Source organism: Equus asinus, chromosome 2 (assembly GCF_041296235.1).
Source record: "Equus asinus isolate D_3611 breed Donkey chromosome 2, EquAss-T2T_v2, whole genome shotgun sequence".
Lineage (NCBI taxonomy): Eukaryota > Metazoa > Chordata > Mammalia > Perissodactyla > Equidae > Equus > Equus asinus.
The window spans coordinates 75,667,416-75,739,504 of NC_091791.1; the positions used below are offsets into that span (position 1 = coordinate 75,667,416).

The 72,089-nt window shown below is 37.0% G+C and overlaps 1 protein-coding gene and 1 pseudogene across 1 annotated transcript; one reads left to right on the forward strand and one right to left on the reverse strand.

Moving 5' to 3' along the window:
• Positions 1 to 1,530: 1,530 nt before the first annotated feature.
• Positions 1,531 to 23,477, forward strand: LOC106842915 (olfactory receptor 13A1). Its single transcript, XM_070491517.1, is given in 9 exon segments — positions 1,531 to 1,643; positions 4,242 to 4,328; positions 5,130 to 5,277; positions 5,428 to 5,623; positions 5,895 to 6,038; positions 8,010 to 8,335; positions 8,337 to 8,552; positions 8,554 to 8,761; positions 9,309 to 23,477. Coding segments are annotated over 4 exon segments (975 nt in total). The 5' UTR covers positions 1,531 to 1,643; positions 4,242 to 4,328; positions 5,130 to 5,277; positions 5,428 to 5,623; positions 5,895 to 6,038; positions 8,010 to 8,021; the 3' UTR covers positions 9,546 to 23,477.
• Positions 23,478 to 24,618: 1,141 nt separating this feature from the next.
• LOC106842909 (olfactory receptor 2AP1-like) lies at positions 24,619 to 32,054 on the reverse strand (annotated as a pseudogene).
• Between the last annotated feature and the right edge of the window lie 40,035 nt (positions 32,055 to 72,089).

The following is a 72,089-nucleotide window of genomic DNA, read 5'->3' on the forward strand; positions in this document are numbered from 1 at the left end:
TGTCTTTGAACTCACTAATTCTCTCCTCCATAAGGTCTGCTCTATTTTTAATGCTTTCTACATATTTTTTTAAATCTCATTAATTGTATTCTTCATATGCAGAATTTCTGTTTGGGTTTTGTTTTAGAGCTTCAACCTTCTTGGTGAAGTATTCCTTCTGTTCATTAATTTTACTCCTGAGCTCATTGAACTGTTTTTCTGAGTTTTCTTATAACTTGTTGAGTTTCTTTATGAAAGCTATTTTGAATTCTCTGTCAGTTAGATTGAAACTAGAATGTAGGTCTAGTTTCTGGAGTCTTGTCAGTTTCCTTCTGTTCTGGAGTGTCCCTGTATTTCTTCATGGTTTCTGATGAATTGATTCTTTGCTGTCGCATTTGTGATAGTAATCATCTTTTCTTATTTGGATATGGCTTTGGTTACTTGATCCAGATCTGCTTCTAATTGTATTTGGGAGCCTGTACTTTCCACCTTCCACTGCCTCTATCAGAAGTATTGTCAGTGCCCTCCTTGTGCAGCTTGTGCCTCTGGGATTGCTGGTGCCTTGCTGCTTAGATGTTGCTGCAGTCTCAGGTCACACCATTGGGGTCAATAGGCTGTGAGCACTTCTGCTGCTTCTGGGTTCACCTGGGTTTCATGTTCCTCCACTGGTTCTCTATGGGCTTGGATGCTTCTGTCCCATGTGTCACGTACACTGCTCTTCCTGGGTTGTTTGGGTGTGCACCACTACCAGGGGTGATGGGTTCATGGGTTTGGCTGGCACTGGTAAGGGGCTGGTGACCTGGAGACTTGTATGCAGCCCTCACTGCCGGTGAAGCTGGTATCGGGGTGCTGTCCCTGGGGGCTGTGTTACCAGTTCTGCTGTGGTTCCTGATGCTTCTGGTTGCAGTTTCCACTTTCCACCTGGTTGGGGGCAGGGGCTGTTTTTCTGCTCCTGTCTCATCTCTTCACATTTGTGTGGGTTGGGCTGTTGCCACTGCTGCCACTCCAGTGACTGCTGCATGGGCAGAGCCACTGCAGTGCCCATGGGAGTTTACACATGCAGGCCAGGCCACCCTCCCCTCCATTCACAGTTGCATGGGATACTGTGCAAACTCAACAAGTTTTTTTCCTGCATTGTATAATCTGCTCTTAATCCCACCCAGTGTATTATTAATTTCAGACATTGTAACTTACATCTCTAGAAATTCAATTTGAGTCTTTTTATATCTTCTTTGTCTACATTTATTATGCTTTACTTTAGCTTCTTGAACATATGGAATATTGCTATGATGACTGTTTTAATCTCTTTGTCTACTAATTCTATTATTTTTGTCATTTCTGAGTTTGTTTTGATTCATTTTTCTCACTATGTGTATGTTTTCCTACTTATTTTCATGTCTAGTATGCAAATAATGCCTGCTATGAGAATTATTTTTAAGATTCTGTGGACATCTTAAAGAAAATAACAATGTTCAATAGTTTGTTCCAGGGAAAAATGAGCATTTCCTGTTTTTTTTTTTTTTTTTTTTTTTTTTTTGCTGGTTTCTCATAGAAGCAGCACAGAGGAAAAGATTCAGAAACTAAGGATAAAGATGCAGGAAGATCGCGATGGAGAGGAATGAAATTGAGGAGCTCTAATGGATGGTATTTCTCTTCTTAGGAAGGTAGGAGATAAGGCCAATAATTGAGTGTGAGGGAAAAGTAGAAGGGGAGAAAATTGAAGAGTATGAAATGTGCTCGGGGCTGCAGCTGGGTGATAAGGAATCAACCAAAAAGTAATAACTTGATTGTTTTAATAGTTGGTCCTAGCTGAGGTTAGGGGTTAGGCCTGGAAAATGTGGGCAGTAGTATTGTCCAGGCAGGACTCCTCATAACATTCTGTAGATCCCTAAATGTGCACTAGCTTCCATGAATCTCCTTGGACAGAAGGGCTCTCTGAGTGCTAAGTCTCACAGCACAGACACTGCTTTCTTTCAGTCAGTCATGCCACACCTCTGCTTGGCACTCTTCTTTATCAGATGGAAACTTTTTGGGGTTATGCATAACTTTTCAGGGTCCCACCACTTTGGTGCTCTTTCTGGATACTGCATGAGGATGTTAGAACTCTTGAATTAATCTTTTTACTTTCTTCTTTTAAGTTTCAGTATTTATCCTTTGCCTCTCTGCTTCTTTCACCCTTCTTCACCTTTCCCTCCTTCCTGTATAGCTGTATAACCATTCCCCTTTTCTTTTTTGAATCTTTGTTCTTGAGAGTAACATATAAAACTCATTCTGACTGCCAGTCTTTTGTGTAATTGCCTATCTTTAGTTTTCTATTGCATTTCTGTGGCAATTGTTAATTTTTTCCAAAAATTTATTCTCCCTTTTCCTGTGCATGTGACTTCTCAGCTTGACTAAATTTCCAAGCTTCCCTTGCATCTAACTGAGGCAATGTAACAAAATTTTTGCCAATAGAATGTGAGAAGCTATGTGTCCAACATCTGCCTCTCTTGCTTAAAATGAATTGCTTTTCCTGGGCTTCCTGTCTCTTCCCTTCTTATCAACTGAAATGTAGAGGTTGTGGCAACTTTCATTATGGTGCAGAGAATAACAGCCTAGGAGATCAAGAATTTTTGACTTGTGAAGAAGCTGGGTCCCTTATGACTTAATGGAGCAAGCCTACCCCATCAGTCTGAAACTATCCCCCCATTCACAAAGACCTTCAGACTGTTGAGTGAAAGAGAAGGTATTAAGCCACCATATATTTGGGTCTCTTTGTTATAACAGTTTAGCCTTTAACCTAACATACACATTTATTCCTAAATGGTAGTATATTATTAACATCACAGGAAGGGAATCCTTTGTTTTTGTATCTTTTATTTTGTTGGAAAACAGATAGTCTGCTTGGGCTTAATACTGCCAAGGTAGAATTTGCCTGTGTAACTTTTCTATTGATGACTCATCCATAATAACAACTTACATGGTTTCTAAAACAGATTCATATACATCATCTTATTTAATTCAAAGAAAAATCCCAAAGGTAGATATTATTCTTTCCGTTCTATAGATTAAAAAATTTAGACTCACAGGGATTATGAGACTTACACAAATTCACACAGCTACTTAAGTAACAGAGTCAAGTCTCAAAGCCATTTGCGAACTATTTAGTTTACTGCTTGTCCCAAGTAGATCACGCTGCTTAGTAAAATTAGGACTATTTGAAGTACCTTTTAATAACAAACCCAACTCTCCAACCAAACTAATCATTCACTTAATCAACGGTTATGTAAGTGCCAGTTATATTCAAGACATTTTCATAGGGGGGTAGGTTACAGGCAAATATCAACTGTTCTCTGAGTGCTAACTAACACAGAAGAACATATATATGTAAATAGGTGCCAAAGTGGGGGAAGAGTAAATAGAATATTGCTAAGCCCTTTTCGTGTTTTAGCTACTGTGATAATGAGGTGTCTTATTGTTATTATAAGTAAGTCCTAGAGGGGTTAAGACACTCACCCAAAGTCACACAATCAGTAGGTTTTGGGGTTGGGATTTGACCCTGACTTCAAAGCCCATGTTATTACCACTAAAGCATGAATGTGACAGAGCTTTATCAGAGAGCGATCATTTCCCTCCAAGGAGTCAGAAAGGCTTGATAGAGGAGATGGAGTTAGATCTGGGTGGGATTTGGATACAGACAGAAAATATGGGAATTGGAAAGGCAAGATACCTTGGTAAGGGACCCAAGGTGTGAGTGAGGGACAGTGAGGGGCCAGCTCTGTTGGTAAGGGTGGTTTATGCAGGGGAGCATGGGGACGTTTGCTCCATACCTCTAGTCTGCCAAGGAAGACAGTCTAGAAATGCTAGCTGTCTGCCTGATACCCTCTTGTCAGTCCACATGTGTTTTCACATTATTCTGAGTACCTGGATCTGGGTCTACCCTGCCCCAGATTCCGTGAACTGGGAAAGAGGGTCAGTCCTGCCCTCTGCTCAGGCTTGCACCCTTTTATGTACATTTAGATCAGAAGTCTGAACTGGCCTTCATATGAACACCAATGACAGTCAAGTACCCAGCAAAGAGGCACTTAATTTAATTGCTCCTTCAGGGTCCACTTAGAGTGATCTCTGTGGATATTTCTCCCAAGTGTCTCCCACAGGCAGTGACAAATTTTGCTAAAGATGAGCCAAAAAATCTTGGCAAGATCAGTTTAAATAGGAGAAGAAAGCTTCATTTCATCTAGACCTGTCTTGTCTTAGTTCACATACTGCCTTGTTGTCACTAGGTTTCCAACCTCAGTTGTGGTCAACAGAGAAAGGACGGATATACATAAAATCTATTATCTTCACGAAAGTGAAAGAATTTTTTCAAGGTAATTAGGAATATTCTGAAGATGGTTCATTGTATAGGGTGATATAAAAGAATGAGAAAAATTCTACTCATAACTTTAAGTCTGCATAATTTGGATTATTAAATGTATAAAAGACCTGACGATTTTTGTTTAGCTGACTCAAAGTCAGTAACATTTGTGGATTTCTCACTGTGTATTATTACTATTTGATCAGGAAATGAAATAATAAAGCAAATAGGATGCCAAAAATGGCTGAGAGTTTAGGGTTTGCCTTCCACACCTCAATCATAATAAATGTCCACATAAATTCTTGGTTGATTTTTCTTTTTCTTGACTTTTCTTTGGCATTTGACAAGGTTGGATTTAGCGGGGGCAACTGACAATTTACACAGCAAAGAATTGTAGGCTGGAATCAGAAGTCCTGGGACTAGATACCAGCTTTGTCACTAATATTCTTTGTGATGAGGATAAGTCACTTAGATGCCTTGTGTCTTTACAATAAATAGGTTGGACTAGATCATCTTCAAAGTATATTTCAGATTTAAACCTGGACATATGAGATTTTGGCGTTTCTTGATTTTTAGTTTTCTGGTCTTAACATATGTTTACAATTTACCTTCATATATAATAGAAGGACATTGGATTAATTATATAGTGTCTATGAAAATCCTCAAACCCCTTAGAGATAAAAACAATGGAAGTAGTCAATTTCTCCATTATTAATTAAATACCTTAAAACAGTAATAATTCTCCATTTGTAAAATTATGAAAAATAAATTGGAACTAAGATAAAACTTCACTAAAGCAAATTATCTTCCACAGAAAATTCCATCTATCTTTAGGAAAAACTCAATGAAGCAAACTTTTAATTTCAGAAATTTTGAGGACACTTCATGCTGTTTCTTTAAAGTTATTAAACCATCCAAGATGCATTTTTATTTTCTCTGAAACTTGAGCACTGAAGGGTCTGGTAAGTGTGGAAAATAACCACTGTTTAAATGTCCTATCGCCTTGCGTGTGGGGAGTTGGGTTGTCTGAATGTAGTATGTGTTTAAACTTGACAATAGATACCTGAAATCTTTTTCTTTTCCCTCACACCTTTGGTCATAATCTTGTGAAGATTGATGAGAATTAAAGCCCATGCCCTATGAACCTCTAGAGAGAAAGGTCTTTGTTATTTTCAGAAGAGGAAATGACCGACTAAGGTCCAACAGAGATTTCGTGGTCATCCTCAGAAAGAGTCTTGGCATCTGATTCTTTGATATCCTTGTTGACCAATTGGATGAGGAGACTGTCCACCGGCCCTGGAAATTATGGTGAGAGGGTAATTATCTGAGGGATAATTTGCTCCCAGAATGTGAATTGGTTTGTTGACATTTCCTTGTGCTCAGCACCTGTTCAAAACTTGCATTTATGTTGCTGTTTATTTAATTTTTCTATCCTCACTCTGGAGCTGAGCTAAGAGAATGACTAGGTTTAAGATTTCCTTTACAATAGGTTCTCTTGGTGCTCCAGTAACGCTATAATATGATAGAGCTGGACACTACAGCTCAGTATTTGGTGATGGACATGTCTGTCTCTTCCTAGGTGTGGCCGCAGCATTCTGAGTCTCTGGTTTGTAATCTGTACTGTGGAGTGGACTGTGAGTGATGACGGGGCATCATGTGGCTAGAATCTACCTCAGCTGTTCAGTCTCACAGTGGTTAAACAGAAGTCACTCACCAGATTGTGGTGAGGAACCAATAAAGTTACAGAGCAGCAAATACAATCTGCAGATACCCAACTCAAACTTAAAAAGTGTCCCAAACAAAAACGAAACAAGCATATTGTATTTATTACATTCACCAAAGTGATCGAGCTGACCTGATACCTTGCTGCTGGGAAGATGGAGCTGGAACTCCACCATTCCATCAGCTCTGATCAGAGTCCTCACTAATGCAACTAACTGCTCTCAGTCAGAGGAATCTTAGGCCTTTCTGTTCAAACAACAGTCTTCACCTTACAAAGCAGTGATGTGACCCGATTGCAGTTCGACAAAAACCAAAATTCTTAATTGAAAAGGAGAATCTTACTTAAATTAACTCTTTTAATGAATAAAGAGTTGAAAAGGAGAATCAAATGCGACACCATACTGATTTCACCTTAAACAATAAAGAATGAGCGCCATCTTGAGAATAGAAAACATTTTGCTTTTATTTGTATAGACTGTTCTTTAGCAGTATGTATTTGTATGTATGTATCTTTAACAGGTGTATTTGAGGGCCCACCTGTTCCATACCAGGCATAGAGCTATGTGCCAAGCAGAGATGTCCAGATGTGAATGAGGAAAATGTACCAACCTTAGCGGAGAGGGTTGGAAAGTGATGTATAATGGGTTCTAGGATAGAAGTCAGTACAGAATCCTGAGGGGCCATCAAGGAGAGGGTGGTTCTTTCTCTCTAGGGAAAGGATGTTAGAAAAGGAGGTGGCTGATGATCAATATGGTTCATGAGTAGGAGGGCATTCCCAGCTGAGAGGGCTGCAAGAATGATGCCATGAAAACCTGGCATGACTTGTATGTTGGTCAGCCTGGGAGTTCTGGGTGTGGCTGGAACTCTGGCTTTGAGGGATAAGATGAGTGGAAAGACATTGGCATGAAAGGAGGTGGATCCAGGAGTAGCAGCTGGAAGCCTTTGTTCTGTCAGCAGTGGGGAGCCATGGAAGAGTTGTCAGAAGGAGAATTATGTGATAGATCTGCCTTTCTGAAAGGTTATTAAATGGAAAAATCAGAAATTACAGAGCAGCAAAAAGAGGAAATGAAATCAAGTACAATCCATCCCCACTGTTCAAATTCTGGTCTATCACTAGCCAGTTCTTTTTCCATGGGTATGTATGCGAAGATGCTTCCTCTTTTAACTCAAAATGATATCCTACTGTACAGACTATTTTTGAACTTTTTTCATTCTGTCTTCATAATCATCAGTCAAACTCTTCTAAAACATCATTTTTGTAAGAACATAGCATTCCATTATATCAATATATCACAATTTACTCTCCTTTAAGAGTATAGGTTGCTTTTAAATTTTTGCTATGATAAATAATGTTGTGACAACACCATGAAGATTCTCTTAATTATTTCCTTAAGGTAAAGTCCTAGAAGTGAAAGTTCTGCCTCAAATGGAATACAGATTTTAAAAGACCTGCATCTTGGCACCCTTGCTAAAGTTAGTCAATATCATGGTTTTCTAACTTTGCCAAATTGTGGCTGATAGAGTGGATCACTGATTTAACTTGCATTTCTTTGAGGTTGAGGATGCTTCATGAGTTTAATTGGCCATTTGTACCTCCTTTTGGTTTTTGTGTGTGTGAGGAAGACTGTCCTTGAGCTAACGTCTGTGCCAATCTTCCTCTACGTTATGTGGGATGCCTCCACAGCATGGCTTGATGAGCAGTGCTAGGTCCACGCCAGGGATCCGAACCTGTGAACCCTGGGCTGCTGAAGTGGAGTGTGTGAACTTAACCACTATGCCATGTAGCCAACCCCAACTTGTACCTTCTTTTTATGAACTGAATGTTCATATCCTTTTCTTATTGTCACATTTCTGTGTTTATCTTGATTATAAGTCCTAGTGCATCTGTATAATATTGCTTGAGCCATGATGTCAGGGATGAATGAAACATGGTAGCAGCTTTCCTTAGGACGTCTCTCGTTTCTCTCTCTAGCCCTGAAATCACATGAAGTTGCGGGTGGAGATTCACCTGATAGCTGTAGAAACCCCTCTCAGCCCCAGGACCATGAAGAATCAGACTCTGGTAACAGAATTTATCCTGCAGGGCTTTTCGGAGCACCCAGAATACCGTGTGCTGTTTTTAAGCTGTTTCCTCTCCCTCTACTTTGTGGCCCTCCCAGGAAATATCCTCATCATTTTGTCCATCACCTTCCATCCCAGGCTGCACACTCCCATGTATGTTTTTCTCTTCAACTTGGCTACTATGGACATCATCAGCACCTCCTCCATCATGCCCAAAGCAGTGGAAGGTCTGATATCAGGAAAGCTCCCTCTCCCATGGGGGCTACATGGTCCAGCTTTATTTCCTCACATGGACTGAATCTTCTGAGCTGCTCCTCCTAACAGTCATGGCCTATGACTGGTCCGCAGCTATCTGCCACTATCTGCATTACAGCACCATAATGAGCAAGACATTCTGCTGCATGCTAACAACAGGTGAGTGGGTGCCCTGTGCCTTCAACACAGCCATCCACACTGATGCTGAACTTGCATTTCTGTGGGCCCAGTGTCATTACCTATCTCTTCTGTAAGGTCCCTCCTCTGTTAATTCTCTCCTGTAGCTCCACATATGTGAACAGCATCATGATTGTCCTGGCTGATGCCTTTTATGGCATAATGAACTTCCTGATGACCATCGTGTCATACGGCTTTATCATCTCCAGCATCCTAAAGATGCAGACTGCTGCCAAGACCAGCTAGGCAGCCAGTTGAAGGGGCAGATGGAATTAATAGACAGAACACAGTCTATATAATAGACACAACACAATATGTATTATTCAATGGGACAGGGGACTATCAGCCTCAAGGACTGAGGTGAGGTCCCTGTGATCGCCATGTATTTATTTGTGGGCAAAGAAATACAAGCATAGCAGGAACTCATGCCAGCAGGGATATGCAAGTCAAACCTCAGCAGTTCTAGTCTTCCTCCCTTCAACGTACCCCGGCCCTACCCAAGGCCATTCCCTTAGGGAGTATCCTAGGAACAACCAGCAAGTTACGCAGACGGCGTTCTGTTCCTGCAAGAGCCCAGCGTTCCTAAGCCCCTTGCCTTCATGTTTGATAAGATACTCCCTTCCAGCCTTTGATTCCAAAGCACAAACAATCTAGTATAGTAATTTATGAGAATTAGCAGATCACGTATTTCTCAGCCACCCATTTATAACTTATTCTTGCTAAGTTTAAAACCTAGCAAGAATGTTGCTATGATCTCCTGCAACAACGGACTGCAGAGGGGAAGAAGAAAGCCTTCTCCACCTGCTCTTCCCACCTTATTGTGGTGTGCATGTTTTACACTGCTGTTTTCTCTGCCTACATAAGCCCTGTCTCCAGCTGTAGTGCTGAGAAGAAGAAGTTGGCTGGCATGCTGTACACCATGGTGAGCCCTACTCTCAACCTCCTCATCTATACTTTGAGAAACAAGGATGTCAAACCAGCCCTCAGGAAGCTTTTCCCCTTCTTCAGAAATTAATCTGTGTCTTCTGAAGCTCTTCTTGGAAACTGAAGTTTTAGTGGGAATTGACCTTTCTGTGCAGGGTCTGATGAGCAAGTTTCTGGACTGGAAGGTCAGCAAACCTGTCTGTTCTACCTGTGCCATTCTGTAGCAGAATGTCTACATGGATGAGCTTAGAATTCTGGTGCCCCAAGGCTGAGTGATGTGAGGACTGTGGTTTGACATGACCCTTTGAGACATGTGGTCTCAAGGTCTGACTCCAAAGTAATGTCTGTGCTGAGTTGGCAGAAAAACAAAGCTCTCTAGGAGAAGAAACGGGTCTCGTGCTTTAGACTTAACAGCTGTGTGAAAATGTTTTCCTGTTTCCTTTTTCTTTTGTATGTACAGTGTTCAGTATGTAGATCCTGAAATCACACCTAGAATTTTGGTGTGTGGGCCTGAAAAAAATTAGGCAGGATATGTGGACTTTATAGCATGTGGATTGTCAGACTGAAGAATTGCTTTAAGGTGACCACTGGCCCCTAAGAAACCATCTACTCCTACTCTCTTACCTCATGTGTTTCCTCTAGAGCCAGTCAGACTCCAAAATAGTTCAGAATGCAATGAAAACAGTTGTTTCTGTTTATTTTCTTCTCACTAGCAATCAAGGTAAAATGTATTATTAGGACCACCACTTCGTTTATTTGTTTTAACAGTTTTACTGAGGTATAATTGATATGCAAAAAAGCTGCATATAGTTAATGTGTACAATTTGATGAATAGGGACATATGCAGTCACTATTTTGTTTTGAATGTGGAAATTTCAGCTGTAACACTTGATGCATGGGCTGTACATCTAGACCTTGCCTGAGATTTCTCATCCCTCCTTTACTTTGTCCTCATATCATGAGGATCTGACCTATCTCATTGATCTGGAGTGGGGATAACTGCTCTGATTAAGCTATAAAGTTGCACAGCATTGTAAGCATTGCTACCCTCCCATTGTTTCAGAATACAACCAGGTGGACAAATCCTCCATGTCTAATGAAGACAAGTCTTGAACTTGGCTCTGTGCTGTTAGAAAACTAGACTGGAAAATAGATTCTCTTTATCATGATCCATTAAAGATGACAGAAGAAGTTGTGAATGTTTACCTGAGTCTTTCGGATTGAATAAAAATACATACTGTTTGCTATTGAGATGTAAGCTGAGAGTAGTTTGATATTGATTTAGAAGAGATGAATTGTCCATGGTTCTTCATCCGGGATTCTCATTGTCATTCATCAGAAGCACATTGATTTTGGGTATGAAATTCAAGAATTTGATGAACCATAGACTGACTGTGGCCATGACACATAGATTGGTATGGACCAGGTCTAGTCTCTTCTAACAGAATTTTGACACCCAAATAACATGTGGAAGCCCCCAGTGGTCTCAGAGACTTTCCACTGAATAAGGCTTTGAAAACTACCACTAATGAATCAATATGATTACTAGCAGATTTTAGACATGGCAGGAAGAGCGTATATTGGTTTCTTGTAATTTTTATATTTTCTACATTTTGTAATGGATTAAAAAAATAAAAAATAGATGAATATTGAGTGTTTAAGAGAGCGTTACTCATTTGACAAAACAGAAATATGAGACTTGATCTCTATTCTTGGAAAACTGGTAATCCAGTTAAGAAGGCACTAGTACCCATGATGATGCATACAAAAAGAAAAGGCATGAAGACTGCTGTGTTGCAGGATGTGGTGTCATGGTGTTGTGGATGCAGAGATGTGTGTAGTTCTTGAACTGGGAGTGGGTGGATAAGATCTGGGTTCAAATTCAGCCTCTTTCAGAATACTCAACTCTTTTGAGCTGTAGTTTCTTTCTAAGTATAGTGAGGACAATAAATCAACCTAGAGATGCTGCCAAGATTGAATGAGAGAACCGAAGACAGTGATATCAAGTGCCATGTAAGCTTAAGATGTTATTTTTGGTGAGTGATCACTGAGATCAGGAGCAGCCAAGGAAGCCTGAATGTCACAGCCCTTCACCACTCCTTGGCTTAGGGTGATGTTCGCAGTGGTTAGCTGGAAAGGGCAAGTTGAGGCCAAGTGGCGTGGGACCACACAGAAAGGGGCTGTTGTGTATTTGACTCTCTCAAATGACCTAGCAAGGAGAAGCAAGTGGGATGGGTAAATGAGAGACCATGCCCCGATGGTTGTTCTCCGAGGTAATGTGGATCCTCTTTATCTCAGGAAGCTTCAGGCTCGTGAGTGACACCATTTCTACTTGGGAAAGGCCAAATAAGGGAGTTTCCTGACAGAGATGGACTGCCAACCTTTCCTTAATCCTAGATTCTCTCCTAGCTCCTGAAAGCCCATCTTCTTTCAGCCCCAACACGTTTTTCCTGCTCTTCAAACTCATACAGGTCCATTTTAGTTCTCATATCACTTCTCTTCCATGCTCAGTTGAGCCCCATCTCAGTCTGTTCATCTTGTCCCCTGAGCCCCGTATGGGCAGCTGGTCCTTCTTTCTGTAGCCGTCTTGGTCCAGGAAGAGCTTCCCTTCCTGCCAGGATGCCGTCTTGCTTGGGGTTTTCCTTCTCAGGAACATATGCCTTCTTTTCCTTTAACTGACATGACAAGTGAGACTTTGTTGTTTTTGTGGCTCTTTTTCAGGAACTAGCACCAATTTTCCTCCCTTAGCTGAGACAGAGAGGCAGTTCTTGCTTCCTCATAATGTTATATCTTAAAATTAGTCCTTGTGGTTTAACGCAGACAGACTCATGACCCCACAGGCATCCTGCAGGCAGCACTTCCTGTGACCAGCTGACTATGACTTCACATTGTCAATTCTTTGAAGAGCCACAGAGAAGTAATAGAACTTCCTCTTCATCCATTTTCCTCTTTTTTGTCTTTGATAATGTATATCAGTCAAGAAGGCACATCCTTTCTTCAATTGATTCTCTAAACTCAAGGCCTTACCCTTTTGACCTCTCTGGCTCAAGCAGACCTCCAGTACATGATGAGGACCATGTTGATCTTCCAGCACCAGCAGCCATATGATAAAGAGTCTGTCTGATCCAGATAAGATATGGGCCTGTAGTGCATCCCTTTCTGTGAATGCTGCTTCATGACTGAAGTCTTTAGAGACACTCCTGTCCTTTGATCCTGGACAATAAGGTAGTTGAATGCCTGTGTTTTATATTGACTTTCCCTTTTCTTCATTTTAGGAATTAATCCTTGGGTTTGTCAACCTCAAAACCGTTGACACTTGGGCTGGGTCATTGCTGCAAGAGGTGTCCTGTGCATTGTAGGATACTTAGCAGCATCCTTGGTCTCTAACAAATAGATGCCCGTAGGATCACCCCAGTTGTGACCCTAAGAATGTCTCCAGACATAGCAAAATCAGCCCTGGAGGAGAACCAGCGAACTACAAGCAACCAGAGATGCCCTCTCACATTTGGAAGGATTTGTGGTGGTTGTTGTGCCATTTTTACCACTTTATGACTAGTGCCTACTATTACAGCAGAGCTTCTATACATCAGGTCTGGGACTAAGTGCTGCCACTATTTGTCTTTTGTTTTCCAGTAACACTGCAAGAGCCTAAGTAATGTGTCCAAGTCACACAATGAGTGGGAGGTAGAGATAAGACTTGAATGGAAGCTCTGTGAATCCAGAGCATAAGCTCTTAACCACCAAAGTATTTTATTGCCTGTTGTGGACTCCAGCTTCTAGTGTTGTCCATGGTTGGAACAACAAGGGACTTTGCTAACAAGCAGTAAGCCTGCATCAGCTCCTGCCCAACCTGACCAATGTGTCTGGAAGAGCAATCTTTTTGAAAGTGTTTTGAAAGTGTCACACCTGCCTCAGTAGAGAACACAAGATTTAGACCCTACTAACTTTTGTCAGAGCTACAAAATTGGTGCAATGGTGTCTGCCACTTGACAGAAATTGGAGACTTGAGCCACTCTCACAAATGTAGATTTCTTAGACCCTGTCCGACAGGTGCAGGCATTTATTCCAGAGAAAGGGTGCCTCCACAACACTGGATAAGTCCCATCACATTTAACTTCCATTGCATGGAGCAGATTCTTATTTTATTTTATCTTTTAAATTTAATCTAAGAACCCTCTTTCTATTTGAAAAGGAGGCTAGAGGAGTTACTTTCATCAAAGGCAAGAAAGAGGCATTTGGCCCACCCCATCTGGGAGGGGACATAGCTAAAGGCAGGGCTAGGTCTTTGTCCTCAACCACCAACTGGGGTGAGCCCAGTAGCCTCCTCAGATGAGAGCTCTACCCGACAGCCAGGCACCACTGCTGGGTCTTATAGCTAGAGAGTGCTCTTGGCATTCCCTAGAAAAGCATGTGATGAGGAGGGGACCTAGGCTTTTGAGGACATTTCTTTACACTGGTCCCATGTCAATTAAGAAAGGACCAAGTCTTGAGGTAGTCTTGCTTTGTCCTTTTTTGGGGGTAAGCAAGCCTCACGTGTTAGGCAGGCCGGGATTCCCCATACACAAGCCTGAACCTGTTAGTAGTATTGTACTGAGTTGATCTGCTTTTGTGTGCTCCCATATGCAGTCTTTTCCTCAAATATTTGTACTCAGACTATTATAGCCTAATCAGAAGAATGAGACCTATCAGAATGCTTCATTTTTCTGAATTATAATGAAATATAACCAAGAGACATGATTCGGTAGCACCATAAACATATACTTTCTAGGACAGACTTGTCACTCATGTTTGCTGTATTGGACAGCGGAAAAATTTAGAGCCCAAATTATAATCCGACCTCCACTTAGATTCCCTGGGATGCTTTTTATGTTGCCCAGGATAACTTTTCTTGGGTCTGCATGTCAGGAAACACACCACGTTCTCCTGCTTCCTTCTGTGCTGGAGTAGCTACCCAAGCTAGTTTAGATGGAAGGGGCAGCAACTCGCTCGTTATTGACCTATTGTCTCTCAACTTCAAACCCAACTTTGGAACTCTGGGCCTGGGGTTCTGCAAACCACATTTCACGTTTACAGCTGAATTTCTTGTTTGTCTCTGCACATAGGGGGACCTAGAGGGAAGCTTAAGGACTGGAGAAGGGAGCTGGGACTTGCTCTTTCCCACTTGCTTCCTGCTTCTGTCAGCATTGTCCAGTGTTGTCCTTTTACTTTGCAGCAGTGATTGGGCTCAGTGGCAGCAGCTGGATGCAGTTTTCACACTTTCAGGGGCAGCCTCATTGGGCCCCTCAGAGATTCCAGCACGTGGTCATCAGTGTTGCCTCCTCAGAGGTTTGAATCCCAACCCAGCGGAGGCTCTCCTCCAAGGTCCTGTGGAAGCAGCACCAATGAGCAGTGCATGTTCCTCAGAGGCCTGAGCCCTAGCTCTGTGGGGTCTTTTCACATGCAAGAAGACCTGGGCTGCACAGGAAGCACACCCCAATCCAAGGTCTCTGACCCAGTGCAGTGGAGCCCCTTCTCTGGGCTTCTCAGTTACAATGGACTTAAGCTTTCCTCTTTGTTCTTCCAGTCATAGGCAATAAAGCTGCTTTCTGCACTTGCTGTCTCTGTATCGCCTCAGTGTTCCTTCCATGTCCTACAGTCCTCCAAAACTTATCTAATCAATTTCTGTATTGAATTCTCTCTGTTAAGATATGTGAGGTGGCCTCTGTTTTCCTTCCTGGACTCCAACGGATGCATACTTCCTTTCAATGGGTCATTGGCTTAATGATGCTGCTGCTGCTCCCATGGTCTCCATCAGGAGTGTTTCAGTCCCTGAGCTAAGCCTGGCTCCAACTATTTCTGACACTGACAACTGGTTGAATCCAAGCCCTTCAAGGGCCAGAGCACGTTCTGCCCCAGGAGTGAGGAGATCATAATTCTGAGTTTGTTGACATTTTTGATGACCTTAGATGATCTCTTCTATAAGAGGTAAAGCTTCTTTCAGCCATCCTCTTCCATATTTCTAGATCCTTTTAAAAAAGAGGTTAACATCCTGTCTAATTGTGCAACTGGGCTGGAGAGGAATCTCTTTGACTAGAAAACCTTCTCTCTTGATCTGATTTTTGGCTTCAGAACAGAGCTTATAGCCTTATTCTCCAATCACAGGATGAATGTCCTTGCTTTCCTAGTGCACCTCCCACTGAGGGTAGGGAGAGGAGCCTTATCTCTCCTTCAAACATAGGAGTAATTATCTTGGTGTCTGGAATCTAACCATGTACATTTTAAAGGTCCTTTGTTCATTAAAGTCCCTTTCATTATCCTTTCTGGAGGTCCTAAGGACCCCTGTAAAGCTCTTTCACTCTTGCCCCTTCCTAATACATCAGAGTTCTTCTGGTGGATATACAGACCAGCTCTTTTGGATCATGGGGTCCAGTTATATGATCACAGGTCAATGTTATTAGTCACCCCCTGGTCAAAGACTGAGGGCCATTGTCCTCAATCACTGGAGGCTAATTACAGCTTTGAGAGGACTCAGGATTACAATGCAGAGTGTATAAACAAAATGAATGTAAAACAAGCCATTAGCCTATTAATTGGATCAATATATGTTATAAAGCCTATATAATGTACTCCTTAAAATATTATTTTCCCACTGGTATGACTATTTGGCCAGGATCGACCATATCATTATCTTATTCTAACTGTCTCCTTATAGAATTCCATTCCTTCTTTCCCTCTTACCACAGATACTTATGCTGCCCTCATCAACCCATGTAATACCTGCTGAGGATACAGTAGTGAGCAAGACAGGTAAAAACTGTCCTACCGTCTAGTTGGAAAGGCAATTTAACAAGTAATGAAAATAAAATGTCATCGTGGGGAAGCACACCCACAGCAAGGGAACCTCATTTACCTGTAGGTGTCAAAAACAAGCCGCTTAAAATAGTGTCATTTAAGCTGAGATTTAAAGGCTAGGTAGGAGATAGGCTGATTTTGGGAGGGGATGAGGAAAGAGAGTATTCTAGGTTAGAGATTCCTGGCAAGAGCAGGGGACAAGAGTGAGTGTGGCAATATGACCAGTTGAAAGAAATAAGAATAGTGCAGATTAAAAATGGTGGCAGTGACCAAGATGGTCAGACAGGAGGCTGCTGAACTTCCCTGCTCCCACAGACACCCTGAATGTACAGCTAAACGTGGAGAAATTCCCTCTAAAAGAAATTCAGAAACTAGCTGCATGGCTCCAGCACATTGAGCAAACACCCACAGCAAAATGGCTGGGAAAGGCTAAGACATACTCTTATCATAAAACCCACCCACAGCACAGTGCCATACAGTCAAGAGGGAATCTCCAACTCCCAGTTTCTCTCTGATAAGAAGGGTTTGGAGTGTATATCTAGTGCCCCAGCTTTTAAGACCCCCATCCAAGAGCTTTGAAAGCCAATGGAGCTTGTGTCCGTGAGACCCACAAGACTATAGAAAACAAAGAAGCAGTTCTTAATGGATTCATGAGCAATTGCTGTGGCTATTCCCCCAGGGCTCAGTGCAGAAAGAACAGCCAAGAATGCCCATCTTCCAATCTTTCTCCAAAAAAGGTCTAGCTGCATATGCTATAAGCGGCTTCCTGAAGATCTAGCTTGTAATTTTAGCACATATCTAGGGGCTGGCTGTGATCTCCTCAGAGACTGGGAAAGCTGGCAGATCCTTCCTCTGCTTCTCCCTCTGGCCTGCTCCAATAACAAAACCAAGTCTGTGGTATCTCCCTGGAAGGAGGTTGTGTGCATGACTGGCACTCCAGCTTTTGGTTGCCATGTAAGGGATGGGCCCAAGGATTGCCTGGCTCTGATAGACAATGGGGCTTGCATTCATGGGTCCCATAGGACTATAGCAAACAATGAAGCAGTGTTTAAATAGGTACAGGAGCATGCTTTCCATGGGTACATACCTGGGCTTACCACAGAGGGGGCAGGAAAAAATGCCCATCTCCAAGTTTCTTCCTGGAGGAGGTTAACTATATACTTTTCCAGCTGCTAGTTGAGGATCTGGCTTCTAATTAGCCTACGTCTTGGTGCTGACTGGAATCCTTCTCCTTGGGAATGGGTGCCTCTTGGCATACCTTCAACTATTGGGAGGCACTAAGAACAAAGAAGCAACTTGAACAATCACAAAGGTTTGAGAGACAACCAGGAGCTTGGGTGAGCTGATGGACAATGTTTATCTCCAATATGAGACCACTCTGTCAAGAGAGAGAGGTCGCTGTTTTGTCTAACATGCAGAAACCAACAGAGATCAAGTAAAATGAAAAAACAAAGAAATATGTTCCAAACAAAAGAACAAGATAAATCCCCAGAATCAGATCTTAATGAAATGGAAGTAAGAGATTTACCTGACAGAGAGTTCAAAATAATGTTCCTAAAGATGCTCACTGAGGTCAGGAGAGTGATGCATGAACAACACGAGAATTTCAACAAAAAGATAGAAAATGTTAAAATATTCCAAACAGAAATCACAGAGCTGAAGAATACAATAACTGAACAGAAAAATTCAATAGAGGGGTGCAACAGCAGAGTAGAGCAAGTGGAGTAAAGGATTAGTGAACTCAAAGACAAGGCAGTGGAATTCATCTAAATATGGAACAAAAAGAAATACAATGAAAAAGAGTGAAGATAGTTTAAGGGACTTATGGGACACCATCAAGCAGACAAAATATACATGACAGAGCTTCTAGAAGGAGAAGAGGGAGAAAGGGAGCATAAAGCTTATTCAAAGAAATACTGGCTGAAAAATTCCCTAAGCTGGAAAAAGAAACAGTTGTCCAGATCCAGGAAGCCCCAAAAGTTCCAAATAAGATGAATCCAAAGAGATCCACACTGAAGCACATTATAAATAAATTGTCAAAATTTAAAGACAGAGAGAATCTTAAAAACAGCAAGAGAATGGCAACTTTTTATGTACGAGGCAACCCCCATAAGACCATGGAAGACTTTTCAGCAGAAATTTTGCAGGGCAGAAGGAAGTGGTATTATATTCAAAGTGCTGAAATAAAAAAACATGCCACCCATGAATACTCTACCCAGCAAAGTTCTTTTTCAGAATTGAAGGAGTGAGAAAGAGTTTCCTAGACAAACCAACAAAAACTGAAGGAGTTCATCACTACTGGATTGGCCCTACGAGCAATGTTAAAGGAAGTTCTTCAATCTGAAACGGAAGGATGTTAACTAGTAACAGGAAAATATATGAAAGTATAAAACTCACAGATAAAAGTAAATATATAGCTACATTTAGAAAACTCTAATATTGTAATGGTGGTGGGTAAATCACTTATAACTCCAGTATGAAGGTTAAAATTCAAGAGTATTAAAAATAACTGTAGCTACAATAATTTATTAATTGGATACACAATGTGAAAAGATGTTAATTGTGACATTGAAAACATAAAATGTACATGTGTGTGGAAAGTAAAATGTTATATGCATTCAAAGTTAAGTTATCAGCCTGAAATAGAATGTTATAAATATGTTTTATGGGAGCTTCAAGGTAACCACAAAGCAAAAACCTGTAGTAGATGCATAGAAGAAGAAGAGAAGGGAATGTAAGCATACCACTACAGAAAACCATCAAATCACAAAGGAAGAGATCAAGAGAGGGAGAAAGGAGCAAAGGAATTACAAAACAGAAGAAAACAATGAACAAAATGGCAATAGTAAGCTCACATCTATCAATGATTACTTTAAATGTAAATAGAATAAATTTTCCAATCAAAAGACACAAATCGATAGCTGAATGGATAGCAATAGATAAAAAACAAAACCCATCTATATGGTACCTACAAGAGACTCACTTCAGTGTCAAGGACACAAATAGACTTAAAGTGAAGACTTAAAGTGCATGGAAGAGATATTCCATGCAAATGAAAACCAAAAGAAAGCAAGGGTAGCTATATTTATATCAGACAAAATAGACTTTAAGCCAAAGACTGTAACAAGTGAAAAGAAGGTCATTATATAATGATACGGGTGTCTTCCATCAAAAGGATATAAAATTTTTAAATATCTATGCACCCAAAATAGGAGCACCTAAATATATAAAGCAAATATTAACAGATATGAAAAGAGAAATAGACAGCAATATAATAAGAGTAAGGGACTTCAACACTCCACTTTCAACAATGAATAAATCATCTAGACAGAAAATCAATAAGGACTTAAACTACACGTTTTACCAGACAGATCAAACACACATATACCAAACATTCCATCCAATGGCAGCAGAGTAGTCATTCTTCTTAAGCACACATGTAGCATTCTTGAGGATATATCATATGTTATGTCATAAAACAAGTCTTAATAAATTTAAGAAGATTAAAGTCATATCAAGCCTCCTTTCTGACCACATGGTATAAACTAGAAATCAATTACAACAAGAAAACTGGAAAATTGGCAAGTATGTGGATATTATAGGATGCAACAAAATCAGGTCTAGAGGGAAGTTTATAGTGATAAACACTTATATTTTTTAAAAAAGGCAGGATTGAGGCCAGCCCAGGGACATAGTTGTTAAGTTCACACATTCCGGTTTGGTGGCCTGGTGTTTGCAGGTTTGGATCTGGGGTGCAGACATAGCACTGCTTATCAAGCCATGCTGTGGTGACACCTACATAAAATGGAGGCAGATTGGCACAGATGTTAGCTCATCAACAATCTTCCTCAAGCAAAAAGAGAAAGATTGGCAACAGATGTTAGCTCAAGGCCAAACCTCCTCACAACAAATGTTAAAAAAGGGAAAGATTCCAAATAAACTGACAAACTTTACACCTTGAGGAACTAGAAAAAGAGGAATGAACTAAGCCCACAATTAGTAGAAGAAGGAAATAACAAAGATCAGAGAGGAAATAAATGAAATAGAAGCTAAAAAGACAATAGGAAAGATCAATGAAACTAAGAGCTTGGGTTTTTTGAAACATAAAATAGACAACATTTAGCTAGACTTACAAAGAAAAAAGGACTCAAATAAAATTGTAAATGAAAGAGGTGACATTGCAATTGATACTGTACAAATACAAAGGATCATAAGAGACTACTATGAGCAATTATATGAAAACAAATTGGACCACCTGGAAGAAATGGATAAATTCCTAGAAACATACAACTTACCAAGACTGAATCACGAAGAAATAGAAAATCTGAACATACCAATTACTACTAGTGAGGAGATTGAATCAGTAATCAAAAACCTCCTAACAAAGAAAAGCTCAGGATCAGATGGCTTCATTGGTTAATTTTATCAAACATTTAAAGAGTAAATAATACCAATCCTCCTCAAACTCTTCCAAAAAATTAAAGAGAAGAGAATACTTCCAAACTCATTTTACAAGGACAGCATTACCCTGATAAGAGAACCAGACAAGGACACTACAAAAAAAGAAAATTACAGGTCAATATCTTTGATGAACATAGATGTAAAAATCGTCAACAAACTATAAGCAAACAGAATCACACAGCACATTAAAGGGATCATACACCATGATCAAGTGGGATTTACTCTAGTGATGCAAGGATATTTCAACATATGCAAATCAAACAATGTGATACATACATTAACAAAATGAAGGATAAAAATCATTTGATCATCTCAATAGATGTAGAAAAAGCATCTGACGAAATTCAACATCCTTTCATGATAATAAAAGGCCACATCTGACAAGCCCACAGCTACCATTATACTCAGTGGTGAAAAGATGAAAGCTTTTCTTCTAAGATCGTGAGTAAGACAAGGGTACCCACTCTCACCACTCCCAGTCAACATAGTACTAGAAGTCCTAGCCAAAGCCATTAGGCAAGAAAAGGAAATAAAATTTATCCAAATTGGAGACTGGAGGAGCCCCCGCTAGTGTACCTAGATCATTCACATTTAATGTAGTAATGTTATTTTTGATGTCTTAGGGCTTAAGTCTGCCATTTTATGTTTTGTTTTCTGTTTGTTTTTCATTTCCCTGGCTTCCTGCATTCATACAGGTTACTTGAACATTTTTTATGATTCCATTTTGATTTATCTATAATGCTTTTGAGTGTATCTCTTTGTATAGCATTTTTAGTAGTTGCTCTAGATATAATTTTATTTCTGTTTAGAGAACTTCCTTAGGCCATTCTTTTAGGATAGATATGCTGGTGTCAAACTCTCTCGGTTTTCCTTCATCTGAAAATGTCTTTATTTCTCCTTCATTCCTGAAGCATATTTCCCTGGATATAGAATTCTAGATATAGGGTTCCATATATTGACAGTTCTTCCCTTTCAGCACTTGAAAAATATTACTCTCCTTCTTTCTAGCCTCCATGGTTTCTGATGAGAAATCTACTGTCATTTGAATTGTTCTTTCACATGGGTAATGTGTTGTTTCTTTCTTGCTGCTTTCAAAAATGGTTCTTTGCCTTTAACCACCAGAAGTTTGAATATTATGTTTCTTGATGTGGACTTCTTTGGATTTTTCTTATTTGGAATTTTCTCAGTTTCTTGAATCTGTATATTACATTTTTTTTGCCAAATTTGAGAAGTTTTCAGCCTTTGTTTCTTCAAATCCTTTTTCAGCCTCACTCTTTTTCTCCTCTTTTTCAGACTCCAATGATATGAATGTTAGATCTTTTGTTATAGTTCCATACGTCCATGAATTTGTATCTATTTTTTTCAGTCTATTGTCTTTTTGTTGTTCATACTGGGTAGTTTCTACTGTTCTAACTTCCTGTTCATTGGTTATTCCCTCTATTCCCTACATTCTGCTGTTGAGCTTATCCATTGAACTTTTAAAAATTTTTGTTTATTGTATTTTTCAGTTCCAGAATTTCCTTTTGGTTCTTCTTTATGTCTTCTATTTCTTAGCAGAGAATTTCTATTTTTAAAATTTATCTCAAGCACGTTTGTAATTGTTCATTGAAGCAGTTTTATGATGACTGCTTTAAATTCTGTGTCATGTCATTCTAATGTTTGTCATCTTGATATTGGTGACTGACTTTTTTTCATTCAAGTTGAAAGATTCCTTGTTCTTTGTATGAAAAGTTATTATCCACTGAGATATGAACATTCTGTGTGTTACGTTATGAGACTCTAGCTCTTATTTAGACTTTGTGCATTATCTGGTGTTCTTTGGCACTGCTCTGGCAGAATAAGGGAGAGCTTCACCTTATTACCACCAGGTGTGAGTCCAAGATCCCCACTTGACCTGCCAACTCCATTTTAGTAACATAATGCAATTTGAGACTTTATAAACTCTAGGAGGATTATATGTACTCCACTTTGAAGATTTTCATGGAGGACAACACAGACATTTGGGAGTCCATATTACTATATCTGCATACATAATGAAAGAATAACTATGATGTTTGTATTATAATTTTCTATTTCCAACAAAACCCAACTGGAAGCCACCAGAGATCCTAAAGACACACTGATCTCTAGATGGCTTTGTTCCATCTTCTAATGAGGTCTGCTGTGTCTGGGGTCTACCTACTGGTCCTTGTGGATCCTGATTGGTGTCAAGAGGCAGTCCAACATGAAATATATGATGAGGAAAGTTAATTTCACTGTCATCTCTGCTCTCAATGTCATGTGTATTCTCCCCAATCAGGAGAGGTAGGGGAGTAGTAACACATTTTATCTGCCCTGGAATGCATTTTTGAAAAATACTATCTACAGGGACCTGTTTGAGAGAGGAGGCTATTGTCTCCCACCACACCTTGAAGAATTTTCTCAGTGAGCAGGGTGGCTCATGAAAGAGTAGACTGGGAGTCTGGGGACCATGGGGCCTGCAAAGAGGGTGTGAAAGCTTTTGGGATTCAAAGTGAACTCACTCCCAGACTCCAGTAGAACATTGTGGGCAGTATGTGCTCTCCTTTCTTTCCCAGGATTTCATCAGGCAAGATTGCCATGGAGCTATCACTTTGGTCTATCTCAACTTTTGAAAGCTCTGCATTCTTATGAAGAAGGATGCTTAGCAGACATGGTGCAGATGTTAAACTTTTCTCTGGGACAAATTAGGGTCATCTCAAATGCAAGTGTTTCTTTCTTTCCTTTTTTTTTTTTTTTTTTTTTTTTTTTTACATTTCTAACTGCCTAAACCAGCATCTTGGTTGTTGGAAGAGTGAGAGAGCAGGGGACAGAGCTCTGGCTGCTGTGAGCTGCATCTGAGTGAGTACATGATCTTAGTGTGATTGGATCATCTTGTTATTCATTTATTGTAAACTGAAGCAGAGTCTGTTCCTCTTTAAGCTAATTGCACATACTAAAAGAGTGAGTGTTTGGATAAATCAGACAGCTAGTTCAGAGATCTGAGATGAACACTAGTTGACCAGAGTGACAAAGGCTCACATAAGAGAAGTTCATGGATTTAAAGGGTGAATGAGGATATTTTATTTAGGTGGACAATAGGAGAGAAAGTGAATTAGAAAATAATTGCTGGAGTCAAGGCGTGCAATCCCTTTTCTATCCTCAGGCTGATGGACTGAAAGGGTCAAAAGACCCAAGTTCTCCCCTAGACTGACCACTTGGCATAGAGGGAAGGGAAAATTCTTCTCTCCTACTGACTTGTCTCAAGTTGTGTAGGAAAATGGCCTGGACTAGGTCTCCAACAATCTGAGTAGAGTCCATCTGCTAATCTTCTAATCTAACTCACTTTAGAGGGCTGCAGCTGGAGCCACAGGAAGTTTTCCTACAAGTGATGTTAGGACCTCAAATATGGATGACAAATCCTAAAGATACCATGGGGGAATATTTTTTGGTGAGATGACAGACTCCATGATGACAAGTGGTTTTTTTTTCAAGCCTCCAGTTTTCCTTCTGCAATATTCACCTTGTGGATGCGTGATATGAGTGGTATCTTACCAGGAATGTGTTGCATGATCCGATATATCACTAAAAGAAGGACTTTTTTTCCATCTTGGCGATCGACTATATAAGAAAATGACTAACACTGTTAAAATTACATTATCATTTATGAAAACCTGAAGCCACATGCACAGTTCTTATTTATCCAGGAGTTTAGGCTGCATTTAACATAAACATATTCAAAGATAAAAATTATTTATTTTCACTTAATAATGGGCAAAAACTACACATAAAATATAATGTTTAAAATAACATCTAGTCACCATGCCTACATTAATTTATACGTTTAATGAAATTGATTTCTTCACTTTTCAGTCATGACACCCTGCAAAATAGCTCAAAGAGAGTTGACTGAAGAAATGGAAACGTCAGTGATGAAGGATGCAAGAAACAGGACAGCAGTCCAGTAATTCACCCTGGAGGGGTTTGCAGCTGTCCAGCATCATAGGAAGGTTTTCTTCCTGGTGCATCTTCTGGAGTACCTGGCCTCCATCATGGGAAACATACTCATAATCACCATCACCTGGGCTGACCATCACCTCCAGACACCTATGTACTTCTTCCTCAGCAGTTTCTCCTTTGTTGAATGCTGCTTATAACCACTGTTATTCCTAAGTTGCTGGCTATCTTTCTGTCATGGAGGAAATCAATTAAAAACATGGAGAAATCTATACCAGGGCACATACTAATCAAATTGCTCAAAACCAGTGATAAAGAGAAATCTTCAAAGCAGCCAGAAGAAAAAAAGACACATTTCATACAGAGGAACAAAGATAAATATACCAAAGATTTCTCTTTGAAAATAACTAAGTGAGAACTCAATGACACAATTTTTAAAGGACTGTGAATAAAAATTTGCCAACCCAGAATTCTGTAGTCATGAAACTATCTTTCAAAAATGAAGGCATACAAAAGATAAAAGAATTAATCACCAGCAAATCTACAGAATGATAGTTGGTAAAGGCAGTCCTCCAAGAGAAAGAAAATTATACCAGATATAAATATGGATCTATGCAAAGAATGAAGAGCACCAGAAATAGTAACCATGGGGTAGGTATATAGGGTATTTTTAAATAATTTAAATTTCTTTGAAAGATCATTGACTCTGTCAACAAAAATAGTAACAATGCACTGTGGGGTTTATAACATATGTATAAGGAAAATGTATGAAAAGAATAGCATAAAGTCTGAGGGAGTAGAAATGGAAGTATGTTATTACAAGTTGCTTATATGATATGTGAAGTGGTAAAATATCACTTGAAGGTAGACAATGATAATTTAAAGATGTATACTATAAATCCAAGGCAACCACTGAAATAAAAATCAGAGTTGTAGCTAAGGAGCCAACAAAGGAGATAAAATGGAATCATCACAATGGGGCAGCAGGAAACTTTTGGGCTGGTGAATATTTTCATTATAATCATTGTGGTGGTGATTTTACAAATGTTTAAATGTGTCAAAACTTATCAAATTGTACTCTTGAAATATGTCCATTTTATTTTGTATCAATGATACCTCAATAAAGCTGTTTCAAAGACAATAAAGCAGATTGCAATGGAATATTAAAAATGCTTCATTAATTCAAAAAAAGAAAGGAGAAAATAAGGAATATATAATGGTGGGGACAAATAGAAGGAAACATCAAAATTGTAGAGTTAAATCTAACTTTACAATAATGAGATTAAATGTAAATAGACTAAGCACTTGAATTAAAAGAGAGAGAGAGAGATTACTACATTAGGTAAAAAGGAAGACCTTACTATGACTTGGTTACAGGAATAACATTTAAATACACAAACGGAGTAGAAATTTCAAACAAACATCAAGCTTGTTTGACTATAGTAGTATATAAAAAAATAGACTTCACAGTCAAGTGTATTTTCAGAGATAAAAAGGCAAATTTATAGTGATAAATGAATGAAATCACCAAGAAGACATAGTAATTCTACATACACACGCACACAATGATAGACAATCAGATGAGGTTAGTGAAAACACAAACTGGGGTCCTACTTCCCATTATTTTAAGTGGGAAAACTATAATCAGTACTCAATCTAGTCCCACCTCCAACTAGTTTTCTAAACCACAGTAAAAATGTCTCTGTATAAATAATAAGCATCATGTTAGGGTACAAAATGCTTAAAACTTTGCTACATGATTTCCAAAAAACTAATGTCATTCTTGGCAAACTGTTGCTTCTCTGCACTAACATGACCTTTAAGAAAGAAAATCCAAGAAACACTACCACTCTGTTGACATTCTGTGGCTTTTCAAACATTTATCTTTGTATTTTAATTTGGGCCTTTTCTCGCGTATAATTTTGTTTTAATGTTGTATTGAGCTTTGGAGTTGAAAATATTAATATTTCCCACATAAACATTATTTAGCAATTTTTACTAAGAGATATGTTCTCTGAAGTTTAAGTACTAACGCTATGGGTTTTTCTACTGGTGAAAAGTTCTGCAGGATGTGCCTATAAATGATGAAGTTGGTTTAATAGGTACATGTCCACATGCCAGGACACCACAAACCCTGCATGTGTTAGATTGTGTCTTCTGTCAATTGTTAGCTTCATATTCTTTCTAGGTTAGGTTTTTGTCTATCAGAGAAGGCTTTAATGACATTCAACAAACAACATTGAAGATGTCCAGAAAAACATGGAGAAAAATTCAAATTTCTATGGAGACTAATGAGTTGCAACCATGAAGACTTTCTATACATGGGAATTCTTTACAAAGAGCAAAAAATAGTTTCCTTGCATGTACCTGTGGCCCATATTAAAGAATGAAGAAGACATCAATAATTTTTAAATAAGATATAGAGTTTACATTCTCCATTCAAAATGTACAAAAACTAGAAATTAGTAGCAGTTTTATAAACAATAATTGCTTGGCAATTAAAAAATCTTCCTATACAACTTCAGCAAAAGAGATATTGAAATTACCACTATAGAAAAATCACACACTTTAATCTTCTGGGATTTAACCACCTGGGATTTCTAATTGTCCCTCTCCTTTGGTTTTATCCTTTATTTGCTTTTTTTTTCCTACTACTGAAAAATTCTCCTCCTGCACATGGTATTTGATATCACTTACAGCATCTGCCTATGCCTTCAGCTCATCTTTTCTATTTCTTCTCCATCTCACCTTCACCTGTAAGCATATGAAAGTATGCCGCATGATTTTATAACTCCATGCTTTACAAATGCTGTTGACCAACCTGAAATCCCTTCCATTTTCATTGTCCAAATGGAAAATTCCTGTGTCTTCCAAAATCACCTCTTTTATACAGTCTCAAAAATAAAGAACTCATACAACTCAACAACAAAAAACCAAACAGTCCGATTAAAAAATGGGCAGAGGAACTGAATAGACATTTTTCCAAAGAAGACATACAATTGGCCAAGAAGTGCATGAAAAGATGAACAACATCGTTAATAAAAATGCAAAAATCACTAAGGGGAATGTAAATCAAAACCACAACGAGATATCATCTCACACTTCTTTGGATGGCTATGATCAAAAGAACAAAGGACAAGAAGGGTTGTCAAGGATGTAGAGAAAAGGGAACCCTGTACACTGTTAATGAGAATGTAAATTGGTGCATCAACTGTGGAAAACAGTATAGAGTTTCCTCAAAAGATTAACAGTAGAATTTACATTTGATCCAGCAACCACATTTTTTAGTATTTAGGGAAAGGAATTGAAATATGTACATCAAAGAGATATTTTCAGTCCCATGCTTGTTGCAGCATTATTCACAATAGCCAAGAAATGGAAAGAACCTCAATGTTCATCCACAGAAGCATTCATAAAGAAAACCTAGTATATACATATAATGGAATATTATTCAACCTTAAAAAAGAAGGAAATGTTGCCATTTGTGAAAGCGTGGATGTACCTGGAGGGCATTATTCTTAGTAAAATAAGCCTGACATGGAAAGGCAAACATTCCATGATCTCACTTATGTATTGGAATCTAATTAAACATATAGAAGAAGAGAGTAGAAAGGTAGTTGTCAGGGGCTGGGTATGGAGTAGAATAAGGAAGTGTTGATCAAGGGTACAAACTTTCAGTCATATAAAATAAGATCTGGAGATCTGTACAACACAGGGCCTATGATTAACAATATTCTATTGTCTACTTAAAAATTTTCTAAAAGGGTAGAGCTTACAAGTGCTCTTACCGTATAAGAAAAAAAACCCAAACAAACAACAGAGGGGCCAGGAAGAAACTTTTGGAAGTGATAGATAGGTTTCTATCTATCACATGGCATTGATATTGATGTTGGATTTCATACTTATCTCCAAACATATCAAGTTGTATACATTGAATATTTACAACTTTTTGTATATCAATCATACTTCAATAAAGTAGTTAAAAAATTATGATTGGAAGTATCTTCAGTGTGAAACTAGTTGAGGGGATTTCTATCCATAAAATGTTTTACAGCACCAGAATCTAGTGCATTTATCTCCACATCAGAGTTTATCTTTCATTGGGTACCATCTATGGCTCATAATAAGCAACCTGGATTCGTGGACTCAGTTTTGGATTTGTGGTCATCATTTTTCTATTTTTCAAGCTCACTCTTCATTCATACTTTATCTTGAAGTCATATAAAGTGCATTTGACTAGTTTATGTGTAATAAATTATTATCAAATCTTGATTAAAACCTTGAAGAGGCTCATACTCTTTTTGTAGTCTGACTATGATTACTTAATTTATTCCTACAGTTGCTAAACCTCAACCATTTCAATATACTTTTCAGTAGTTGAACTCTTACAGTGGAATATTATTTCCATGTTCCTGCAGCATCTTGATGCTATCCCCATGCGTCACCTTCAACTGGACTCTAGAGATTATCTGGCTCAATCTCCACATTTTATGGATAAGGTGACTTAAGTGTCTTGGGAAGTCAGTCAGTTAGTTGAAGGCAGCACCAGGCTTAGAACCCAGGGCTTGTCCATTGCGAAATTGTTCAGAGTCTACTATTGGTCCCCTTGAGTTCCATTCCCACTGTCACTTCCCTAAACCATCATTGTCTTTCTCCCAATTTATGTAACAGTCTCTGTACCCACTTTCCTACTCTGATCTTGGCTTTTCCAATCTCTTTTTCATACAATGTCCACAGCTATGTACTATCTGTAGCTAATCATAACGTGTCTGTGATTTGTTAGAGAATGTTGATCGTTCTTCATTGTTAGTAATATGAAATCTGAACTTTATAATAGAAATTTGAAGGCCAAGTATGATCCAATCATGGTGTAGAACATATTTCATAAAACATATTTGTAATTAACCGACCTCAGAGTTCGAGTTAAAAAACAAACAAAATAAAATAAAAATTGCATTAATCTTTTCAGAGGTATTTTCTCTCAAGAAAAAACAGACACACTTCTATCCTGGAATTAGGAGCTGAAAGCACACAAAGGCTAAGGATTGAGATAATGGAAAAGTTAGGTCTAAAATAGGTTATCAATGAAAAGATAACCTTGTAGTTGACAACACAAGTCCACCAGGAAAAAAATGTTTGATTTGCTTAAATTATTTTCATTACTAATATGAAGTAGATAAGCAAATAACTTGCAAATAACTTCCATCACCTTGAATCTTTGGAAGAAATTATTCTTATTCCATACTTGTATGATTTCTTCCAAAGATTCAGATTCAGGTCCCTTCCTCTGGTATACGTGCACATTCTGTAGTAACAGTTTTAGGATAAGAACCAATCATAACTATGAATTATGCATCTGAGGGGCTGGATCTAGAGTATATAATTTAGAAAAACAGGAGCATTAGTCAGCTGTGGGATGCTATTGTTATTCCCTCTCCTCAGAGAATGGTCTGAGATTGAAAAAATTCTATTTCTCTCCAGCACGGGAATGATGAATACGTGTGTAGCTAAACCAAGGGCTGAGAACAGCAATTAAGAGCCCATATGATGCAAACCATATATATCCCAAGGTGAAGGGTGCTATGACCATTATTTCCTTGGGCTAGGTGTGGGAAGAATGTGGGCACAAGCATTGCTACTATTTCCATTGTTTCCTTCGTAACCACAACCTAATATATAAACTTCTATTATTTAATGCATTTTGGTAAATAGTTATTAATTATGTTGAACTATGTGTATGGCTAGAGATGAATGAAATAAAAAGAGTATAAATTACTAAATTTTGGATTTCAAGCACATTGTTTATATCAGAGGGAAGAATATAAATTCAGTAAAGGATTTTTCTATTAAAATTAATTGTCATCAACATGTGGAATACTTAGGGAGAAGATAGTTATGCACACCAAGGGAAAACATAGCCTTGAAAAAATAGAGAATTCCCTTTTGCTAGAGATATGCAAACAGATCAAGCAAGCTCTACCAGCGACTCTCAGCTGGGAACTCTGTGGAGAGCTACATCAGCCAGAATGAAGACGCATGGTTCTCTGAAGACTTCCAATCCAAGGCCATGTGATTTTTTTTAATCTTCATATTTTCATTCTGAACATTATCTCCTTCAGAGCCTGGTGGACCTGCTTGTTCCACATAGAGTAGATGACAGGGTTCAGCAGTGGGGTCACCACCGTGTTCCCAAGAGCAGCCTCTCTGTTGGAGTACAGGCTGTTTGTTTGCTTTGGTTTCACGTATATAAAGACACAGCTACCATACGTCAGAGAGGGGACAATGATGTGAGATGAACAGGTGGAGAAAGCTTTCCATCACTCCTTGGCTGATGGGAGACAGATGATTGTGACTACCATCTTGCTGTATGCAAAGATGGTTATGATGAGGGATGTTGAAGGGATACATAAAGTGAGGACAAAGGCAAACACTTCAACAGATCTGGTGTCAGAACAGGAGAGATGGATTAGGGGGCCAAGGTCACAGAAGAAGTGAGGGATGACATGGGGACCACAGAAGGATGGCTGGGAAACCTTCACTGCCAGACTAGTGTTGAGAGTCAAGTTCAAAGCAAAGCAGGTAGTGACCAGGAGGAGGCAGGTCCTCAGGTTCATGATGGTCAGGTAATGCAGAGGCTTGCAAATGGCCACGTGCTGATCCAGAGACATCATTGCTATGAGGAAGAAACCTGCTGCTCCTAGAAATACAAAAACAAAGCCTTGTATGAAACAGCCAGGAAAGGAAATCGTTTGCTGGCCTAAAAGGAAGATGACCAGCAACTTAGAAACAAGAGTACTTGTGAAACAACACTCAAGGAAGGAGACAATGCTGAGGAAAAAGTGTGTAGGTGTTTGGAGGCAGGAGTCAGCACAGGTGATGGTGACTATGACCACATTGTGTACAAGGGACGCCAGGGACACCAGCAGGTGCACCAGGAAGCGGAACTTTCCCAGATGCTGGACAGCAGGCAACCCTTCCAAGGTGAATTCTTGGACAGTTGTTCCATTCCCCATTTCCATGGGCATCTCTTTGCACAGCAGCACCACCTGCTGGCCTTAACCTACAATAAAGAGATCACAGCAAGCACTGAAGTTTTAGGGGAGCACAAGGTCAACTAACTTGAATATCCAAGGAGAATAGGTAGATAGTAAAGTGCTCCAGTGAGTTGATTCTTAAATCAGAAGGACCTGAGTTCAATACTGGGTTCTAACCCCTCAGAGATGGGTCATCCATGGAAAGCTAGTAAACCTTTGAAAACTTCGCTTTCATCCTCTGTAAAATGAAGATGCTAGGGTCTATGTGTTCATGTTTTTGTGAGAATTGAGTAAGATAAAGCATGTAACTCACTTGGCATGTGATGCCAAGGTTTCCAATGTGTTCCTCAAAGTCTAATTTGACTATTATGATCATTAATATGCTCTTATATATAGCTTGATCAGTAGACAGTGTGATTGAAATTTTCCTAGTTATGGAACATTTGTGTTTTACAATATTATCAATTGGTAAATAAACATAATGGTAATATTAGCAATATTCTCTTTGAATATTCTCCTTAAAACATGCAACAAGTTCTCTGGTCCAAATCATCATCAACATCATCATCGTCATTAGTTGAGGACTTTACTAATACTTGGTACTGTGCTAGTCACCGAAATTCTGTATTTTTATTTCTCCCCACAACAATCGTGAGTGTTGGGTTGCCCCTACCACTTCTACTACTGAAGCGGAAATGAGGCATAGAAAGGTTAGGTCACATTAGTGGGACTTAACTAGATATGCCTGAATCCAAAGCCCCTGCTCTTTCCAAATGCTGCAACAAAATATTTTAAAATGGGAACAAATCTATTGTTGAAGATCTCTCAAGTGAAAGTTTAGCTTTATTTAATTTTTTCTATCCTTCATTTAATATCATTGATGAATTATTAGCCTATGGAAAGACATAAGTCTTAGAGTCGATCTGCTTTAGCACAACCATTTTGTAGAAGAAGCTGGAGACCAGAGACATTGGGGAGCTCAACAACATGGTATAAGTTGTAAATCCAGGATTTACTCCACTTTCCTGAGGCTCCATGCTGGCATGAGAGAGTGATGGGGAGTGACAGAAGTTCACAGATTAGCTCATTTAGGAAAGATAATCTGGGATGATGGCACCTGTGCACTCACTCTTACATCATAGCTCAATGAACATTCTCTTCCTCTTTCACTCCCCCTCGATAAATCACTTTTCCAAAGTATCTGACTGTAGTATCTCAATAGTAAGCTGAAGGTCTGCAGTGTGGAATGCGTCTCTCTCACTAACGTGTCATGGGCCATGTTCTCTGAAGTGCTGGTCATGCAACCAACAGCTCACTCCTGTGTGGCACTACCCACAGGGCTACATAAAGGAGCCTCTGCCTCTGTTCCAGTTGACAGCATTGAGCCCACCAAGCTACCATGATTCCTGAGGCCAGGCACACATGCGAGTCACCTCATGGGTGGCAGGGCTTCCTACTCTTGTAACTACTGTCTTCCAAAAAATTGAGAGCTTGCTGTGGGCTGAGGGGAAAGGAGAGGAAAAAGAAACTCGCTTGTCACAGCCTGTTTTCCCAGTTCTGGGGTAAATATGCACCCCATGTTCCCAGTGTCCCTGGCTGCAAAGCCCTGTTTCTATAGCCCAGAATGTTTCAGACCACAACAAGGCTACATGGCAGCCTTGACATTGAAACCCCAGAGAGGAGAAGACGGAACAAAACAACCACATTTCCCAGCCCCCAATTCTGGCTCTGCCTCCCCTGGTAGACAAAAGCCCACCTAACATGCGATCTTGCTGTCCATATACTATGCCAGCTAACAGGAGCAGGCAGCTTCTTCTGAGCACAGCCCTGGGAGCTACTGAGACAAGGCTTCTTCTGTTGAAGTACTCCATTGTCATGGCACATCTGCTCCAAGATACGCTCTATTGCACTACACTCCTCCATCATGTCCTCACCTTCTCATGTGAAGAAGCATCCTTGTTCCACTGCATCAGCGATGAGCAGCTCATGACATGCAGTTCTGAGGTCTCTGTGATAGTTTTCCTGCAACACTGTGTTTGGTCATCAAGCAAGATGTACCCAGCCAGTGAGCAGGGAGTACAGGCTCCCAAAACTCATTAGGAGCTAAAGGGTTAGGGGCAGAAAGTAAAGGCAAGGCTGGTGCCAGGGAAGGGAGCTAACTGGTCACTGCTGAGAACAAGAGTTACTGGCACAACACTTATATTTAAGTTTCCGTTGTCTGTGATGACATTGACTCCCAGATGGCCATGCTGTTCTCTGTCAAGATTTTTCAAAGAAATTATATGACAATTTCCCAAGTGTTTCTAAAAATCCCAATTTGAATGTTGCTACTGCTTCAAGGTGAGAAAGATACTGATTTCCGAGGAAGGAGATGGGGAAATTCATCTTCCTTTCTCAACCACTGCTCATGCCTCCACCAACATTATGATTCTTTTCATTGGATATTTTTGTCTGAAGAATATTCTTCTTGTCCTTCCCAATCTCCTTGAAAAAGAAAAGCACACATTTCTTCTTCTTCTGGGAAGAAAAAGGAATGCTAGGTTGTTTCTGTGACATCTCTAACCTGGATGGCACCTCTCCTTTTAAAAGAATTTGGAAAGTGGAGCCCCAGATTCCTTTTGGATGCAGAAGAGGAAGGAAGAGATGTGAGCCCCAGAGTGGAGAAGCTGTTGCCATAGCAACCACTGGCTTTGTAGGCTGCTTCCCCTCCTGGGTACCTCAGCTGGGCTGCTGTGGCAGGAGTGACCCTGCCATCCTGCTGCAGCAGGAGAGGTCATTTTTCTGTGGCCTCTGGTTTCTCATCAAAAGCCAGGTGAGCAGCTTGAACCCCTAAAGTGTGTTTTCAGGTAACTCTGGGGCATATGATAGCTGTCTAGAGGCCTGTTCTGCCTCAGTCTTCCCTCACCAATGTTGATTTTACAAGGTCAAGGCAAATATCCTAGAAATTTTTATGAGCATTCATGTGAGTCCCACCTTCCCACAATAGAAAAAACCATTTCTACAACGTCTGTTCATCTACACACTCTGCTTTCAATCCATGCCAAATGTGGATCTCATGGTGAATTCTCATTTGGAAGTTAGGGAAAATAAAGAATAATGGGAGATAAGTTAGAGAAGCTGGAGCAAAGAGAGACTATCCGTATTGATGCCCAGATAAAGGCTCACTTGCATGGCGTTGTTTTAATTTTATTCAGTGCCAGCTTCATGGTGCAGAAATACCTATTCCACTGGAGCGAGTCACAATGTGAATATGACAGTGGGAAGGTGAGAGGAGAGTGGACTGGCATGTGGTTTGGTGAAAAGGCTTACAAAGGGAACACTCAGAAATGGGGTGAACTAACCATACCATGCATCTAGCTCAAGGGGTGGTGACCTGGCACCAAGAAATGTTTCAAAGTTTACTTGGTCTAGGTTTCTCTTTTCTGGATCGTGCCTTCACAGCTCTCTAATACTCATTATTCTTTTGTGTTTTTAATGATACTCTGATATCTCATTTATCTTTGAAATTTTTCAGTAATCCATGTGCTTTGAGGATTTGGTTAGCTAGTTAATGAAAGGGATAGTTCTTAAAGCTGTGTTTGTGATTATCTAACCACGGAGAAAGAAAGCAAACATTAGCTTGTGGCTTCTCCTCTGCAGCATATTACTATGTTTGCCACTCTGTCCTTGAGCCACTCTTGAAACATTAGGCTACACCAATATCCAGGATTTAGATAATAAGAATATTTTGGTTTAAAATGTATCTGTTTAATATGATCTGTTCATAGAAAAGTTTTGGTGTCTGGTATTATATCCCTAAGTAAGAAGGCTAAGTATGGCCTAAGGAAAGGCAAATCCTATCACCCATGATATTGTGGGAGAGAGACTAGGGGATGCTAAGTTGAACAGGAAATGGGGGTTGGGATGGGGAGAAACACTGTCAGCAGGCCGAACCCCAGTCTGAGGGTGGAGTCGCTGTAATACTAATAAGACTTGAAGAACCAAACTGTCTCTTCATGGAATTTCCATAAAAATAAGCCAAGACTTCCAACAGAGACCCAGAACACATCAGTTCTGATCTAGGGGGCTCATTAATATCATACCCAATATCATGCATTCATATGTGGAAAACCTATTAGTCTAAGTATCTTCCAACGGGGGACCAGGAGGGGAAGCTCAACGTAAAAGGTAATTTACATGTCTGAATTTCTTATTTCCTTTTTTATACAAGCATGGAAAAAAGAAGTCTTTTGTTTTTTAATGAACCTCCCACTAGAGAATGAGTAAGTTGAATTATGTGGGATAGGAAGACATGGAAAAAGCTATCTGTAAATCTCAGAAGAAGCTATTTTGTAAGATTCTGGACCTTCAATTCTGTTACCTTCCTAGTAGGATTTCTTGTGTTAGTCTCACCTCTGATGTGTGGAAGCTCCAGGTGTTGGGGAGAATAACTGTGGTTCTAAGTGGTGTCTTTAGCATCAAGATTCCTAAGCATCTTTATCTCCAGATATTTCCAGCATGAAATGGTGAATGTTATGTTTTGCCAGGTCAAGATTTTACACAAAATATGGAAGACCCCCAAAGGAAACATCCTAAAACAAACTCCTTTGAAATGGGGACGAAGTTCACATTTATATGTTCACACCTCTCCTGATAACACCCTCACAGCTTATTACATGATACAGAGTTTTACTGTTACAGGAGGGACAACTTCTTAGAGAAGAAGATGAAAGATGTGCAATGGAGAGAGAAAACTAATTTATGTAACCCCCTTTTAGGAAATGGGATCCTTTGGGCTGGACTTGAGACATCACCTCACCAATTATTATTACATTGCTGTGTGTCATGAAGTCAGTTTCTGAGATTCCTAGGTTTCAGTAAACCAGATTGATCTCTTTCCACATGTATAACTCTGGGGATCTCAGGGTGATCAGAGCTATTTGTGTGGGTGTTGGGGAGATGTTCCCTAGACCTATAACACAAATGCTGTCTTCTTAGCCAGCCCTTGTCACTGCTTCGAGGCAACGCACCTGAAAAGAATTCTCAGGAACCAGAGAAGACAAACTGGAATTCTTCAATCTCCTAACGTGACTGGACTGCTCAATCTTGGGTGGAGGAAGCTATCCGCCTCTTCTTCCTGATATGGTGGTCAGGCCATCCACAAGGCAGGGAAAGAAAGGGGCCAGTGCAGGCATAGTAGGGGAGCCCGTGCTCAGGCTGACTGAGAGGCACACTGCCAGGGTGAGCACATGCTGTATCCTCAGAAGGCTGGCTTCTTCTAGTAGTGTGCCTCGTATTTGTACATCGTGTCTGCTGATGGGGAAAGACACATCCAGGCAAAGATAGAGGATCTAGGTAGGCTCAGTTCTGCTTTCTCCTCATATCCATCTTAGTTTGACACTTTGTTATGAAAAGAATAGAAATCCAATCACCCTAGTCAATGGGGCGTTTTTATTTCATGAGTGGCATCTCATTCATAGAAATCCTGAAACTAGAGTCACATTAGGCCTAGTCCTTATGGACACTGAAGGTAGAGAATGGTTGCAGATTCAAGGCAGCTCTAAGAACTTCAGCATCTGGGTTTTTGTATCATCCTTCCACTGTTCTCCCATTAACACTCCAACCACGTTCTTCATGTCTGCCACTGGCTTTCTACCAAATTATGTTCTCTATACTCTTAATTTCTATCTCTCTATCACTTCAGTGACACCGGGTCCATAGAGGCTGTGATGATTTCTTCTGGTACATCTCAGTGCTTCTTTTAAGGGAGAAACAATACAAATCTTATACACTCTTCCAAAAGGTATGAAAAGGGTAAATATAATAATTTCAAAAACACTTTATGAAGCAGAATATTGTTTTTTTCCCCAGCCTTATTGAGATATAATTGACATATAACATTGTGTAAGTTTAAGGGATACAAAGGAATAATTATTACAAAGTGTATGCCACAATAAGGTTGCCAGTTAACACATGCTTTGCCTCACATAATAACCATTTTGTTGTTGTTATGGTAAGAACATTAAAGCTCTACTCTCTTAGCAACTCTCAAGCTTGCAATACAGTATTGTTAACTATAGTCACCATGCTGTCCCTTAGATCTTCGGAACTTACTCATCTTATAATGGAAAGTTTGTACCCTTTGACCAACATTTACCCATTTCCCCTACGCCTCAGCCTCTGGCAATCACCATTCCCCTCTCTGTTTCTATGAGTTTGATGTTTTTAGCTTCCAATATAAGTGAGAACATACAGTATTTGTCTTTCTCTGCCTGATTTATTTTACTTAGCAAAATGCCCTCAAGGTCTATTCATGTTGTTAAAATGGAAGGATTTCCTTCTTTTTTAAGGTTGGATAGTATTCCATTATATATATGTATGTATGTATGTATATATGTGTGTGTGTGTATGTACATATATGTCACATTATCTTTCCTGTTTTTCTTTACTGGTCACCATGCTACACATTACATCCCCACGACTTATTTATTTTATAACTGTAAGTTTGTACCTTTTGACCCCCTTTGCCCATTTCACCTATCAACCCCTCCATGCCCCACCTCTGGCAACCAACAATCTGTTTTCTGTATCTATGCATTTGGGGTTTTTTGTTTTGTTTTGTTTTATTTTTAGATTCCACATATAAGTGAGATCATACAATATTTGTCTTTCTTTGTCTGACTTATCTCACCATAATGCCCTCAAGTTCCGTCCCTGTTGTTGCAAATGGCAGGATACCTTTTTTATGACTGAATAATATATTTCATTAATATATACATACATATATATATACACACACACGTATATCACATTTTCTGTATCCATTCATCTGCTGCTGGACAGTTAGATTGTTTCCATATCTTGGCTATTGTAAGAAATGCTGCAAAGAACATGGGGCAGATATCTTTTTGAGATAGTGATTTCATTTCCATTGGACACATACGTAGAAGTGGAATTGCTGGATCATATGGTAGCTCTCTATATAATTTTTTGATGAAACTCCAGTCTGTTTTCCATGGTGGCTGTACCAATTTACATTCCCACCAATAGTACAGCACGGTTCCCTTTTCTCTACATCCTCACTAGCACTTGCTATTTCTTGTCTTTTTGATAACAGCCATTCTGATGGATGTAAGGTAGTATCTCAGTTTGGTTTCGATTTGCATTTCCCTGATGATTGGTGATATTTAGTACCTTTTCATTTACCTGTTGTCCATTTGTACGACTCCTTTGCAGAAATATCTATTCAATTTCTCTACTCATTTTTAAATTGAATTGTATGGGGGTTTTTTTGTCTATGAGTTGTATGAGTTCTTTATATATTTTGGAGATTAACCCCTTATCAGATATATGGTTTTGAAATATTTTCTCCCATTCCTTAGGTTGTCTTTTCTTGTTGTTGATTTGTTTTTCTTGCTGTGCAGAAGCTTTCTAGTTTGATGTAGTCCCACTTGCTTATTTTTGCTTTTGTTGCCTGTGCTTTTCAAAAAAATTAGTTAATTACTTTTTATTTATTTTACTGAGGTCACGTTGATCTATAACATTAAATAAATTTCAGGTGTACATCATTATATTTTGACTTCTGCATAGACTGCATCATGTTCACAACCAAAAGTCTAGTTTCTATCCGTCATTATACATATGTGCCCCTTTACCCCTTTTACCCTCTGTCTACTTCTTTCCCCTCTGGTAACCACCAATCTGTTCTCTGTATATAAGTTTCTTTATCTTCCACATATGAGTGAAGTCATATGGCAATTGTCTTTCTCCATCTTACTTATTTCGCTTAGCATAATACCCTCAAGGTCCATCCATGTTGCAAATGGAAAAATTTTGTCTTTTTTTTATGGCTGAGTAGTGTTGCATTGTATATATATATACCACATCTTTTTTATGCATCCATCCATTGATGGGCACTTTGGTTGCTTCCAAGTCTTGGCTATTTTGAATAACACTGCAATGAACATAGGGGTGCATATATCTTTTCTAATTAGTGTTTTCATTTTCTTTGTGTAAATACCCAGAAGTGGAATAGCTAGATCATATAGTATTTCTATTCTTAATTTTTAAAGGAATCTCCATACTGTTTTCCATAGTGGCTGCTCCAATTTACATTTCCACCAGCAGTGTACAAGTACTCTTTTTTCTCCACATCCTCTCCAACATTTGTTATTTCTTGTTTTTTTAATAATAGCCACTCTGACAGGTGTGAGATGGTATCTCATTGTGCTTTTGATTTGCATTCTTCTGGTAATTGGTGATGTTGAACATCTTTTAATGTGCCTGTTGGGCATTTGTATATCTTCTTTGGAAAAATGTCTGTTCATATCCTCTCCCCACTTTTTGATCAGGTTGTTCATTTTTTGTTGTTGAGTTGTATGAGTTGTTTATTTATTTCGGATATAAACCTCTTGTTGGACATATGATTTGCAAATATTTTCTCCCAATTGTTGAGGTGTATTTTCATTTTGTTGGTGGTTTTCTTTGTTGTTTGGGCTTTTGGCGTCTTATCCAAAAAAACCATTGCCAAGGCTAACATCAAGGAGATTTTTTCACCTAAATTTCTTCTAGAAGTTTTATGGTTTTGGTCTTACATTTAAGTCTTCAATCCATTTTGAGTTGATTTTTGACTATGGTGAGTATTTTGAGTATGGTATCTTAATACAGGTCCAATTTCATTCCATTGCATGTGAATGTCCAGTTTTCCCAACATCATTTATTGAAGAGACTATCCTTTCTCCATTGAGTGTTCTTGGCTCTGTGTCAAATATTAGTTGACTATATATTCATAGGTTTATTTCTAGACTCTTGGTTCTGTTCCATTGTTCTATGTGTCTTTTTTTTTTTTTTTCCTGCCAGTCCTATACCATTTTGACTACTATGGCTTTGTTCTATAGTTTGAAATCAGGAAGTGTGATGCCTCCAGCTTTGTTTGTTCTCAAGATGCTTTACAGATTGAGGGTCTTTTGTGGCACCATAGAAATTTTAGGATTTTTTTTCTATTTCTGTGCAAAATGCTATTGGAATTTTGATAAGGAGTGCAATGTATCTATAGGTGACTTTGGGCCTATAATATGGACATTTTAACAATATTAACTCTTCTGATACATGAACATGGGATATCTTTTCATTTATTTACGTCTTCTTCACTTGCTGTCTTCAGTGTCTTATAGTTTTCAGTGTAAAGATCTTTCACTTCCTTGGTTAAATTTATTACTAACTATTTTATCATTTTAATGCTATACAACTTGCATTATTTTCTTTATATCTTTCAGATAGTTCATTGTTATTGTATTCAAACACAGCTAATTTTTGCATGTTGATTTTATACCTTGAAACTACTGAAATTGTTGATTAGTTCTAACTGATTTTTGATGGAATTTTTAGGATTTTCTTTATACAACATCATGTCATCAGCAATCCTAGAAAATGTTACTTCTTCCCAGATGCCTTTCACCTCTGTTTCTTGCCTAATTGCTGTGGCTGGGACCTTCAGGACTCTGCTGAATAGAAGAGGTGACAGTGGGTACCTTGTTTTGTTCCTGGTCCTAGAAGAAAAGCTTTTCATCTTTCACTATTGAGTATGATGTTAGCTGTGGGTTTGTCATCTATGGCCTTTATCATGTTGAGGTACATTCCTTCTATATCCAAATTGTTGAGGATTTTTACTAAGAAAGGATGTTGAATTTTGTCAAGTGCTTTTTTTTGCATCTATTGAGATGATCATATGTTTTATTCTTTTTTAAAAAATTTAATTTTTAAAATTATTTTTATTGAGGTATAATTGATATACAACATTATATTAGTTTCAGGTGTACAACATAATAGTTCGATATTTGTATATATTTTGAAATGATCACCACAAGATGTCTAGTTAACATTGTCACCATACATAATTACAGAATTTTTTCTTGTGATGAGAACTTTTATGATCTACTCTCTTAGTTGTTTTCAAATATGCAATACATAGTATTATTAACTATAGCCAGCAAGCTGTACATTACATCCCCATGACTTATTTATTTTATAATTGGAAGTTTATACCTTTTGATTCCCTTCACCCTTTTTTGCCCACTCCCCACCTCCCTGTCTCTGGCAACTGCCAATCTGTTCCTTGTATTTATGAGCTCAGTTTTTATTTTTTTAGATTCCACATATAAGTGAGATCATATGGTATTTGTCTTCCCCTGTCTGACTTATTTCACCTAGCATAATGCCCTCAAGGTCCACCCATGTTGTTGCAAATGGTAAGATTTTATTCTTTTTAATGGCTGAATAATATCCTATTGTATATATATATACACCACATCTTCGTTAACCATTTATCCATCGATAGACATTTAAGTTGATTCCCAATCTTGGCTATTGTAAATAACGCTGCAGCAAACATGGGAGTGCATGTATCTTTTCAAGTTAATGTTTGCATTTTTTTTGGATAAATACTCAGAAGTGGAATTGTTGGATAGTAAGGTAGTGCTATTTTTAATTTTTGTGGAACCTCCATACTGCTTTCCCTAGTAGTTGCACCCATTTACATTCCCGTAAACTGTGCACAAGGGTTCCCTTTTCTCCACATCCTTGCCAACTTTGTTATTTGTTGTCTTTTTGATAATAGCCATTCTGATAGGTGCAGGGTGATATCTCGTTGTGATTTTGATTTGCAATTCCCTGATGATTAGTGATGCTGAGCATCTTTTCATGTACCTGTTGGCCATCTGTACGACTTGTTTGGAAAAATGTCTATTCAGGTCCTCTGCCCATTTTTTAATCAGATTGTTTTTTTCTTTGCTATTGAGTTGTATGTGTTCTCTATATATTTTGGATATTAACCCCTTATTAGACATATGACTTGCAAATATTTTCTCTTATTCATTTGGTTGTCTTTTCATATTGTTTTGATTTCTATAGCTTTGTAATATAGTTTGAAATCAGGGAACATGATATCTCTAGCTTTATTCTTCTTTCTCAAGATTACTTTGTCTATTTTGGGTCTTTTGTGGTTCACACAAGTTTTAAGATTGTTTGTTCTATTTCTGTGAAAAATGCAGTTGGAATTTTGATAGAGATTACATTGAATCTCTAGATTGCTTTAGGCAGTATGGACATTTTAACAATACTAATTCTTCCAATCCATGAGCATTTATTTGTGGGTTCTTCAATTTCTTTAATCAATCTCTTATAGTTTTCAGGGTATACGTGGTTCACCTCCTTGGTTATATTTATTCCTAGGTATTTTCTTCTTCTTCTTCTTCTTCTTCTTCTTCTTCTTTTTTTTTTTGCAGAGGAAGATTCACTCTGAGCTAACATCTGTGCCAATATTCCTTTATTTTGTATGTGGGTCACCACCACAGCATGGTTGCTGATGAGTGGTGTAGGTTTGTGCCCAGGAACTGGGCATGGGCCACTAAAACAGAGCACACTGAACTTAACCACTAGGTCATAGGGCTGGCCCCTTAATTTCTCTTTCTGATAGTTCCTTATTAGTGTATAGAAATGCAACAGATTTATGTATATTGATTTTTTATCCTACAACTTTATTGAATTCATTTATTGATTTTTATCCTTCATCCTGTTAATGTGGTGCATCACATTCATTGATTTGTGTATGTTGAATCATCCTTGCATCCTACAGATAAATCCCACTTGATCATGGTGTATGATCCTTTTAATGTGCTATTGAATTTGGTTTGCAAGTATTTTTTGGAGAACGTTTGTATCTGTATTCATCAGGGATATTGATCTGTAGTTTTCTTTTCTTGTACAGTCCTTATCTGGTTTTGGTATCAGGGTAATGCTGGTCTATTAAAATGAGCTTGGGAATGTTCCCTCTTCTTCAGTACTTTGGAAGAGTTTGAGAAGAATTGGCATTAATCCTTCTTTAAACGTTTGGTAGAATTCACTAGTATAACCATGTGGTCTCATGATTTTCATTGTTGGGAAGCTTTTTATTACTTATTCAATCTCCTTACTTGTAATTGGTCTGTTCAAATTTTCTGTCTTCATGATTCGTTCTTGGGAGGTTTTGTGTTTCTAGCAATTTAACCATTTCTTCTAGATTGTCCAATTTTTTGGTGTATAACTGTTCATAGTAGTCACTTATGATCCTTTGTATTTCAGTGGTATCAGTTATAATGTCTCTTCTTTCATTTATAAGTTTTTCACTTGCTTTCTCTCTCTTTTTTTCTCGGTTAGTCTAGCTAGTTGTCAATTCTGTTTATCTTTCCATAAAAACAATTCAGTTACATTGCTTGCCTATTCTTTATTTCATTTATTTCTTCTCTAATCTTTATTATTTCCTTCCATTTGCTAACTTTGGGCTCAGTTTGTTTTTCTGATTCTAGTTCCTTGAGGTGTAGTGTTAGGTTGTTTCTTAATGTAAGTGTTTATCTCTATAAGCTTCCCTCTTAGAATTGCTTTTGCTACATCCCATAAGTTTTGGTATTTTTTTCCCATTTTCATTTGTCTCAAGATAATTTTTTATTTTGCTTTAGATTTCTTCTTTGCTCCATTGGTTGTTCAGGAGTGTGTTGGCTAATTTCCAGTTATTTGTTAATTTCCAATTATCTTCCTGTTTTTGATTTCTAGTTTTATACTGTTGTGATTGGAAAATATATCCGATATAATTTCTTTTTCTTGAATTTGTTGTCTTCTTCTGTGCCCTATCACTATGATCTATCCTGGAGAATGTTCTGTGTGTACTTGAGAAGAATGTGTATCCTGTTGCTGTGGAATAGAATATTCTGTATATGTTTGTTAGATCATACACATACACATATATCCATCAAAATGTATGTGTAGCACTAATTGTAAAAGCCCAAACCTTGTAATGCAAATGTCCTTCAAGAAAGGGATGAAAAAATAAATTGTAGTATATTCAAACAGAGTACTGAACAAAATACATGTTCAGGAACCATGATGTATGCCTACACTTATAAATAATATAAAAAACTGGCAAAACTAATATATCATGTTAGAAATCATGATAGTGGTTACCTTTGGGTGGGTAGTTACTGATTACTTGTATGTGTTTATTTTGAAAAAATATACTTATGTTTGGAACTTTTAAAATATGTACATTATCCTTTAATAAAAGTTCTATTTGAAAGTGTGCAAATACTTCATAAAAGGAGAATAAAAGAGAAAAAAATAAAGAAGAGAAAAATAGAAAACAAAGAGTGAGAAGGTAAAGATAACCCAAATTTACAGTAACAAATTAAATGGAGATAACCTAAACACTCCAACTGGTCTATAGTGTTTTTCAAATCCACTGTTTCCTTATTGATTTTCTGTCTGGATGATCTATCCATTGTTTAGAGAGAGTGTTATTGTATTGCGGTTTATTTCTCCTTTGGTTCTCTTAGTTTTTGCTTTATGTATTTAGAGGCTCTGATGTTGGGTGTATAAATGCTTATGTATGTTATATCTTCTTGATGAATTGACCCCTTTATCATTATTTAATGACTTTTTGTTTCTTGTGAACATTTTTAGCTGAAAGTCTATTTTGTCTGATATATTATAGCCACATCTGCTCTCTTTAGTTTAACATTTACTTGAAATATCTTTTTCTATCTCTTTACTTTCAGACTACATGTATCCTTAAGGCTAAAATGAGTCTCTTGTAGGCAGAATATTGTTGAATCTTGTTTTTTTGAACTCCATTTAGACATTCTATGTCTTTTCATTAGATAATTCAATTCATTTGTATTTAAAGTAATTATTTATAGATAAGGATTTATTATTGCCATTTTATTAATTGTATTCTGATCATTTTGTAGTTCCTTTGTTCTTTTTGTCATTGCTTGCTGTCTTCTTTTGTGATTTGATAATTTTTTTGTAGTGGTATGCTTTGGTTCCTTTCTCTAAATCTTTTGTGTATCTACTAAAGGCTTTTCCTTTGTGGTTACCACGAGGATTACACGAAGCATCTTATAATATCTTATTTTAAGCTGATAACAACTTAATTTTGATAGCATACATAAATTGTACTTTTACCTCCTTCACATTTTATTGATGTTACAACTTATATACTTTTTATATTATGGGCCCAGTAGTAAATTGTTATAGTTATAGTTAATTGTAACACTTCTTTTTTAACTTTAAAACTAGAGTTGAGGGGCTGGCCCAGTGGTGCAGTTGTTAACTTTGCACATTCTACTTCAGCAGCCCGGGGTTTGCCGGTTTGAATCCTGGGTGAGGACCTACACGCCACTTGTCAGGCCATGCTGTGGCAGGCATCCCACATAAAATAGAGGGAGATGGGCATGGATGTTAGCTCAGGGCCAATCTTCCTCAAAAAAGAAAAAATAAACCCTGGAGTTGAATATGATCTATGCACCACCATTACAATATTAGAGAATCTGACTTTGACTACATATTTACCTTTACTGGTGGGTTTCACACACTTACAAATTTTTACACTGCTAATTATCCTTTCATTCAAGCTTGAAGAACTTCTCCTAGCATTTCCTGTAAGGCAGGTCTAATGGTGATGAAGTTCCTCAGATTTTGTTTGTTTGGAAAATGATTCTCTCCTTTTCTGGACAGCTTTGCTGGTATAGAATTCTTGGTTGATATTTTTTTCTTTCAATATTTTGACTATATCACCCCACTCTCTTTTCCTGCAGTGTTTCTGCCAAGAAATCTGCTTACAGTCTTACTAGGGCTCCCTTGAATGTGCTGAGTTGCTTTTCTGTTGCTACTTTCAAAATTCTGTCTTTCTTTGAGTTTAAAAATTTAATTATAATGTGTCTCAGTGTAACCCTTTTCAGGTTCCACCAATTTGGACACTTTTAGGCCTCATGAATCTGGATGTCCATTTCTCTACCAACGTTTGGGAAGTTTTCAGCCATTATTTCTTTAAACTGTCTTTCTGTCTCTTTCTCTCTCTCTTCTCCTTCTAGGATTCCTATAAATATTGTTTTGTCTGAAGGTTTCCCATAAGTTCCTTAGTCTTTCTTCATTCTTTTTCATTAGTTTTTCTTTTTTTCCTCTGAGTGTATAATTTCAAATGACCTGTGCTTGAGTTCACTGATTTTTTCTTCTGCTTGGTCAAGTCTGAGTGTGCAGTCATTGGCTTCTTCGGTTCAGTCATTGTATTCTTCAGCTCTCAGGTTTCCTTTCTTTTCTTTTTTTGTTTTTTTTTTGATGGTTTCTATTCTTTGTGGAACTTCTTATTTTGTTCATATCTATGTATATATGTAAGACATACAAAATAAATTTTAGATAAAAAGTTATAAATATACATACACATATATCCATCAAAATGTATGTGTAGCACTAATTGTAAAAGCCCAAAACTTGTAATGCAAATGTCCTTCAAGAAAAGGATGAAAAAATAAATTGTAGTATATTCAAACAGAGTACTGAACAAAATACATGTTCAGGAGACAACATAGGTGGAAAATCACAAACCTAATATTGAGTGAAAGAAGCCAGACACAAAAGAACCATGATGTATGCCTACACTTATAAATAATATAAAAAACTGGCAAAACTAATATATCATGTTAGAAATCATGATAGTGGTTACCTTTGGGTGGGTAGTTACTGATTACTTGTATGTGTTTAGTTTGAAAAAAATATACTTATGTTTGGAACTTTTAAAATATGTACATTATCCTTTAATAAAAGTTCTATTTGAAAGTGTGCAAATACTTCATAAAAGGAGAATAAAAGAGAAAAAAATAAAGAACAGAAGAGAAAAATAGAAAACAAAGAGTGAGAAGGTAAAGATAACCCAAATTTACAGTAACAAATTAAATGGAGATAACCTAAACACTCCAACTAAAAGAAGATCATCAGATTAGATTTAAAAATAACCTGAGCTATATGCTGCTCAAGAGACACATCTGATGTATAAGAACATAGAAAGTTTGTAAGTAAAAGGATAGGAAAATAAAAACTAAACATATCCCATACAAACTAAGAGAATGGGGATGCAGGTATATGAGTATTGTACAAAGTAAACTTTAAGACAAAAAATATTACAAGATGTAAAGAGGGACATTTATTCTAATAAAAGTATTGATTTAACAGGAAGGCATAATAATCTAAATTTACCTCAAAATATATGAATCAACAGCTGACAAAGATAAAATTAAATCGAAAATCCTAAATGGAGATTTTTAAAACATCTCTCTCAGTAGCTGATAGAATAAACAGACAAAAATATCAGTAATGAAAATGACAATTTAAACTGCATATTTAAACACTGACACATAGAATACTATATCTAACAACTGATAGTATTACTAGTAATAGAGTAATATTGCTATCCAGTGCACACGGAACATTTACGAAAATTGATCATATGCTGACCATAAAGAAAGTTGCAGCATAGCTTTAATACTGGACCCGACAAATACATTACATAAAAGGAACATCACGGAACAATAATAATTATGGAGCATTATGGTCTAATACATATAGATGCAAAAAGGCTCGATAAAATAGTAGTGTATCAAGTCTGGCACATTTTAAAATGTTAATACAAGTTAGCTTTATACCAGGAATGCAAGTTGGTTTAATATTCAAAGTCAACCAATGTAATTCACTATATTAAGACAAAAGAGCATAAAATGACATAACTTTCAAACTCAGGAAAAGAATTTCATAAAATTTAGCACCTATTCATTAACAACAAAAGCTCTTAATAAGATAAGAATAAAAGTGAATTTTCTTAATCAGAAAAATAGTAACAGCAACAACAAAAGTCTAAGTGAAACATCATATTTGATGATGAAATACTGAAATCTTCCTCTGAGATTAGGACAGAGACAAGTATGTCTACTATAACTACTTATATTCAATGTTGTTCTGAAGGTCCTAGTCATTGTAATAACTCAGAAAAAGAAAAACATATAAAATTGAAAATAAACAAATAACATTGTCAAAATCACAGATGATATGACTGTGTATGAAAAAAAATTCAAGGGTGAATTGGCCATAGTTGCCAGACACTTAACATACAAAAACCAATTTTATTTTTATATGCTAGGAACAAAAATTACAAAATAAAAATGTTAAATAATACTATTTGCAGTCTCATCAAAATATATCAAATATCTAGGGATAAACCTGTAAAAGACAAGTGAGGGCTCTACATAGAAAACTATAAAACATCACCGAAATAAAAGAATATCTGAATTAGTGTAGTGAGCCATACTATAACCATGTATTGGAAAACTCAGTATCATGAAGATGTCAATTCTTCCCAAACCAATCTACAAATTCAATGCAATTGTAATAAAAATACCAGCAGGCATTTTTTTCTGGAAATTAATAAGCTGATTCTAAAATTTGTATAGAAATTGAAAGTACCTAGAATAGCCAAGATGGTCTTGACAAATTAGAATAAACCTAGAGAATATACAAGACTCAAGACTTATAAAGCTATAGTGAGGAAATATTGGGCAGTTTGTGCAAGAACAGATAAATAGACCAATAGAAGAACATAGCATCTTTAGTTTGATTGAGCTTCTGGAAACCAAGTTTGATTTGTGATAGAAAGTAACTCTAACTAGAATTCAATGAATAAATCAATTCTCTTAAATCCATACTTTCTGTTTAGCCATCTGGGGTAAAATGGTAAGAACAGCTGCTTGCTTGTCTTTTGTAAGCTCATGGCCTGGACATGAAGGCATCATGTTCCCTCCCTCCTGGAATATCTTTTGTGCCCAAAGACACCCAATTTCAAATTTACCACTTTTATATTGAAGATAACAGTTATTTTTCATCTGGATACACTGATTCACTTTTGGTAGAAAAAAATGGGTGGAAATAAATACACGTAATTTTCTCTCACTTTTTAATTTTGAAATAATTGAAACCTTTCAGAAAAGTTGCAAGTGTTGTACAAAGAACTCCTACGTACAGTTCACCCAGGTTCCCCAATTGTTAACATTTTACCACATTTATCTTAATATTCTATTTTTTCTAAACTATGTAGCAGACATGATGACCCATTACTCATAAGTACTTCAATGTGTATTTCCTAAAACGAACGACACTTTCTGTTATGGATTGAAATATCTTCCCCTCAAATCAATATATTGAATCCCCAACCCCCAATGTGACTGTATTTGGTAGTAGAGCCTTTAATGAGGTGATTACAGTTGAATGAAGTCAGAAGGGTGTGGCCCTAATCCAATAGGACTGGTATTCCTATAAGAAGAGGAAGAGATGCCACGAGTGTACATGCACACAAAGGAAAGGCCTTGTTGAGGACACAATGAGAAGATCTGCAAGCCAGGAAAAGAAGTCTCACCAGAAACTAGCCATGCCAGCACCTTAATCTTGGACTTCTGGCCTCTATAACTGTGAGAAAATAAATTTTTGCTGTTTAAGCCACCCAATCAGCAGTATTATATTATGGCAGCCCTAACAGACTAATACACTCCCCTATTACAGCACAGTCATTAAAATCAAGGTATTAATATTCATACAATCCACAGACCCTATACAAGTTTTCCAATTGTCCCAACAATGTTCTTTATAGCAAAAACAAAACCAAACAAACTTCCCTTTTTTCCCTTTCATTTCTAGTCCAGGATCTAATCCAGGATCACATGTTGATTTACTTGTCATGTGTCTTTAGTTACCTATAATCTGGAACAATTCTTCAATCTTTCATTATCTTTTATGATTTTAAAGTTTTTGGGTACTGGTAAGTTATCTTATATCTCAATTTTATTTTGTTTGATATTTCCTTGTGACTGGATTAAGTATATGCACTTTTGGCCAGAATACTAGAGAAGTGAAGCTGTGTTGTTTTCAGTGTAACATACCAAAGACCTGTGATATTCATTTGTCCCATTAATGGTGATGTTAGCTTTTATCACTTGGCTAGGATGGTGTCAGCCAATTTTCTCTGCTTTAAAAGTAATAACTATTTTTATTTATTAACTGTCATATATAAATATTTTACTTACCAATCAATAAGTAATTAAGTATGGATTTTACTTATCAATTAATAACGAATTAGTAAGTGTTTTGTGCAACAATACTTTGAACCTATGTACAAATGCTGTTTTCTCAATTATCCATTAATTCTTTTTTTTTTTTTTTGAGGAAGATTAACCCTGAGCTAACATCGACTGCCAATCCTCCTCTTTTTGCTGAGGAAGACTGGCCCTGAGCTAACATCTGTTCTCATCTTCCTCTACTTTATACGTGGGACGCCTGCCACAGCATGGCATATATCTAATAAAGGGCTTGTATCCAAAATATATAAAGCAAACTTATAATTTAATAATAATAAGACATTCAATCCAATAAAGAAATGGGAAACATAGTTATATCAATACTTCATCAAGAAAATACATGCAAGTCAATAAGTATATGGAAAGATGATCAAAATCATTAGCCATCACGGAAATGGATTACTTTTTAGCAATAAAATGAAACCAACTACTGACATATACAATAACATGGAATAATCTCAAAAATGTGCAGAATAAAAGAAACTAGACACAAAGAGTACATATTGTATGATTCCAATTATATGAAGTCCAAAAATAGACAAGACTATTATATGATAATGAAAACCAGAATAGTGATTTTCTCTCAGGATAGTAGGCAGTAACTGGTAAAAGAGAGAAGGGAATTTTGGGGGGTTGTAGAAATGCTATATATCTTAATTAATATTGTGGTTACATGAATGTATACGTTTGTCAAACTAATCAAACTTTAAACTTATGAACTGTGCTTTTTATTACCTGTAAATCATACCTCCAAAAAGGAGAAATGGAAAAAAAATGCTAATTGCAAGCTGAAATTTTAACTAAATTATGAGTGGATACATAATTTTCCTCAAAATATAAAGTACTTACAAAAAATTGAAATAAAAAATAGTTTGGTCTTTAGAAATAGATCTTACAAAACAAAGCATTACAATCATCTTTGAGTTGTAAGTATATTTTTGTGAAAAAATTTCTGTTGCAAACTCTTCTCGACTCTAATGGGAGGAAGAGTTCAGAGATAGTTATGAGCTAACTACAAAAAACTTCCTCTGACCCTAATGTTCAAAGAATTTCATCTCTTGTTTGATAATTTTGAGGAAACTTTTAGAAAAATACTTAAGGTTTTATTTTTCAGGGGCCAGTCCTTCTACTGATAGCTAATTGCAGTCTATTAAGAAAAACTAAATATGCCTTCATACTTTTTATTTTCATGATGTTTAAATGGTATTCAATGCAGGATCACCAGGACCAGTGTCGGCATTGTCCTGGACATATTCTACTTGTTCAAAACTTCTCTGAAGTAAGTGAAGAATTTCTCTTATAATGGAAGTTTTGCTTAGTCAATCAACATCTCCTTAGAAGATTATGGTGATATAGAGGAATGCTTTGGAAACAAGGACAAACTGTTCAATTACAGTATATAGTTCTGCACCTAGACATAATGATTTCTATCACAGGACACAATGATTCAGATTCCAGATTATTTATAATACTGAAATAACTGTGTCACATTAACAAAATCCATTTTTGGCTGAATACAAATTTATATGATATTAAGAATGGTAAGAAGTCAGCCAAGAAGTCTCAGTGGGTTATTTAAGTAACATGTAGAGAGCAAGCTAATGCCATATTTGTGAAGTCTGATCATTAAAAATGTATTTGTCAGATGTTCCTAGGACCATTGAAGGAGAAAAAAACCTGGAGGAAAGATGAGCGGATTTTTATTTTAAAAAAATGCCACTGGGGATAATTGCCAAAATGTTATGAGTGGCTAGACAGATTAAATATCCAGGCCAACAGATTGAGCAGGCAGAAAGGGAATGGAGCCTTTTGGCATTGTCAGCCCATCTCCCAATATTTATACCCTGCTCGCTCTGCCCCTACCCACTCAGGGTGCTAGTGACAAGTTTCTTCCAAGCATGGTGGAAAAAACAGTTCAATAGGTCCTTACAACTTGACAAACAATCCAATCTGGAACACACTCTTCTCCCTATTATGCCAGAGCCAGGCAATTATTAACTCCTTACTTGCAATGGTCCCCAAACATTGGCATGCACCAATACAACCTAAAGGGCTTGTTAAAACACGGGTTGCTGGGGCCCACTCCATGAGTTTCTGGTTCTGTAGGCAGACTCCAAGAGTTTGCATTTATAACAAGTTCTAGGTGATGTATTGCCACTGGTGTGGGATCAAACTTTGAGAACCAATGAAATATTTCATTCTTTTGAGATCATTCCAATTCTCTTCCAGTAAATGTAAGTTAGTCTTTCAAGAAGATTAGCAGTGTGGGAAATGAAGCTGCAGAAATAATAAGCTGTTTTACATCCAGGAACAAAGTGGAGTATAAGCAAATCAATATAGTGGGAAATAGTATGCTCAAATGAGGGGCCAAGTAGAATTGAGCTGTTTATAGGAAGTGGTGTTAGAAAGAATGAAGAGGCAGGGGAGAGAGGAAAGAGGAAGTTTACTTTTTTATTTTTCCCTACTTTGTGTGTCAACTGGCTATGAGAGCCATGAGCAGAAGTGGCTTGAGAGCTAGTTAGTGGTAACCGTGATAGAACATTTTCAGGGAATTCTCCAGGGCTGCATAGGACCTTTGTAATCCATGAACACCATGAGTAAGGAGGTACCACACAGGAACTCTCTGTCCACATGGCCTTAAGATAGAAAGTAATAAATTCACTTCCTAGTTTACCAGTCACTCCAGTGGGGATAAATTAGCAGCTAATTAATTCTTCAGGGAGTACTTTTTCCATTGTCTAGTTTAACTTGAAAATCTTTTCTTTGAAAATTACCTGCTTATGTGAAATCATAAAATATTATTTTCATTATCTTGCTTATGTTCTAAGTAATTAATGCAGGAAAATAGTTACCAGGCATTTCCCCTCAAAACCTCAGTGAATCTGCCCTTTGATCTCAGTGTGGGCTAGGCAAGGCATGCAAGTCATTTAATAATATAGTGACTGAGTATTGGCCTTCACTGAGGAAAAAGGAAAATGAGTCAAGACCAGAAGATGTTCAAACTTTTGAGGTCCAAGATTGGATGTAGGTGATGTGCAGAAATAAAGGAGTAAATAAGTAATCACAGGAACCAGTTCCAAGTCAGTTGGGGAAAACGTGTTCCACCCTGTATCTTCCACTGAATGCAGCTGTGAAACAGAATGGATGCAGCAGCTATTACAGGACTCTGTGAAGTGGATAGTAGCAGGAGAATTGGCAGAAGACCAGAATTTAAAGTACCGTCGAATCAGTGGTGAGCTTACCCTGTTTTTAATCCCCTGATCCTCATGCCTCTTGATCCAAGACACAGGTGAAGTCACAAAAGTGAGCAGCAGAGAAGAGGAACTAAGCCTCCATGTTTCTGACCACAGAACTTCAGAGTCACTTCAGGGAAATGAAATGTACTGGGGAGATTATGATGAGATTATTATAAGATCTCAAGAAAGAAATCCCGTTAAATTGTTAAATAACTCCAAGGTTTACTCCAAAAATGTGCATGACTAGATCTGATCCTAATCAGTATAATAAAGATTTTGAAAACTGAATTGCCAGAAAGATTTCTAGCCAGAACCCACACTGCCACTGGGTGATGCACATGTAGGACAGATCTGAATAGCTCTGCAAATGTTTTTGAAAACTGAACTGACATTGAAACCACAGCCTACAGAAGATGGAACAGACCTTGTGGCCTGAACCTAATCAGGTCAGTTCCTTACCAAAGTAAATATATCAACATTTTCCAAAGGATTTTTAAAAGACTCAGAGTCTGAAAACCTGATATCCCAGCCCAAAATTACTCAGCATATAAGAACCAGGAAAATCTCAATTCTTATGAGAAAAGATGACTGTCATCAACTCTGACATGGCACACATGCAGGAATTATCTGACAAAGACTTTAAATCAGTTAAAAGTATTATAACAAGCAATTGAAAGAATCCCTAAAATTAAAAGAAAAATAGAGGGACTCAGCAATGATGTGTAAAAAAGAACCAAATGGAAATATTAGAACTGAAAAATACAATAACTGAAATTTAGAGGTCACTGAATGAGCTCAAAAGCATAATGGAGACGATAGGTGAGACTGTCAGTGAAACTGAAAACAGATGAATAGAAATTATCCAATCTGGGAACTAAAGAGAAAAAAAGACTTAAAACAAATGAACAGAGTCTCAGAGATCTGTGGGAAAATAACAAAAGATATAACATTCTTGTCATCAGAGTCCCAGATGGACAGCAGAAAGAATTAAGTGCTGAAAATATATATTTCAAGAGATAATGTCCTAATTTTTCCTTAATTTGACAAACCGCATAAGCCTACAGATTCAAGAAGCTTAACAAATCCTAAACAGGATAAATCCAAAGAAATTCCATGCTCAGACCAATCATAATCAAACTGTCGAAAACTAAAGACAAAGAAAAATATTGAAGTCTACCGGAAAAAAATGACACATTGTCTGTAGGGGAAGAACAATTTGAATGGCTGTGAATTTTCAACCAGAAACTAAGGAAGGAAGTGGTGTGATATTTTTCAGTTGCTGAAACAAAAGAACTGTCAATCTGAAATTTTATATTTAGTTAAAAAAGACCTTTATAAATGAAATGAAGGTAAAGTGAAGGTGTTCTCAGATGAAAAAAAACTAAGACAATTTGTTGTTAGCAGATCTGCTGTAAAGCAATTGTTAAAGGAAGTTCTTGAAGAAAGAAGGGAAATGATACCAGAAAGAATATGGTATATCAGGGACAACAAGCAAGAGAAATGGTAAATATCTTGGTATATATAAAAGTCTATCCTCTTGAGTTCTTGAAGATATATTTGATGGTTTAAGGCAAAAATAATAACATCATCTGCACAGGTTTTTCAATGTATACAGATATAATATATAAGACAATATAACATAAAGGGGGGAGTGTAAAGGGATCCATATGATTGAAAAGTTTCTACATTCCACTTAAGTAGTAAAGTATTGATTCTAATTAGACTGTGAAGAGTTAAACATGTGAATTGTAAGTTTCAAAGTAATACCAAAAACAACCTATACAAATAGATATAGTAAAAAAAAAAAAAACAACACTTGGTCAATTACAATAGAATAATAAAAATATTTAGATAAGTCAAATGAAGGCAGGATTTGGGGAAACAAAGGAAGTAAAAACCACATCAAACAAATAATGAAATGATAGACCTAAATCCAAACAGATCAATAATTTCCTTAAATGGAAATGGCTTATACTCACCAATTAAAAGACAAAGATTGTCACAATAAGTGTTGCAAGATTACTCTTATATGAGCTATCTAAAGTAGTCAAATTCTTAGAAAAAGAAGGTGGGAGGGGGAAAAGGGGAGTTGTTTGATGTGTAGAGAGTTTGAGTTTTGCAAGATGAAAAAGCTCTAGAGATCTGTCACACAACAATGTGCATGTTGTTAAAGCTACTGCACTGTACACTTAAAAATTGCTCACATGGTAAATTTTATGTTGTGTGATTTTTACCACAATAAAAAAAGACAGAGATTGTCAGATTAAAAAAACATAAAAATAAAAAATCAACATGACCAAACCTACGTAGTTCACAAGAAACTAATTTCAACTATCATGATATAGATAGTCACAAGTAAAATAATGGAAAATGATATAGCATAGAAACACTAATCAAAATAATGCTGGAGTAGGTATATTAATATCAGCAAAGTATACTTCAGAGCAAAGAAAATTACCAAGAATTAAAGAGGAATATTTCATAATGATAAAATTGTTCATTCACCAAGAAGATGCAAAACTCCTAAATGTATGCATACCTAACAAAAGAGCTTCAAAATACTTGGAACAAGAAAAGGGCAGAATTAAGGAGAAATAAACAAATCCACAAATATAATTCAGACTTGAACACTCCTCTATTAGTAATGGATTTAACTAGGAGAAAAACAATCAGGAATATGTGGAAGAACTGAACACCACCACTAAGTAGATGTAACAGACAATTACAGAATACTTTACTGAACAACAGCAGAATATACATTATTTTCAAGTGCACATGGAACATTCACCAAGATAAACCTTTTTCCATGTCATAACACAAATCTTAACAAATTTAAAATAATTTAAATCATACAAGTATGTTTTCTGACCATAATTTTATTAAACTAGAAATTAATAATAGAAAGATAACTAGAAAATCTCCAGGTACTTGGAAGTTAAACAATACACTTCAAAATAATCTCTTGGCCAAATAGGAATTCTTTAAGCCAATAGAAAGCATTAGCAAAAATATTTTAATATTTTGAGCTGAATGAAAAATGAAAATATAACATATCAAAATTGATTGTATGGAGCTAAAACAGTGTTTCCAGGGACAATTATAGTGTTAAATAATTATATTAGAAAAAAGAAAGTTCTCAAGTCAATAATCTAAGCTTCCATGTTAAGAAATTAGAAGCAAAAGGGGAAAACAAATTCAAAGCAAGCAGAATGAAGGAAATGATAAAGGTAAGAGCATTAAACAATGATCTTGAAAACAGAAAATAGACAAAAGAAAAGAAACAAAAATCTGGTTCTTTGAAAAGATCAATAAAGTTGATAATCAATTAATAAGATTACAAAGATAAAAAGAGAAAAGACATACATTACCAATATCAAGAATGAAAGACTGAATATCACTACAGATCAGACACATTAAAAGAATAATAAGAAACTACTATGAACTATTCTATGGACATAAATTCAACAAAGTAGAGGAAATTGCCTATTTTCTTAAATATAAAAAATGACCAAAACTTACCTAAGATGAAATAGACAACCTGAATAGGTTTATAATTATTAAAGTAGTTGAATTCATAGCAAAAAGACTTCCAATATACTTCTGAGGTGTAAAGGGCTTGGACATATCACTCTCATCCTTATAACAAGAAAATGCTGAAAAACTTCCTGAAAATCAACAACTTTTTTGAGATTCATCAGAGAACAAGTTTGCAAGACACACTGCTACCACAAAATCTGGGGACAGGCGCATCCAGAGAGACATGGCTAGATTGGATTATGTGGAGCAGTAGCCACTGGAACCATAAATTGATAGGAAAACTTAAATAGTCATTTTGACTTACTGCTGGAAGCTGAGTCTGGACTAGCATGAGAGTGAGAAACTATTGTGGATTGCAGCTTGGGAGGTGGGCCCAACACTTTTGTGGGCTTTATCTCCAGGAACCTTACCAAATACTGACAACGAAAATCCCAGAAAGATCTTCTGATGACTCTGGTGGGGAGAGGGGAAGAGTAACCATTGTGAAATATGCCCAGAGCTTTCTACGTAATGAAGTCGCACATTATGGGGGAAAACTTTGCCAGAGCCTTATCCTAGTAGATGCAGGGGCACTTTTCACACTCCAGCCTTGTCTAGACTTCTTTTCTCAGGTAAGGGGGAAAACACCCAGAAATAATGGTCCAGAGTTTCAAGGAGATATTTTGGGAATACTGCAGCTAGGGAAGAGAGCAGGGACCCAGGGGAAAAACTCCACCACTGGAGAAATATTTGTGAGGATCACAGGCTCAATATTAAAATATTAAGATTTCATGAGAAGATTACAGAATGTCTCTCTCCTCCACACCTTATCACTACAACAACGTGGCTCAAATATAATAACTGTGGGTTATAGATGAAGGAGATCTGAAGAGGAGTACTTATGGAAACAAAGTCAAGAAAGGAGAAAAAAACAAGAAAATTGAGAGGAATTTGAATAATCTGATAACTACATCTGCAGCAAACATCAAACAGAGCCCAAATCCTAGCTATAACAATATAATTCCTCACAATAAAAGCATATGTACCTCAGTTCCCGTTATGTGATACATATCCAGCTTTCAACAACAAAAAAATTATGAGAAATGCTAAAACAGCAAGAAAAGACTATTTGAAGTGCAAAAGCAATAATCAGAACCAGACTCAGATATGACAGTTATTGTCCTTATCAGATGAGTAGTTTAAAGTAACTATAATTAATGTGTTAAGGGCTACAATGGAAAAAGTAGACAACATGCAAGAATAGATGGGTCACATGAACAGAGAGATGGGCACTCTAAGAAAGAGTCACAAGAAAATGCTAGAAATAAAAAACCACTGTAATGAAAATAAAGAATTCCTTTGATGGGCTAATCAGTAGAGCTGACAAAATTGAGGAATCAGTGAGCTTGACACAACAAAGGAATAAGTGAGTTTAGGTCAGTAGAAACTTCCTAAACTGAAATGCAAAGAGAAAAAAAATGAAAAAGAAAAACACCACCAAAACAAAGAAACATTCAAGAATTATGAGAAAATTTCAAAAGGTATAACATGTGCATAATTGAACTACCAGAAAGAAAAGAAAGTGAATGAAGCAGAAGAAATAGTTGAAATAATAATGATTAAGACCTTCCAAAAATTAACAGCAGACAATAAAACACATATCCAAAAATCTCATAAATACAAGCAGGATAAATACAAAAAACACACAGATACAAGTAGAAGATTTTATTTAAACTGCAGAAAACTAAAGTCAGAAAGAAAATCTTAAAAGACTCAAGAGGGGGGAAAAATGCTTTAACTGTATAGGAACAAGGATAAGAGGTGATTTCTTGGCAAAGTCCATTCAAATAAGAGAAAGTAGATTTAAATATTAGAGTTAGGGAAAGACAAAAAAATAACAACCTTGAATACTATATCCAGGAAAATTATCTTTTAAAAGTGAGGGAAAAATAAAGACTTTCTCAGACAAACAAAAACTGAGATAATTCATTGCCAGCAGACCCACCCTTCAAGAAATGTTAAAAGAAGTTCTTTAGGTAGAAAGAAAATGATAAATCAGAAACTTAGATCTGCATAAAGGAAAGAAGAGCATTAGAGAAGAAATAAATGAAAGTAAAATAAAATCCTTTTGTTACTCCTTATCCTTAAGTGATCTAAAAGATAACTACTTGTTTACAGTAATAACAACAATAATGTATTGGGTAGTTATTAGCCTATGGATGAGTAAAATGAGTGATGTCAATAACACAAGTGGTGGGAGGGGGAAATTGAGAATACTTTGTTATAAGGTACCTACACAAAACATAAGGTGATCTATTGTTATTTGAAGGTAGACAGAATAATTAAATATGTATATTGTAAACTCTTGGGAAACCACTAAATGAATTTGAAAAGAATTATAATTGATATTCAAAGAGAGGAGATAAGACAGAATCATACAAATTGAATCCAGAGAAGGCAGAAAAAGTGGGGGAAAAGAAACAAAGAACAAACTCAACCAACAGAAAACTGTTGTAAATGTGGTAGATATTAATCAAACTACATAATTACCTTAAATATGAAAGGTATAAATACACCAATTAAAAAGCAGTGATTGTCAGGTGGATAAAATACTAAAATGCAAATATCTGCTGTCCACAAGAAACGTTAACATAAGGAATTAGATAGGTTAAAAGTAAAAGGCTGGAGAAAGATAAGCCATGCTAATGCCAATCAAAAGAAAGCTTGAGTAGCTATACTAATTTCAAACAAAGCAGACTTCAAGTACGAAAATTATCAGGAATAAAGAGGATAATTCTCCAAGAAGAGATAGCAATACTTAATGTGTATATGCCTAACAACAACGCATCAAAATCTAGAAGGCAAAATAGACAGAAATGCAAGGAGAAATGGATTAATCCACTATTATAGTTGGAGATTTCAACACCCCTTTTCCAGTAATTGATAGATCAAGCAGGCAGAATATCAGTAAGGATATGATTGACCAGGACAGCAATTTGATTTTGACATTTATAGAAGACTCCATCCAACCACAGAATACACATTTATCTCAAGCAAAAATGGAACATTTACCCAGACAGATCACATTGTGGTCCACAAAGCATTCCATAATAAATTCAAAAGAAAAGAAAAGAATAGGAATCATGCAAAATACTTTTTCAAACTACAGTGGAATTCAATTAGCAATCAATAACACAAACAGAGGTGGAGTTTCTCCAAATACCTAGAAATTAAACAAAACAATTCTAAATAATCCATGGCCCAAAGAAGAAGTCTTAAGAAAATTTTAAAAATATTTCAAACTAAATGAATGAATAGCTTATCAAAATTTGTGGAATGCAGCAAAAGCAGTGCTTAGAGGAAAATTTATAGTATTAAATGAATATATTAGAAAAGAAGAAAGATATAAAATCAATAACGTAAGCTTCCACCTTAGGAAACAAAATAAAGAGCAATTTAAACCTAAGGTAACCAGAAGAAAGGAAATAATAAAAATTAGAGCAGAAATCAATGAAATTGGAAACAGGAAAATAGAGAAAATCAATGAAACCAAAATTTGGTTCTTTAAAAAGATCAATAAAATTGACAAATGTCTAGCCAGGGTAACCAAGAAAAAGAGAGAGAAGACATAAATTACTAATATCAGAAAGAAATGAGAGATGATCATTACTGGTCCCATGAACATTAAAAGAATAATAAAGGAATACTGTGAACAATTCTATGCCCACAAATTTGATAACTTAGATGAAATAGACCAATTCCTTGAAAGATACGAACTACCAAAACTCACACAAGGAGAAAAAGATAAATTTAATAATTCTATACCCTTAAAAATAAATTTATTCAATAGTTAATAACTTTCCAAAAAAGAAAGTACAGGCATATCTTGGAGATGTTGAGGGTTCTGTTCCAGACCACCATAATAAAGCGAATATTGAAATAAAGTAATTAAACGAAGTTTTTGGTTTCCCAGTGCATATAAAAACTGTGTTACAGTATGCTGCAGTCTATTAAATGTGCAATAGCATTATGTCTAAAATAACAACGTACATATCTTAATTAAAAAATAATGCTAAAAAATGCTTAGCCTTCAGTGAGTTGTAATCTTTTTGCTGGTGAAGGGTCTTGCCTTGATGTTGATGGCTGTTGACTGATCAGGGTAGTGGTTGCTGAAAGCTGGGGTGGCTGTGGTGACCTCCTAAGATAAGACAACAATGCTGTTTGCCTCATCGACTGACTCTTCCTTTCATGAACAATCTCTGTAGCATGTGATGCTGTTTGATAGCATTTTGCCCACAGTAGAATTTCTTTCAAATTTGGAGTCAAATGTCTCAAATCCCGCCCCTGCTTTATCCACTAAAGTTACGTAATATTCTAAATCCTTTGTTGTCATTTCAAGAATCTTCACAGCATCTTCACCAGGAGTAGATTCCATCTCAAGAAAGTGCTTTCTTTGCTCATCCTTAAGAAGCTACTCCTCATTCGTTAAAGTTTTATCACGAGATTGCAGCAATCCAGTCATATCTTCAGGCTCCACTTCCAATTCTAGTTCTCTTGCTAGCTCATGTCTGCAGTTACTTCTTCCACTGAAGCCTAACCCCTCAAAATCATCCAGGGAGGTTGGAATCTACTTCTTTCAATCTCCCATTAATGTTGATATTTTGACCTCTTCCCATGAATCGTGAAAGTTCTTAATGGCATCTAGAATAGTGAATCCTTTCCAGAAGGTTTTCAATTTACTTTGCCAAGATCCATCAGAGGAATCACTATTTATGATAGCTGGAGTCTTATAAAATGTATTTCTTAAATAGTAAGACTTGAAAGTCAAAATTACTCCTTGATCCATGGGCTAAAGAAAGGATGTTGTGTTAGCAGGCATGAAAACAATACTAATCTCATGGTACATCTCCACGTACCATTGCCAGAGCTCTTGGATGACCCGGTGCATTGTCAATGAGCAGTAATATTTTGAAAGGAATCTTTTTTTCTGAAAAGTAGGTCTCAAGAGTGGGCTTAAAATGTTCCGTCAACCATGTTGTAAACAGATGTACTGTCATCCAGGCTTTGTTGTTCTATTTATAGAGCACAGGCAGGGTTGTTTCAACATAATTCTTAAGGGCCCTAGGATTTTTGGAATGGTAAACGGGAACTGGCTTCAACGTAAAGTTACCAGCTGCATTAGCCCCTAACAAGAGAATCAGCCTGTCCTTTGAAGACTTAAAGCCAGGCATTGACTTCTCCTTTCCAGCTATGAAAGTCCTAGACAGCATCTTCTTCCAGTGCAAGGTTTTTTTGTCTACATCAAAAATCTGTTGTTTAATGTAGCCACTTTTATTAATTATCTTAGCTGGAGATTCTGGGTAACTTGTTGCAGCTTCTACTTCAGCACTTTCTGCTTCATCTTGCACTTTTATGTTATGGAGAAGGCTTCTTTCCTTAAACCTCATAAACTAACCTCTGCTAGCTTCAAACTTTTCTTCTGCAGCTTGCTCACCTCTCTCAGCCTTCATAGAATTGAAGAGGGTTAGGGTCTTGCTCTGGATTAGATTAAATTTGGCATTAAAACTTTAAGTGTGGATTAAAATTTTCTCCATATCAGCAATGAAGTTGTTTTGCTTTCTTATCATCTGAGTATTCACTGGACTATCACTTTTAATTTCCTACAAGAAATTTTCCTTTGCGTTCATGACTTGGCTAACTGGCACAAGAGGCCTACCTTTTGGCCTGTCTTAGATTTGACACGCCTCCCTCACTAAGCTTAATCATTTGTAGTTTTTGATTTAAAGTGAGAGATGTGTGACACTTCCTTTCACTTGAACACTTAGAGGCCATTATAGGGTTATTAATTGGCCTAATTTCAATACTGTTGTATCTCAGGGAATAGGGAGGTCTGAGGAGAGGGAGAGAGACAGGGGGACAGCTGGTTGGTGGAGCAGTCAGAACACACACAACCTTTATTGATTAAGTTTTCCGTTTTATATGGGCGTGGTTTGTGGCACCCCAAAACAGTTACAATAGTAACATCAAAGACCACTGATCAGGAGTCACAATAACAAATATAATAATAATAAAAATGTTTGAAATATGCAAGAATTGCCAAACTGTGAAGAGAGACATGAATCAAACAAATGCTATTGGAAAAATGGTGCTGATAGACTTGCTCAATGCAGGGCTGCTACAGAACTTCAATTTGTAAAAGATGCAGTATCTGCAAAGTGCAATAAAGTGAAGCACAATAAAATGAGGTATACCCGTAGCAGGTTGGGATTATTTCACTGGTGAATTCTAAAAATCATTTAAGGAAAAGTGGTACAAATGTTTCACAACTTTTTCCAGCAAACAAAAGCAGAAGGAACATTTCTTAACTCACTCTAGACGTCAGCATTTCCTTAATATCAAACATCATTAAAAAAAATGGAAAACTACAGACCAATATGTCTCATGTGCAAGGATATAAATATCCTCAAAAAATTTTAGCCAAAAAACATCCAAAAGTAAAAACAATTGTACATCATGACCAAAGGGGATTTATTCCAAGTAAGCCACGCTGATTCAATATTTGAAAATTAATCATTGTAATCCAGCACAACACCAGGCTAAAGAAGAAAAATAACATGATTGGATCATATCAGTTGACTTCAGAATAGTATTTTTACAGAATCCAACACCCATTCATGATAAAAACTCTTAGCACACTAAGAGTAGAAGGGAATTTCCTCAACTTGATAAAGAACATCTAGAAAATTGTACCACAGCTAACATCATAATTACTGATAAGAGACTGGACACTTTGCATTTAAGATGGAGAACAAGGAAAGAATGTTCCCTCTCACCGTTCCTATACAACATTGTACTGAAGTCCTGGCGAGTGCAATAACATAAGGAAATAAATAAAAGTTTATAAATTATAAAGCGAGAAAGAAAACTGTCTCTGTTCTGTGTCATGATTGTCTACATAAAAAGCCCCAAAGAATCTATTAAAGAATTCCTAGAGCTAATAAGTGAGTATAGCAATTCTGTATGGTATGTCAATATAAAAAAACATTAATTACTTTCCTATATACCAGCAATCAACAACTCAAATATGAAACTGAAAAAACAAGTTATAATAGCATACACATAAAATAAATAATCAGTGGAAAATCTAACAAAATATGTATGGGGTCTGTACAACTATAAAACATTGATGAAAAAATTAAAGATAATCTAAGTAAATTGAGAGATATATTTCTGTACTAGAAAGCTCAATATGGTTAAGATGCCAATTTTTCCATACTTGGTTTATAGATTTAACACAATTTCAACAAAAACCTCAGCAAACTATTTTGAGGATATTGACAAACTGATTCTAAAGTTTATATAAAGAGCAAAAGACCTACAATAACCAACATAATTCTAAAGAAGAAGAAAAAAGTTGGAGAAGTCACATTACCCAATTTCAAGATTTACTGTAAAGATACCATAATCAAGACTGCATGGGATTGATGAAAGAACAGACACATAGATCAATGGAATAGAATAGGTAGCCCATAAATAGCTCAACTGATCTTTGAGAAAAAGTAAAGAAAACTTAATGGAGAAAAGATAGTAATTTCATAAAAAGTTCTGGAAAAATTGGACTTCCATATATTAAAAAAATAATGTAGACACAGTCCCTTTACCTTTCACAAAAATTAACTCAAGATGAATCTCAGGTCTAAATGCAAAATTCAAAACTTATCTAGAATAAAACATAGGAAAGAATCTACTTGACCTTGGGTTTGGTTATGAGCTTTTGGATACGTCACCAAAAGCTCACCTCAAGAAAGAGAAACATTGATGAGTTAGACCTTAAGAAATTATAAAATTCTGGTCTGTAAAAGACACTGTTAAGAGAATGAAAAGACAAGTCACAGACTGAGAGAAAATATTTTCAAAACACATATCTGTTACAGCACTTGTATCCAAAATATACAAAGAGATCTTAAAATTAAACAATAGAAAACAACTTGATTAAAAATGGACAAGATAGGGGCTGGCCCTGTGGCCGAGTGGTTAAGTTCGCGTGCTCTGCTGCAGGCGGCCCAGTGTTTTGTTGGTTTGAATCCTGGGTGCAGCCATGGAACTGCTCATCAAACCACGCTGAGGCAGCATCTCACATGCCACAACTAGAAGGACTCACAACGAAGAATATACAACTATGTACTGGGGGGCTTTGGGGAGAAAAAGGAAAAAATTTTAAAAAAAATCTTTAAAAAAAAATGGACAATATATCTGAACAGATGCTCACCAAGGAAGATTTTTCAGACAGCAAATAAGTAGGTGAAAAGATGTTCAACATCACTTGTCATTAGGGGACTGAAAATTAATGCAACAATGAGCTAGCCCTACACACCTTTTAAAATGGCTAAAACATAAACTGGTAATACCAATTGCTGGCAAGGATGCAGAGTAACGGAAACTTTCATGCAATACTGCTGGGAATGTAAAATGGTAGAACCACTTTGAAAGATAATTTGGCAGTGTCTTACAAAGCTCGTAGTATCACCATAAAATCCAGCAGCTGTACTCCTGGGTATTTATTGCTTTGAAAGCTATGTCCAAACAAAATCCAGCACAAAAACGTTTGTAGCAGCTTTACTCAATATTTCCAAAAATTAAACGTAACAAAGATGTCCTTGAGTACATGAATGGATAACTGTGGTACATCCATACAGTGGAATACTATTCAACAATAAAAAGGAACAAGCCACCAAGCCATGAAAATGCATGGATAACTCTTAAATGCATATCACTAAGTTAAAGAAACCAACCTGAAAAGGCCACATAGTGTATGATTCCTATTACATAGCATTCTGAATAAGGTAAAACTATAGGTATTGTAAACAGATCAGTGGTTGTAAGGAATTCAGGGGACAAGTGGAGGGGGAATGAGTTTAATAGAGAAGCTCAGGGGATTTCTTAGCATGGTAAACTATTTTGTAAGATACTGTAAAAGTAAGTACATGACATGCTTATGTCAAAACCCATAGAACTTTACATCATAAAGAGTGAATCTTGATGTAAGCAAATTAAAAATCTTTAGGAAGTCAGGGGATCCCAGAATGGAATGTAGAGTGTAACAAAACAATCTAACTATATACAAATATATGTAAAATCTTACTGAAGGGAAAAGTTGATAGCTTAAGTAACCTTGATATGAGTGGAATCCCTAAGATTAAAGGCTAAAGAAACTTTACATAAGCACTATACTTTAGCTGATAATGTTTTTTCCAACAAGGGTATGGGTTAACAATTCTGAAAGCACTATAAATGTATACTAAGACTGAACAAGTGAGTAAATGATTGGCAGATGCTGGGAGCCAGGTTTTCCATTGTTGGAGTTGGAGGTTACTTATAATCAAGGGAAAGACGATAGAATGATCCATGTGACAATGGATTAGAGTTGGAGTCATCAATAAAAACTCATGTTTAGCTCAATATAGATACATATAGAAATGTTTATAGATATGTGTATATGCACAGGATATTATACACACATATATTTCCTTGATCTGTCATCTGAGAAGGCCTAGAAGCAATGATACTCCAGTAGCAATGAGCAGACCTAGCACCCAGATCATGGTTCCAAATACTATTCTCCAATAGAAGGAACTAAGGATCCTTGGAGAAATGGTTGGCTATAAGATTGCTGTAGGAAATATACAAGATGACCATGGAGCATCTTGAAGTGCCAGAAGGTAAGGAAGTGCTAAAAAAAATCCCCAAATGATGAGAGTATGGCAAAGGGAAATGGAGTCAACTGAAGGAGCTCCCAAATGCCAATGCTGGAATAATTTGACCAATGACAAAAATGATATAGCATTGGATAATAACCCAAAGTGTAAAATAAATATCCACAAGTTCATACTGACATGAATGATTGAATAAATAAATAATTGGACGAGAATAGAAAAATCTCAAATGCAGAATTCTGAATAATTTAAGGTGAAGTATAACTCCCTACTCCTTAAATGTGGGCTGCAAATAACGACTTTCTTCTGAAGAGTATAGTATGAAAGGAGTTGGGGGAGTAACTTCACAGTGGAAAAAGCTGACAAACTTTATGACACCCAGGTGATGAAAGTCAACATCAACAATTATATTGTTGGTGGTATATATATATGTTGATAGTACATACACTTGATATGATATAATAAAAATGGTACTTTCTCTCTGTGTTCTTCCTTCCGAAAACCTGTAAGTCTAGTCTAATCATGACAAAAATATCATATAAATCCCAATTGAGGGGAAAAAATACCTCACCAGTATTCCTCAAAATGTTCAAAGTCATCAAAAATAAGTACAGTCTGTCATATCAAGATAATCCTAAGGAGACATTATGACTAACAATAATGTGGTAACATAGATGAGATCCTGGAACAGAAAGAAAGACATTAGGTAAAAACTAAGGAAATCTGAATAAAGTATGGGCTTTATTTAAGAATAGTGTATTAATATTGGTTTAGTAGTTGTAACAAATGTACCCTGCTAGTGTAACATGTTAATAATAGGGGAAATTGGGTGTGGGTGTATGGGAACTCTCTATATTCAAAATTTTTTGTAAATCTAAAACTATTCTAAAATAAAAAAGTTATTAAAAACAAATTTCCAATAAATAAATTTTTAGACCCAGGTGGTTTCACTGGTAAATTCTACCAACATCCAAAGGAGAAATACCACTAATTCTACAAATCTCTTCCAGGAAATAGAAGAAGAGGAAACAATTTTTGGTGTCCAACATCACCCTGATACCGAAGTAGAAAAAGACAGTATGGAAAAGAAAACTGTAGACAAATATCCTTCTTGAGGGCTGACCCCATGGCCTAGTGATGAAGTTCAGTGCACTCCACTTCAGTGGCCCAGGTTCATATCCCAGGCACAGACCTACACCACTGATTGGTGGCCATGCTGTGGCAGCAACCCACATACAAAATAGAGGAAGATTTGCACAGATGTTTGCTCAGGGTGAATTTTCCTCAAGCAAAAAGAGGAAGATTGGCAACTGGTGTTAGCCTAGGGCAAATCTTCCTCAGAAAAAAAATATATATATATATATATCCTTCATTAATATAGACGCAAAAATTTCAACAAAATAGTAGCAAATTGAATTCAGAACTATATTGAAAGAATAATAAACCAAGATTTATCTAAGGAATTCATGGATGGTTCAGTTTTTGAAAATGAATCACCATAACGCACAATATTAACAGTCAAAAGAAAAACCACATCATAATATCAGTTGATTTAGAACAAGCATATGACAGAATTCCACACTTATTCATGATGAAAATTTCTCAGAAATCTTCTTCAATCTAAAAAGGATATTTACAAAAAAATCTTCACTTGACATACTTAATTGTCAAAGGCTGAGTACTTTTCCCTTAAGTTCAAGAACAAATCCAGGATGTCGTCTCTTACCACTTCTATTCAACATCATACTATAAGTCTCAGCCAGTACAATAAGATAAGAAAGAGAAATAAAAGGCACATAGATTGTAAAGGGAAAAATGAAACTATACCCATTAAGAGATGATGTGATTGTAGTCATAGAAAAACTCAAGGAAACTACAGAAAGTTTTCTAGAACTAATAAATGAGTTCACAAGCCACAGGATACAAGTTCAACACAGAAAAATCAATTGTATGTCTATATACTAGCAATGTACAATTGGAAACAGACATTTAAAAAATACAGTTTACAATATCTCAAAAATATTAAATATGCAGGCATAAATATAAGGAAACATGGACAGATTTGGTATGCTGAAAACCACAAATTGATGATGAAAGTAATCAAAGACCTAAATAAATATTATGTCCAAGGATTGGAAGAATCAATATTGTAAAGGTGTCAATTCTCCCCAAATTGACTTAAAATTTAATTTCAATAAAAGTCTCAGCAAGATTTATAATAGATATAGAGAAACTGATTCTACAATGCAAAATGTTTTTCTAATGCAAAGGTTTGGAATAGCTTAAACAATTTCAAAAAAGGAAAGTAAAATTGGAGGAATCATACTACCATATCTTAAGGTTTACTAAAAACCAGAGTAATAACGACAGAGTGGCATTGGTAAAGAAATAGACACACAGATCAATAGAACAGAATAGTGAATTCAGAGATGGATCCACACAAATATGACCTATGATTTTGTGCAAAGGTGCAAAAACAGTTCAATGGAGAAAGGACAAGCTTTTGAATAAATGGAGTTGAGGCAACTGGACATCCATATGCAAAAAGAACAAACCTCACACCTAACCCAAATTAACTCAAAATGCATCATTGATCTAAATGTAAATGTAAAACTTTCAGAATAAAACCAAGGAGAAAATCTTAAATTTCTAGAGTAAAGCAAAGAGATCTTAGGTTTGCAATATTTATCTACTGACTCCCACTCCTCATAGGTTGAGGGTTGCCTCCAGGGGATGGGGGTGAGGGCATGTCAAATCATTCCTGGGCTTCCCCTGACATTGGGATGAGCAAACTCCTATAACATTGGAGAAAGACCCTGGATAGAGAAAGAGAGAGATACACATGCTTGACGTGGAAAGCTCTCAACACATGTGAGAAACGTCCATTACAACTGAATGTGAACTTGGAATTGGGAGAAGAACCTCCTACAGTAAAGAGCTAAAGGCAAAGTGGTAAAGGAGCTAGAGAGGTGGGCTTATCATTGCTCACCAATGTGATTCTGTGACTCCAGTGCTGTAAGGGTAGTTCTCATGGCCAGAGCCATAGAGTGTATGAACTATTGAGGATGACTATATATGAAAAAGTTGTGAGAACCTTTTGAATGTTCTTGCATTTGGGAGGTGAGGAGGGATTGCTGAATTTGCTCATTGGAGGGAAGACCTCACACACATTTTCCCCTTTGTGTTCTATGTTGTCCACACTAAGTAAGAACAGATTCATTTTATAGTAGCTCTTCCCTTGTTCCTGGGTTCTCTTGCCATTGACCTCTCAATTTATGTCTCTAGATGTGATCTCTTCAATTTCCAAATTTACCACTCTAACTATTCACTTTACATCTTTGTGGGGAGCACTCATAGATTTCTCAGATTTACAAAGTGGGTATCTTGGTTTTTCTCCACTCTGTACAATCTGAGCACCAATCCCAATGCCATTGCCAGTCATCCACATGTCAATAAATAACACCACAAGGTCCCAGTTGCTCAAGCCAGGAACCAAGATAGAGTAGATCCATCCATTATTCTATATCTCAGCTTCCTTTTATTTCCTTTATAGCATTTCTTATAATTTTGAAGTATTTCATTGATTTGGTGGTTTGCTTGTGTTCTTTTTTGTTTGTCTCCTGCACTATAATATAAGCTCCTTGAGGACAGGGACAATATTAGTCTTCTTTGCTAAGGTACTGCCATAGTGCCAAGAATATAGTAGAATGAATGTATAAATACAGGGACTTACAAGACTAGCATGGTCACACTTGTCACCAGATTAACTTAGAGTCCCATAGGACAGGAAGCAAAGTTTTTAAGCAGGGCAGAACTGAGCATTTCTCTTCAGTAGGAGGAGTCCTTGCAGCTGTCCAGAAGTTATTATTATTCTCTTCGCCCACCCAAATGACAGCCCAGTTCAAGGAGATAAGACCCACAGGTGAGTGTGGGTTCTACCTTGGATTAGAAGTCCCACACCCCGTAGAATCATATTTCTTGTGATGACTCTGTATATAGCTCCCAGAGTCCTCACAAAGGTCAATCCAGTTAGCAGTATTACTGCACTCAGGTAAGCCCAAAGCTATGGCTTCCGATAAGGTCCAGATGCAATTTATCAACTGGGGATCATTTTACCATAAACAATCCTGCCTAATAACATAGCTGACATACCACCTGTATTAGTTATCTACTGCTATACAACAAATTGCCACAAACAGCAGGTTAAAACAATGTTTATTTATTATCTGACAATTTCTGTGGAATCTTGGTGTGATGGTGTAGTTTAGCTAAACTACTCCAAAATATTGCTGCCTTGGTGTACATTTGTGCTGCCAAGTGGCCTGCATGTGCCTTGAACCAACACTAGCCTTTCTCCCACGAGTGCATGCCCTAGATAACAGCCTGCAGAGTAACAAGTAAATGTAAATTCCTGATATGACTCTTCCAGTGACCCTTGTGATCAATTCTCTCTCCCACTGCCCAGGACCTTTCCCTTGTGTTCCCCTTAGAGAAGACTCTCACGAAGATTACCAAAATCCTGTTCTTTGGGATTTTAATTGACCAATCCAGCCTTAGTCTGGGAACCCCAAAGCACTCCACCTGCAGACTCTAATCAAGGAATGTGCCCAGGTCCTGCTGTGCTCTTTCTGCCTGCACCCTGCCTTGACCTGCCTGCGTGGCCCTTTGTGGCATGCTGTGTACCTACTCCAGGACCTGTGAGTAATAAATGTTTCTATTTCACTTTCTCTTGTGGTGTTTGAACCATGGCTCACCATCCCACACCCCGGGGCTCTCCATAACAAGTGTTAATTTAACAAAGTCACAACGTATGGCTTAACTGGATTCTCTTCATGAGAGTTTCTTTCAAGGCTCTAATCACACTGTCAGCCAGACCTGAGTCTTATCTGAGGCTCAACTAAGGTTTTGCTTCCAAGTGTATGTGGTTGTTG